Source organism: Eubalaena glacialis, chromosome 15 (assembly GCF_028564815.1).
Source record: "Eubalaena glacialis isolate mEubGla1 chromosome 15, mEubGla1.1.hap2.+ XY, whole genome shotgun sequence".
Lineage (NCBI taxonomy): Eukaryota > Metazoa > Chordata > Mammalia > Artiodactyla > Balaenidae > Eubalaena > Eubalaena glacialis.
The window spans coordinates 75706310-75760834 of NC_083730.1; the positions used below are offsets into that span (position 1 = coordinate 75706310).

Here is a 54525-nt window from a genome sequence, read left to right on the forward strand (position 1 = left end):
GAAGGAATCCGTCCCACCTGGTGTGGCTCTGGCTTCTGGTTTGGTGGCCACCTCTGCCCGGTGTCCGTGGGCCACGGGGACCAGCTCCTGGACAGCCTCGTAGAGTGTCAGCCTCAGATGGCCCCAGAGCTGTCCCTGTGGTGAGGCCGCCTCTGTGCAGCCCCACGGTTGGGAAAGCAATGCCCATGCTTGGGAGCCAGTGGACAGTCCTGCCAGTCGGTCACTCAACAAACGCTGGAGGGGTCCTGGTGCCTGGGGCTCAAGGGTGAGACACGTCTTATGGGCACAAGAAGACTGTGCCCCGGTTACTTACTAATGCCCTTTATTCACATCATCTCACATCACCTCTTACGCAGACCTTCAGGGATGCAGCCTCCCCGGGCTTCACCTCTGCACAGAGGCCACGTTCTCTGAGCTCCTTAGTCACAGACCCCTCTAGGGTCATGAAAACCCACCTTGGCTGATTACGAGGAAGACACACCGGACTGACAATAACTTACACGCTCTCCCTCATCCCTGGATGCGGGACGTAACCTCCTCAAGTGTAACTTCCTCATCTGTAAAATGGGAACAACTCCTCCTGCTTCACAGGGCTGCAGATAGGATTCAACAAGTTAATATACATAAGGAACCCAGCACGGTGCCTGGGACAGAGTAAATAGTTGATAAATGTGAGCTTTAATTATAATTATTATAAAAACACGGCTAAAAGTGATACCGACCAGGGTTCTTGGCCTTCCCCAATCAAGAGAAATTGACTAGAGGCCAGACATGAAATTCAGGCAAGGCTTTATTGGGGCCCCTGCTGCAGCAGGGGGAAGCAAGAACAAACAACAGTTTCCCTGGCTTGCTCGCTAGCTGACGGGTGGGGCAAGCCTGTTCCTTATATGGGGTGAGGGTAGGGTTGTGTCCAGAGGTCTGGCTGGAGAGGTGGCTTAGGTATTTTACCTCCCCCTCAGGTGGTGTTGAGTGCAGGGGGCATGCTCAGTACCCTACTTTTGCTCCCAACATGCTGTTTTTGCTCCTGGCTCTTCAGAAATGGCAGTTGGTTTTCTTTTTTTTTTTTTGTCTTTTTGTATCTTTTGGGTCCAGAATTTGCCCCAACTGCCCATGCACACAGTTATTTTTAGTCGAATACAGTTTCTCTGTATTTTGTAGCTTGAGGCGAGGTGGGTCCAGGTGCAAGCTTTGCAACACTGCAGTAAAGGGTCCCAGGTCCCAGGCGTGTCTCGAAAGCAGAAGGCAAGGAGCTGTGTGGTGTTGGTGGCGGGGCCTGAAAATGGTCTACAGCGGTGCTTCTCAGAGTGTGGTCCCTGGACCAGCAGCAGTAGCATCCCTGGGACCCCGTGAGAAGCGCAGATTCTTGGGCCCCTGCCCCAGAGCTGCTGAAGCAGAGGTGAACAGGAGACTCTTTCCCAAGCCCTCCAGGGGCTCTGATGCTGGCTCACTGCAGAACCCCTGCCCTAGGAGCTGTCTCTGGGAGTGAGCTGATGATGGGTCTGAACTGCAAGGTCCTCGGACAAGCTGGATCACACAGAGAGGATGCTCCGTCTTCCCCGGGCTTCTCACTTAGAAAGGCACCCGTGCTGCCCCACCCCTTCTTCTGTTTGGGAGAAGTGCCCCAAGTCACCCGTCGGGAGGACAGTTGACGGGGACTGTGGGTATCCTTGTTGAACCCGGTGTAAATCTATCCCACAGCTCCCCCATGTGAACCCGCACAACAGCCTGGCTCTGAAAGTAGAAGACTGGGGGCCTCGAGAGACCGAACTGACTTCGCCACCCGATCACCTGCCCAGGAGAAGTGAGGGCGCCTGCGCTCGGCTGGCTTTCGCTGAATTTACAGAATTTAACGTGAGGAGTAAATGCATCATGATAAGATACATGGAACTGATTCCTTGATGCAAGACTTCTTGTAAGAAAGCTATCTGCTGAGCACAGAGGAGGAAAAGGTCATCCTTTCTGAAAACAGACAGAGCCCCCCCAGGGTGGAGGCACATTTGATACCGTCTCTCATCAAAGATGGGGTTCTGTAGGAAGAACTTTCTAGGAACTTTGACCTAGTATCTGGAAACATCAACTTATTGATGGGAAGCATAGAATTACCACAAGGACACTTACAGAGCCTGTTTATTGCATAACTAGCAGGCACTAATTCCAAAACGATTTTACAACGCTTAAAGGGTTGAACAATAATTACAGGAATAGAATGTACAACAAACAGGAAAAATAAGTACAGAATAATGGGTGACATGGATAAAACACATTGGAATAAAAGGCATTTCATTTTTCCTATGCAGCATTTTCTTTTGTAAAATCAAGGTGACCTTCAACCGGGACAAGGAAAGAAGGAAAACTCTCTGCTTGGGGAGCTCAGGGTGGCTGCGGAGGACACTCATGCCGGTCTCACTCTGGTTCTGCAGCTTAAACCGCTGGAGGAATCGGAGGACAGCTCCTGAGTTGTGCGTTTATAGTTCCAATTGATGAGATGTTGTATTTGGTCTTTGGGCCCGATTCATTGTTCTTTGGCAAGTAAGAACTATTTGCATTCTGAGGCAGACGATGACTTCAGTTGAAGGAGCTCAGGGGTGGAGCCGTCTCCCCCCAGCAAGTGGCAAATGCCGGTTTCCTACCTCCGACCTCTCAGCTCCGAGAGGCATTTGAGGGGGCAGGGATTTGAGAATCAAGGGTAAGAGAATGACATTACAGAACTCAGACACTAGTGCAAGGCTGTGGAACCCATGTGCAAAAGACGGTGAACGACCGTTCAGACAAGGTGTGAGTTGTCTGCAGGCCCCGGGGACCTCTAACCCCGGCCTCTCAGGGCCGAGGAAACGGGCAGGGCACTTTGATGAGAAGGACGAGCTGTGGCCCTCCTGTCACTCCACCTGGGAACTTCCTTCCCGGGTTTTGGCACTGTGGGTTAACAGAGCAACCTCCTGCGGTGTTCTCACAACTGGAAATGCTTTGGTGGTCCCCATGTTCCTTGACTTTCTCCAGCGGCACGAAACAGCGTCCTTCACTGCAGGTCCTGAGTGTTGGAGTGAAGACACCACTTCACCCACCGCAGGCGACTCATTATCCAGAAGCCCCTCCTCCCCGGGAAGCCAAGGGCACTGACTCTGGACTGCCGCTGGGTCTTTTCCGAGGAGCCCGTGTAGGCCTGGCAGGAGGGCACGTGTTTGCAAGGAAGAGGAGGGACAGCCCGGTACATGCAGCATGCAGAAAAGGTTCTCAGACACTGCTTGAACTTAAGGTAGAAGACATCCTTCGAGAAGGCGTCCCCTCAGCATCCAATAAGAGCATGGCACTTAGGTTTGTGCAGACAAGTCTTGGCGATGTGGACCCTTTCCCCACACCACTCAGTGCAGCAAACACCGGCGAAAGCACCCACTCACAGTGACTTAGTAAACTAAACACCATTGCGGTGCTCCTCTCCGACAGCATTCGGTCACACTACAAAGGTGTTTGTGAATCAAACAGTTCTGTGAAAATACAGGCTTATTGAGGATATTTTTAGGCAACTTTGATTAGTTTGACTTTTTCACGTGTGTGAATGAGCGCTATGGGACAGAAAAGATGGGTGAAACAAGGACTAACAGCAACTGATCACAGGGCACGGTGGCCACGCTCCAGGTAAGGCTCAGAGGCTAAACCGGGGGAGACCAGGGAAGCCAGGCCCTCACACTACACAGCAGAGCTGTGAGCTGGCAGCCTAGAGGCCGAAGCTCACCCACATGTGTGCCGTGAACACTTTTAGATGAGTCGCGAACATTTACAAATGGGGAGACGGCACAAAAAGTATCTGGTGTCTCCTGACAAATCAAAGCTCCAGCAACCCCAGGCCCACTTTTCCACGCGGCAGCCTGAGTGGAGCCAGGGAGCTGCTGTGCCCACGGATGTGCCACGGGCTCCCCCACTGTCCCCTGCCCTGGGCACCTGGCTCGCTTCACTCACCAATGTCAGTACCCCCTGGCCCCCCTGATCTAGGTCAGGGTCTGAGCCACACCCACACAAAACTGCGGCAAAAAGCAGGAAGGAATATGCTTTGGCTTTTAGAACAACAAAGCTCTTCTTAGTAACTTAAAAGGCTCAGTTGAGATTAACTTAATCTCGGTACGTTCCAGAATTTACACCTGCATGCTTTCGTAGTTTTGGAATAGTGGGTAGTCAGCGAGAGCACTCCAGGGAATTCTTGAAAGGTGATGTCTAAAGAATTTTTTTTTTGATGTGGACCATTTTTTTTCAAGTCTTTACTGAATTTGTTACAATATCACTTCTGTTTTATGTTTTGTTTTTTTTGGCCATGAGGCATGTAGAATCTCAGCTCCCCAACCAGGGATCGAACTGACACCCCCTGCATTGGAAGTCCCTTGAAAGGTGATGTCTAACTGTGAAGTACCAGTGAGATAATGGAAGAGAAGCGAACTCAGGTGATTGTACACATCTTACCTCATGAGAAGTCCTTAAAGGTGGCGAGATATGCGAAGCAGGTCGTGTGGGAAGGCTTTAGGCGGCTAGAGGAGTAAGGGGAGCAGATCATTGCTCTTGTCACCGTTTATGGCAGTGCTATCTGAATGGGGAGGGACGAAATTAGTTACGGCTCGTGGGACTGAGGCTCCTCAGAGTGTGCGTGATAACACGGCCAAGGGACACACTACGGGGACCATGAGTGCTTATCGGATACCATGGAGACTTCAGGATGATAGTAAAATAGAAATAGACAGAGATAGGATTGAAGAATTAGATGAGAGAACATCTAATATGATAGAACAGTTAAAAGAAACTGAACACTTCATTGTTTCCTTCCAAGAGAGATTGTTACACTATTTTTAGAAAGTGGCAAAGTCCTTTCTCTAACATGCCTGCTTGGAGATACCCCAAACTTAGAGATTCTGCAGTAGAGGCTGGAAAATCTGCTTATTGCACAATGCTTGATAGGGAACAGACAATGTTGATTTTTTTTTTTTTTAACCCAACTCTCTCCGGAGAATGTTTCAGTAAAACTCTCACTTATAGTTTTAGCCATAGGCAAGGAGTCTGAAGGGATGGAAAAGTTCTAAAATACTTTAAACAATGAAGATCTGCTTTTGGATATCTATGATCATTAACTCGACGGTCACGGACAGCACAACAGCACGTCAGAAGGTAAACTGGCAAACAGGCACAAATAAGGCAAGTGGGTTAAATTAACAGTTGAAAATTTGTTAGAAAACATGCAAAAATAATACTGAGTTTTCTTTTAAAAAGTTTTAAATTTTCATTAAACGTTTGTTTCTGTAAAAATCGGAAGCGTTCCATGTCTAAATTGGAAACCGGACTTAGAAAAGCCTCGAAAACAGAAGGGCCGGGCCAGCCCTGCCATTCAGTTGTTGTTCTCTTTGGTGGTGATGGTGACCAGCTGTTTGGCGGCCTTGGCGATGTCGTACGCACACTGGATGACCTGCTGCGTGACCAGCTGGATGTCCGTGGGTGGGCCCGGGTTGCCTGGGAGGGTCTTCTTGCACTCCGACTGGAGTCGGTAGGCACTGGATGTCAGTAAGCGGAGGGAAGTCCTCACCATGTCGGACCTGGGTTTCTAAACAGAAAAACACAGGCATTCGCCATGAACTGCAGGGTGGATGTATCCGAGAGCAGGGACAAGCATTCCTTGGAAAACAACTCAAGTTATTCCACAGTGAACAGCAGTTCTGTCCAGCACTTTTTCACTGAGAGTGCTCGGAACATTGCAAGCTTGGCAACCCACAGTGTGGCGGATGCTGAAGGGCTCTGTCTCAAAGGTCAAAGTGCATGCAGTGTATGTAGTAGTATGCATTTAGTAGTGCTATACTGAAGTGGTTTTTGAAAAATATTAATCCACTTGGGTGAAATATTCCAGATAAAATTTCATTCTATTAATGCTTTACCTTTCAGCATTTGGCTTGTACATTCTTGTCTTATTAAACCCAAATCAATACTCATGTAGCACAAAAAATATTTCAAAGCCCTATATGGCTATATGCATATTTAAAACTTTCTGTGCTACAAAAAGGTTAATATAATGTAAAGGTCATAAAGAAATTTCTTACAGTTCATTAAAAGGGATCTGAACCAAGTTAGTAGGGAGTGACTTACTTTGGGGAATAATGCTGCCATTTCTGTAACAGCTACGTGTATCCTCTCTGAGCAGGGAATATAACTGCAAGAATATTGAAGAGGTTATTCAAAGACAGTGAAAATAATTCAGAGACAGAGAATACTCGGCTAAGAATAGGTCCCATTTACATTCCCGTAACAAAGGGATTGAGGCCATGGCCAACCTGCTGTGGATCCCACATCAACAGGAGGTGCTCTGTGATAAAGCAGGGGCCCCATCCTTTCTTGAAAGTTCATTCAGTCAGACAAAAACAGTCTCCAGGTATGAATGTAGGCAACGTCCACTACCAGCCAGGTGGAGCCACAGAACAGTTAGTCTGTAAAGATATCTACACCTCCTCAAGGTGGTCATTCAAATTAAGACTGCCTACATTTTAATTAAATCATTGCATCTCAAGAAACTGGTTTGAATTATACCAAAATGCCTTCCAATTGGGAATTCCCGACTTTTACCTTTATGAGCAGTTAGAACCATACACCATGAAATAACAAAAACACCAATGCATAGGAGTTATTTAACTTGCAAATGTGAAGGGGCAACAACCCATCTGGTGACAAAGGTCCTCAAAAAAAGGCAATGTCCACAGCAACCACTGTATCAGCCATAAATGTTTCTTGAACATTAACTGAGAGCCACACCTAAGAGTTTTATGTTTTGCTGGTTATGGTTTTCATTTTGACCCAGAAATATAATTCACCCTTTCCTCCTGCTACACAGAGGAGACATTTTTCCTAAGGACATCTCTCAAAAACTCACTCATTACGACATATTTTAGGAAGTCCTCAATAAGCCACGAAAGAAAGCACATGCAGATTAATGACAAAGTCCTCCTCCTTCTCTACCAGAGGAGGTCCACGTTCACAACTTGTTATCTTTCCTTGAAAAGGCTTTTGCGCATAATATGTAGTAATCCCTGGACTGTGTAATTGTGTGTAAGAGAGAGAGACAGAAACAGAGACAGGCAGGGAGTGAGGCTGGAGGCTGAGGGGATGGGACCAGGCTGAGGGAAGGTCAGGGGCTGTGGGGAGCTTGCTCAGCCCAGGGGACCAGGACTAAGCCTGACTGTGCCTGCATGGGTTACTGGTCCACTTAGGATGAGCACAAGCAATGGATCATCGAGAGGAGAAAACAAGAGAAAAAGGCATGGGTTTAATTCGTATAATGCAAGGTTATAAATGAAAGTGTCGGGACTTCCCTCGTGGCACAGTGGTTAAGAATCCGTCTGCCAATGCAGGGGACACAGGTTTGAGCCCTGGTCCGGGAAGATCCCACATGCCGTAGACCAACTAAGCCCGTGTGCCACAACTACTGAGCCTGTGCTCTAGAGCCCGTGCGCCACAACTACTGAAGCCCGCGCACTCTAGGGCCTGCGTGCCGCAACTACTGAGCCCATGTGCTACAACTACAGAAGCCCCCGCACCTAGAGCCTGTGCTCTGCAACAGAAGAAGCCACTGCAATGAGAGGCCCGCGCACCTCAACGAAGAGTAGCCCCCGCTCACCGCAACTAGAGAAAGCCCGCGCGCAGCAACGAAGACCCAGTGCAGCCAAAAAAAAGAGAAAGTGTCTCAGATATGCAAGGAACCAGAGATGTTAAGAGAACACTGAACAATTTATAAAATATAAATTCTCTAGACCAATTCTAGTTTAAACCAAAAGAGTGAGTTGATGATTAAAAATCTCTGCATCATTCTCTCATGGTTCTTACAGAAAACAGATCATGACATATATTGAATGGATTTGTATATCTTAAAAAAAAAAAAAAAGAAACTTCCCAAATTGTACCAAGCACCACATATTGTGATCTTTGAAGCCAGAAACAGCTCCAGGGCAGATATTTATATTTTTGACAACCATCAAAGAGAGAAACTTAATGTAAGCATAGTTCTTGGTTGCTGTTTGAAATACGAGCAAGGCACTTCTGAGCCAGGGGAAATGAGAAGTGAAGCATGTTGTTCAATGGTGGGAGAGCCCCAGGGAAGGAGTTCGCCCTGTTATCACGGTGCCTTGATACGTGTGAGGTGTGAAATGTTCTGCTTTATGTAATGTGGTAATGAAGTTGTCTGTTGCCAAGGCTGTGGTGCTGAGCAGAGAACTCCACACCTGTAGCGTGTGAGGCAGGAAGGGCGTGTGATAAAGAGGAAGTCCGGGGGAGGGGGGAGATAAACAGCTATATAATTTTCGTGGAAGGAGGCTGAGAAATTATGCAGGTTCCTCCTTTTCTCTGAGGAGCCTCCAGCAGTCCAGCCATGAAGACTAGCTCTGCTCCTTCAATAAACACTGACCATTCCTCTCCTACTGAGTGGGAAATAATGACACCGGGAGAAGTCTGAGCTGTACAGCAAAACGGAAAAGGGTAGAAAATGGGGAGGTGAGCATGGCAGTGCGAGGGACACGGAGAATGCAAAAGACACTGGTGCATCTTTTCATGGAAGAGAACAGGAAAAAGAAGAAGCAGTGCTGTGTTCCTTGAACAACTTTTGTTCGTGCAAAGGCATGGAGAGAAGTTCTTCACCGAAGCCCTAAACTTTGCTGACCTAATGAAAAAAATGAGATTGTTCTTGGGTTTTGATCAAATTCTGCCGCTTTCATAAACTCAGTGGGATGATGTTAAACGTGTCATGATTGTGTCTGGAGCAGGCCGGCCGCGTGAGACCAGGATACCGCCTGCAACAGCTAACAACTTACCAGAGAACAGAGGGGTGAGTTAGAACGAGAGCCGGGCCCTTCTCTGCAGTAAGAAATAACTCTGCAAGATATGGTTCTGCCCAGAGCGAGCAGACTCTTCATTCAGGAGCACAGAATGATTTGGGTGACAATTAGATAAACTTTTCTAAAAACCACTTGCTTCTTAGACGTGCACATGCATGAGGGAAAAAGGTAAGAAATCAGGTTCATTGCAGGATACCTTCTATGGCAGCAGATTTCTCCCCAGCTAAGGAGACCACAGACAGCAGTGTGGCCGGGAGAATGTGTTGCCAGTTTTGAGGTAGCTTCTTTTACCTCGAGAACTAGGAATGTCACTACCCCAAATACGCTGCAATTCTCTCTCTAGAGGCAGCTATATTCAGAGCACTTCGTAAGAAGATGAAAGATTAAAAATACTACATAAAAAAAAAAGACAAATTTACAAATTTGTTTTTAAGCCTGTTACATAAACCTGAAATTTTCAACAACTTTTGAAGTGAGCGTATTAAAAAAAAAATCCCCGTCTGTAAGGGAGCAGCAGCATCTCTTGCAGAGCACGTGCACACGTCCTGCCAGGCCGGACAGTCAAGCCCCCTTACCTGTCGTGTTTATTTTCTTGGGCTGCTCTTAAGAGCTCCTGTATGTTTTTAGTGATCTGTTCAGTCTTCCGGATGACGTCTTCGGTGCTGGGGAAGACGGGGCTCGGGGCCGCGTGGGGCTCTGCTGCATCTGGGCCTGAGCCATCACTTTGCCACACTGTACTTCTTTGCCTTCCCTTCCTGCTTGACCTGTGAGCATTGAAGAAGTGGTTAAATGTGACAGGTACTGATCAGCTGCCTCTCTGCTTCTAGGAGCCACAGCATGTGCATGTGCCGAAGGCACGAGTGGGCTGCTTTTGTGGTTTCCTTTATCCTGTCTGGCAGGAGACTCAGGGTAAGGCTGGTTCATCAGCAGGCAGCCACAGCTCATAGGGAGGCTGTTTCATTCTACCACGGGGGTGGACGTGATGACCCTCGTAGGAAGGCTAAAGACGGGGAAAGGGAGGGAACAACCGGAACAGGGAGGGTGTGTGGTTATGAAGCCACCCTAATCGAGCCAATTCCTTGGGATGCAAATGCAGGATGTAACCTAACGTTGACTCGAAAATGAAATGGAGAACTGACTTTAAGCGCATTACAGAGACTCAGAGATGAGTCTAACCTGCTGGTAAAAGGAAAAAAGGCCCCTGTGGCAATAATGTGAGATGGGAAGAGGTGTGAACTATGAACTTATGCCTTAATATCTGAGGACCTTATGGGTCTGAAAACAGAGAAGCAGGTGCAGGTGGTGAAGTGTGCCTCCTGACCACGCTGCTCGGTCTCTGGTTGAAGAGCCCAGCCCCAGGGCATTCTTCCTGCACATGTACCCCAAGTCATCCGGGTCCCTGTCATTGGGAGTGTTGTCATAGTCACTTTCAGGTGTGCTGTTCTGCTTCTCCAGCCTGGATGCCTACAAGAGAAAAGGCGACCCCATTAGTTGAGAGCACCAGACACTTCTTGGGTGCCTTCTCAGGAATTGTTACCTGTCAGGCTACGTGGCCTTCATGCCCCAGATCTCATCTGGGACGGGGGCCGATGCTTTATTAAAAATTTAGGAACAGGGAATTCCCTGGTGGTCCAGTGGTTAGGACACGGTGCTTTCACTGTCCGGGGCCCGGGTTTGATCTCTGGTCAGGGAACTATGATCCTGCAAGCTGCGTGGCGCGGCCAGAAAATAAAACAAAAATTTTTTTTTTAATTTAGTAACAGATGAATAGTGGATCCAGAAACGGTTTCTTTCCTTCTCTGCCCCATTTTCTTCTTTGCTTCTTAGCTGCTCCATACACAGATCCCCGGTACAAACTAACAGACATGCAAGGCAACGCTCACGTTTAGCTCTCTGAGGAGTATGGAGTTTAACTATAATATAATGGGGCCCATTTAAGAAGCAAATGGGTCCGCACATATATCCACAGATCGTCAGCACTGGGAGTCGCCTGCAGGTTAGTTAGTCTAATACCAGATGGGAAAAGGAAGGGCCAAAAGAGCTGGGGGTCACCCCCAAGGCCAAAGAGTCAGCAGAAAACCTGGACTAAGAACCTGGGCTTCCTGTCTCCTGCTACCTCCAATACCCCACACCTGGGGCCCTGAGGACCTTCACTGCTCACAACACAGCTCTCCAAGAACTACCCTCAGAGACGGCTTGTGTGAGCCACACAAGGAAACCAGAAACCATTCATTCATTGCCACACGTTGTTTGTGAACCAAAATGGATTAACCCGGTGTGACACTTGGTTTCCAACCCCTTTCATCTGTCTCCCAAAACATCTATCCCTTAAAACATAAAGATATGGTGCAACAAAAATGGGACACAGGAATCCTACAACTGTTTTGAGCAAATGGCAGCACTGCTAAGTACAGGGCCTTCTGGGGTGACAACATTTGAAGGGGACCACATTCCTTTGAAAGGGACTATGTTAGTTCTGGAGTATTTAATACAAAGGATTTCCCCTCAGTATTTATTTTACCCATAGTTCTTGGGAATTTCTTCATTTGAACAGAAATCAGTGGAAGCCGATTTAAAACCTAAATTGATTACCAATTGCAAAAGACAAATATGAGCTATTTCTAGCTCTGTAACTTGAATTTAATCCAAGTTAATCAAAACATGTGCCTAAGGAATTTTATTGTTGCTGCAATAAAATGTGGCTAAAGATATAGAGCCTGTAAATTCAGAGCCCTGTTTAAACATACGGAGACCCTGTAGCTTCACTCAAATGAATGGCTCCCTTAGAGTGAGTCAGTTAAGTAAGTCTCCATAAAGTTTAATTGTTTGCTCCTTACTGATAATGCTGCTTGGCCCTCTGAAGGCCCTATGCGGGCGGGCAGGCAGGCAGCCAGCCAGCCAGCCCTGAGATGGGGAAAGGCTCCTTATTCACACCACGTGCTGCTTACTATCCCCATGACCCCTCTCTGTCCTCTCCCAGGGAGAACACTCTTTCTCTGTCTGCTGAGTCTTTCATGTTTCCCCCAAATGCTCTATTTGGTCCCAGCCACTTAACGTAAGACACTTGCACTGGGCTCCTAAAGTTCAATACGAGTTTGTACTGAAACCACTCAAATACATCTGGCAAATGACTGAAAATGTTGGCCTGCAGCTATAAAGAGTCTGTAAAGCTAAGTTCTGTAAAAACTACTACAACATTTAAGATCCCTTTGTTTATATCTCCTACCAGCAAGCAGTTCTGCTTCACTTGCTGCTTTTGGTTTGGCTTCATGGATCAATCAGTGAGTTACTGGCTACTGGCTATCTACATGGAAGACCAAAGGCAGGCACGGAACAGTGAAACCAGGCTCTTGCAGAGATGATCTCAAAAAACAAAACAAAACAAAAAACAAAAAACAAAACAAAAAAATCTCTTCTTACCTTTCACAGTGAATGTCTAATAAATTTCTTTTCCTTTAGTTTTTATATATACGTACACACACACAGATGAGTGTATGCTTGTGTGTGTACATGCACGTACACAGCATAAAATGGAATATAAAAAACTTGCATTTAAATAATTATCCTGGGACATTTGTCCAGAGCTGCTCCGGTGGAAAAAGCTAGAAAACGGAATTAAACCCAGAAAAATCCCACTTTTTTATAATGGATCTTTTTGCCTTCCTTGATGTAAATTTGATAATTACAAATCAAATGCATTACCTCCACAATGATCAAAAGTACCAAGTTTCATTGAAACATTTTAGAAGAGTAATGACTCATATATCTAATAAAATTACTCAGGAAATGTTTCTCAAATACAGAAAACAACGTACAACAATAACCACCCAGGAAATCCGTTACTTACATTAAATCCTTCATCGTTATCAACAAAAGCATATTTCAGGATTTCAAATTAGTCAGCATTAATTTTATGAAAATTATTGTAAACATGCAGAACTAAGGTCTACTAGTTAAAAGTGCTGCTCTCTCAAAGCTGTTAATAGAAAAGTTACCTTATAGCTGGTGCTGGTTCAGTTTATTTAATAGATTTGTAGTTTTCTCTGCATACAGACATGCCATAAAAACCTAAACTCACGATGAAGCTGTCAGGAGCAATCAGGATCATCAGTTTAAATGACTGGCACAAAACACTGTCTCAGTAAGCAGTCTCTGCAATAATTCTCAAAACTACCAACAAATTTTTAAAAACTTTCACAGCGGACAAAAAGAGGTTTACTTGACTCTTAGCAACAACATTTCAAAGAAGATATTCATTTCTATTTAACTGCCCCTTACTTTAACTGAAATACTGTAATATAAACAGTGCAGTTCAATTTCAGAACTGCTCAGAAGACAGTAGCATATGTCAAGAGGTTTTTTTTAATAGATTACCTCAAAAGTGCAGAAAGGAACCCCCAAAGGGCCTCCACGAGCCATAAGGCACTGGCAGTGGGCAAGACTCTCCATCGTTCCTGCCAACGTGGAGGGAACGGACAAAGGGCAGTGCAAATCCCCCTGGTCTGTAAAGGTGGTCCCTCACCCACACCCACCCTCCCTCCTCTCACTTTAGCCACACTGCCCTTCCAGTAAAAAACAAAAGAGCCAGGACCTGAACACAGGCTTGCAAAGCTTGTGCTCTGTCACGACTTTCCCAGCTTGCTGCCATGTACTCTTCATGCATGAAACTGTTTTTTAAACTGACAGTGCCTTTGGGAGCAGGGAGGTCACCTAAGTCCCCAGGACCCTTTAACTGACTTTCCAAAAGGCTGGGTGTGGACAAGGTGCTTGATAAATACTTGCTGCCTGGCTACTCTAAAAGGAGCTTACCTGTATCAAGTGCTGTTACTGGGAATGTAAATTATACGTCGGCAAGCTGGACTTGACCAAAGAACAAAGTGAACAGCTTCGTACTAACAGGTGCCTACACCTCCAGTGCTGCCATGTGTTGCAATTCGGATGCAGAACGCAGGGACTGCAAAACCTTGGTTTGTCAAGTAAGGTGCTGAGGTAAAATATGTCAAGAGGTAAAAAAAAAATAAAAAATAAAGAGCACGATGTCTTAGTGTTTCCGTTAGTCCAAATACACTAGTTCTCTGAACAAATTTGGACAGATTTGCCCTATTATAATATTTAACCAGCAGCCAGCTAATTTTCTGATTGTTTAAAAAGACAGAATGCTCAGAATCAGTGTTACAGGGTGAACTGCAGACTTTGTTAAATGTCACGTGAGACTGAGCCATGTGGAGTTCGAGGAGACGGAGGCCTCCTCCTGCAGACATGCATGCGTGTGTGAGTGCTGAGAGCTGAGACACCAGGAGGGAAGCGCTGCCTCATGCAGGACAGAGAGCACTTAGCGGAGGGAGGCAGGGCTGGGAGAAGCACAGAGCGCCAGGAGCGCTGCCCCTCCTCCAGAGAGCAGAGCATTCAGAGTGTACTTAACCCTTCGGGTGCTCTCGTCCCTCGACCAGGAAAGTGTGGAGGGGAAGGAAGGCAGAGACGAAGAGGAGGTCACAAGCGCACTCCTCCCAATCTGGAAGGGGAAAAAGAAACACACTCGGGAAAACACAAAACAAACAAAAAACCCCACCACCTACCCTGGCTTCGGCCCAGGTTTCCCAGTAAAAGAATCCTAAAAAGCAACTCACTACACACGTGAGATCAGTGCTGAAACTTCCACGCTAGCCAATGACAGATCCCCAGAGATGTTTAATCCCTTAGTGAAATGCCTCTCGGAAATTACTCGGAATTTATAAGGTTACTTTTCTACGAGGGAAAGACAATACCTAGCATAATTTGTCAAATTTGCCAATGTTTTTTTTTTTTTTTAATAGACAGCCTTAAACAAATACTTGTTTTTTAACCAGGACAGATGATATGAAATGAAAAACTATACAAATGATTTAAAGTTGGTATACGCTATCAATCTGCTCCTTAGTACAGATATAGAACTTTTACAATAATAAGACGTTCTTACATTTTAAATGTTTCTAAAATAAAAAAGTACACTGTGAAAACTAACAAAGTGGCTCTTCCTAAATTTTGTTTTCAGTTATACAAAAATCAGATTCTTAACTTAGTTCAATGGCATTCCCATTACACCAAATGTATCAAATCAATTGCTTTAGAATGTTCAGCCCAAACAACTTAAAAAGTTGAAGTAGTAGACTCCCAATTACAATATAACAACACTGTAATTTTATCACATTAAAGCTTGACAAAATTAAACTAGGGCTTAATTTCCTAGACCATATCCTTTACTTTCTATTTACTCTGAGAATTTTTTTGGAAATTCCTATAAGAGTGGACTGAAGAATAACTCTGACATTCAAAAAGATAAATATTACTCTTTGAGAAAACATCACATAGGTTCAAAATGCCTGCAACATTTTGTCAAAACATAGGTTTTTTAAAACAAATTAATCCCCAAGAAATATAATATTTGAAACCCTCACAACACAATAGTTATTCCACTGTAAAATAGAAGCATTAGTAGCCTGTTACAGAATACGATCTTTGGAATGTAACGCTTGTAAGGTCGATATAGAATTCTTACATCTCATTCTTATGAAGTGAAAAAGCAACACTTTCTCCACGCAGGGAAGAGGATGCAGCTAAGCAGGCACACTGACCACAGGTGCAGGGGCTGCGGAGGCCCAGAGGCTTCCAGACCTGGCCTGCATGCCCAGGCCACAGACGCCACCCGCTCCACTGGGAGGAGCAGAGGGGGCGCCTTGAATTCTCAGGGCTCCTGTGCGTAAGGGGGCACATGCCCGTCTACCTCGAAGAAGACGGTACTTACTTCCGCCGGTAACCTTTATAATTTGCTTTTGTTTTTGGAAATAGGGAAGGAAGCTTGTTACCAAAAAAGTTCCAATAGTGGCTGGCCGGGAAAGATATTATGGATACGGGGGAGAAAAAGGGGAGAGGGGCTGAGCAAGAGCCAGAATCCCCAGGATTGTTGGAAAACTTTCGGCCAGTGGCCCTGAGTGCTTGTGGGAACACCGCAAGCACCTGTCGACATGTTAATACAGCAAACACAAGGACGACTCTTGTAGCCCAATTTGGCAAAGCAGAGACTGGGGATCTGCAGGTTCAGAAGAGGGAAGGCAGGAGTCAGGCTGGACACAGAGTGAAAAGCAGAAGCGCCAGTGGTGTTACTTACGTGCGCAGGGAAAGGCTGGAGTCTCGTCCTGCTCTCTTCGGGGTGGTTCACTTCTCCCATTGGGAGATAGGGTTTCTGACCTGATCCCGTCTCGTACATGGACATGGGCCTACTGCCCCGGGCAGATGGACGTCTCTTTAAGGAAGAGTGGTTGGAAGTGTCTGTGTACTCAGAATCAGTTTGCACCTGATATATATTGGTTGTGGCCTGTTTCCTGAGGTTCGAATTTTCACTCTGGAGTGTTTGAAGCTGAAAGACATGTTTGGCAGTGGGACTGTGTTTTTCTACAGCAAGCAGAAAAAGCAAACACCAAGTAAACGCATACAACTACCAGCTCTAACAATAAGAACAGTAACAGCGCGCTGGGTTGAAAGTCAAAGGCAACTACAAACCAAAACTCTTTCTTCTAGAATGAGTGAAACGCAATCAACTCACTTTGTCACTTAAGCAAATTAAATAGCTAATTTCTGAATGTGAAACCGTTGCAGTTTGGACTTTTTAAAAGCGAATTGTCTAACCACGTAAAAATTGGTCATGGTGGGCCTGGGAAATGTTTGCAGGCAAGCTGCACTCTGGATTATTCTAAGGCTGTTTCAAGCAAGAACTTGAGATCATTAAGACATCACTTAGGTAACTTGCTTTTCAAATGAGCCCTGAGCAATTTGCAAATGCCAAAAATGTCAGCAGACACCATGGAAGCAGCACAAAGATAACTAGAGTTGCTTTGCAAAGCAAGAAAGACAGTGAAATTCAGCTTACGAAAAATCAGATGAGCTACTGCTTCCCAAAAAGCCAACAAGAAAAAATAAGATCAACAAGTTTTTATTACATAATACTCTTTAAAATTCCAAACAATTCAGCACTTTTTTAAAAAGAGAGGGAACCAGATCTTGGTTAAGTTTGCTATATTAACATATCACGAAGAAAACCGGAGACCTATTGAACTATCAACATCTTCATCTGAAAGCTCCACGTAGCGCGCGCTGCCCTCTGGTGATCGGTCATCTTTCAGCCAGGGCCGGAATACCTGGCCTCTCTCTCCTTTGGCTCTGCCGCCCAAAAATGCGACCGTGGTGGTGTCAGCTTTAAACACTCTAATCTGCCTGGCACCACCCCGTTTTAGTTAGAGGCTGTCACTTGGAGACCCTGAACGCTCTTTCCATTCCTTACATGCAGGCTGCTTCATGGTGCTGGATGAATTAGAGTTAAGGGATCAGCAAGGAACCGAGTTACTCTTTAGCGTCTGGCATTTTAAACACAATTAACTGAGTCCAGGCTGCACAATGTCCTTCCCCTCTGGTGCTCCTCCATCTTCCAGGACATTTTATAAGCTGGGTGTGGTGTGAGTTCAGCTGTCTACTCTTTGACACAGATTGTAAAATGTGACCAAATTCCCCACCAGGGCCAAGGCTTAAGTCCACAAGCAACTGTGTCTGCACCAGGAGATCATTACTTTTTCAATAGCAAGCCCATTCAGTGTTAGGAGTTACTTTCAATTTCTATTTTAGAAAGCACCGATCTGTGAAAAATACACCAATAGTGGCTGCTCCTCTTCATTAATTAGCATCTTTTCCAAGCAACTGTTAAATGTGAAAGATCAGACACAAATCATGCTACTTTGTCAACTATATATATTAAAAAACTTTACCTAACTTTGAAATAAAATCAATGCATCTTCGCTAAATAAACAAATCCCACATACTTTATATTAGTAGTGCCAAACTTTTGTGAAAGTCTGATTTACTGTCTTTGCAACAGAAATATTCTCATTCTCAGTTTTCTCAAAGCGTGATCCCTAAGAAAGGGTAGATTGCTTCTACACCAGAAAGGCTTTCAGGGCATAACTTATATCTGCAACTCCCTTTCCAAAGAAAGAACAGCTGCAAAGTGACAAGCAGCTACTGAAAATTCCTACATTCCAGGAAACGGACAGGCATAAAGTGCCTGTCAAAACTACTTATTAGGGAACTCATAATCTACAATGAAATGGTCACGGTCCAACCAGTGAGGAGCATAACTGACACACGGTCCTCAGTGTAGGGCTGGGGGATCTGGTCACATGCTTGTGTGTCTATGTGAAAACCTCTTAGAGTATTTTAGACAAGGTCTTGAAATCTTAAACTTTATCTTCACACTTTCACTCTAAAACATCCAGCCTGGATTTTGCTTGAATGTGCTTTGATGACCACTAGTTCCTGGTCTCAATTTTTTTAAATTTTAGTACTCTGTACTTAGCGAGATGTCCTCAGATAAATCTGGATGGTGCTTATCTTAATAAGAACCAGACTACACTTTTTTTGTCCGGAAGGAGTATAACAGGACATGAAAAGTTACAGATAATAGGTTCAGAAATCAAAAAGCATTTCTAAGAATTGAGGAGATAATCCATGAACAATGGCAAATAATTCCACTCTGCATTTCTTAAAGAAGCTTGAGACATTTGCTTTCAGAGATTCGAGGTTATCTCTGGTGATTTCTACAAATACTAAAAGGAGAATAATAAGAATAAAAATGGTGATGCTTAGCAGACTGATCTGCAGTGGCAAAGTCAGCATGTTTCAGAAAAAGTCACCTCAAAAAAATGCATTAGTTCAATTAATGAGACAAACTGTAATTCATTAAACAAAAGATATTTCAGAAAAGACAGAAAAAGTACAAGCCCTGTATGCTATGGCAAAAGGGCACTTTGTCTGTCTTGTTCATGGCTGCACACCAGCCGGTGATAGGGCCAGGGTGGTACAGAACCAGTGTTTGATTAAAATCTGATTGATCTTCAGGCATTCTTGTCCCCTTCTATTATAGGTATTGAAGCCATCTATCTCAAAACGTCTCCAAAAATTATCTAGAACTAAAAAGAATTCTGGACCAAGCCGCAGGTGAGGGTGCACTGCAGTGTTCTTCCCTGACAAGCAGAGGGGCATGGACCTCTTCTTAGATCTTCAGCCTTCCTTTAGGAAGCACCAGTGAAAAGGGCCCAGCCACAAATGAGGTGCACCATGTCCTCTGTTCTTGATAATGATTCTGAAGCATCACTCTTCAAATGATAGTAGGAAGACACAGATATATACTTTGTTTTGTTTCTGTTTAAGGAAGTGTACAGAATCTCATTTTGTAGAGCACTGAATGATGGGAGCAGTACCCACAAAGTCTTGGGCAGAATTTAGAATCTTTCCACTTCTTTTTCTTAGCATTCTTAAAAAGAGTTATATACATAATCCCCTCTGAAGCATATTCCTTGCTACTATTAGCCATACTTTTTTTAGAGATAGAGATTAATATATATATTTCTAACTCTCTCAAAAGGAGGCAAACAAGGAAATGCCGAGCAAATGGGATTGTTTCTTACCAGCGTACAGTTCTCGCTGGTGCAAACGCAATGTTTTCTTACATTTATTGAGTACCTATTCTGTGGCTCTGAGGACATCATAAATTAGTGGTAATTACTGGTGAAAAAAAAGCGGGGCTGTGGGACTGGGCTGCCAGGGCAGGGGTGGGTAACATCTTAGACTACAGTGACCAGGGACAGTACCCCTTGTGTGGTGTGGGGTTTGGAATGTGGATAAACACATACACCTGTCCTGGGCTTTCGTCTGCCCTGTCTTCATGGCGTGATTATTCTTTAGAACAAGCAATAAATAGGAAGAATCACATCCATGGAGTGGTGTCTAGCTTCCCAGGAGGCACAGGATAGTGCAAGGGTTTCTACAACTGACACAAACACTTAATAGGCTGTAATGTTTTCCTACCTGGGAAACTTACACTGGATTTATTTCTAATCAAAGTTACTTCATTTAAAATATCCAAAATACATACTGCTTCCAAAAAGACAGCTTGGCCCAAAGATTTTTAGATCTGTGTTTCTTCCCTCTGACCACAAGCATCATGCCTGGGATTCTTCCTTATACTATGGGGTTAAAGAGCAACCATCCTGGCATTTATTGACATGTTACCTTTTTCTGCATAATTCTCAGCTCGTCACTCAAGTTGTTATTCACCTTCATTAGCTGTTGTATCTTGGCCTCAGAAGCCACTAGAGCGTTTTTGACCTCCATAAATTCCTGCACAGTGACTGGTCCATCTGATAAATCTGAATCTAGGCTCTAAAAATAAATTGGGGAAAATGTTCACAATCTGAGACGATGATAACATTCAAGACTAACTGCTAAAGAATTTCAAATTCTGACCATGCCAGCTGGATCGCAAAGTTAATCAAACCAAATCAAGGCTTCTAAGCGTAATGCAAAAATAAAACATAAAGGTAGGGCTACTAAAGTATTTGAAAAATTTTAAAGTCAGTATTTTCTAATAGATCAGACAGTGGGGCTACAAATCTATTCTGACAATGACTATGCACATCTGTCTTGTCTGCCTTTCTCTTGCTCATTCATTTTTCTTTTTTTATTCATTATTTCATTAATTCACTCATTCCAACTTTTCTGATGCTTTTTTACTAAGCATCAGGCAGTGTTCTAGGGGCTTGGGGTACATAAGAAAAGAAAATAGACAAAGATTCCTGCTTCCATGGTGTTTACATCCCAACAGAGTGAGAGAGGGAAAAAATAAAAATAAATAACTATATAGTACGGTGAAAGGTGATAAGTGCTATGGAAAATAAATAGAATGGATCAGAGTGAGGGCCTGGGGAGCTGAAGTTGGGGTGAAGGTGGGTGCATTTTAACCTGACAGGTGGGTAGGTGGGACATGAGCAACAGCCTGCAGGAGGGGAGGTCATTAGTCAGATGGCTGTCTGGAGGAAGGGTGTTTACAGCCAGCGGCAGGGCTCAGCTGGAGGGAATGGGTGTGCAAGGCGGAGAGGAGGGGGAGGCCGGCCAGTCTAGGGACCCCGTCGTGTAGGGTCCTGTCATGACCCGGCTTTCACTCGAGTGAACCCAGCGCTTCTGTGGAGACCGGGCAGAGATGTTTCAGATGCAACAGGTGACTCCTGCCATCCCCTCCACGTTCCCTGCATCTGCCAGTGGCACCACTGATTCTCACAGCTGTGTAAGCTGGAAAACTCTGGACACAACTCCAGTAAGTCTACCTTCCCACTTCAAACATCCAACTTATTGCCAAGCCCTGCCTTTTTTATCTTTCTCCTGTTCATCCATTCTCAAATGTTTGCTGGGCTCCTCTGTGGGCCAGGTCTGGGAGACTCAGCAGTGGGTGGACCAGCCAGGCCCCTGCTGCCCTGTCCTCGGGCTCACACTTTGCTACAGTAACTGTTCTTCCATCCAGACCCTCCCAGCCGAGGCCCTGAGGTGAACCTGTGTCACCTCTTGTTTGGACCTCGTCAGCACCTCCTACTTGGGGTCCCTTCCTCCACTCCCTGGTCCACCGGAACAGTCCTCCCAAAACAGAGGACCCAACATGGCTGACATCGCTCTCCTGCCCTGCCTAAAAGCTGCCTGGGCTCTGCACTGTTGGCCAAGGTCCAGGCTCTTTGGTCTGGCGTCACGCTCCTGCATATGGTGTGACCCCTGCCCTCTGCTGCAGCTCTCACTCCCACTCCTTTCAGGCTGACTCTACACGTGACCAGATTTCCCCCCCGACGCCGCTGTCTCACTTCTTCTCTGTCTAGCCCACCCTCCCCAGCCTCTCCACACGCCCACATCCCAGGCATTCTTCAAGACACACGTTAAAGCCTCCCCTGATACTCCTCCTCAGTGACAAGTTGTGTCTCCGTTGACCACCCCACCCCCCGCTTGTGTCTGTGTTTATGACCCTTGTACTGCAGTCCTCTCTCCACCTGGGCAGTGACGGCCTCGTAGAGGAAAGGGACTAGGCCTCACTCAGGAGACTATTATCCAGGGAAGTCTGGATAACTATCCAACAAAAGTAAACATTTGTTGAAAGAATAAAACCCACCAGTCCTTCCTCACAGGTTTTATAAAGTCAAAACTGCAGAAGGGCTGTGAGTCAACAACTGACTCAGGGACCACAGACCCCCTATTTTAAAACTATTTACCTCATTGACCTTTGCTTGGCCCAAGCTAGTAGAAAACCCGACTCTACTTCCAGAGCACTTTTCACAAGCCTAGCCCTCAAGTGATTTACAAAGCAGGCAAATTTTCAGGGGGAAAGATCTGAAAAGAAAACACAGTCTCCTTCTGTGTGCGGTGTGCCACCTCACCTTCTGCCTATGCGCCTGGCTCGCAGTGGCCTCCAGATCCGTGTCCTCATCTGACGCCACACTGTCATAGTCCGGCTGGTCATTGTCCTGACTCTCACCACTGTGCTGCTTATTGATTGTTTTCAGTATGAGCTCCACATTGTCTATCAACAGAAGCAAAAAACTTTACTTCAGGCTTGCAAAAAACTTTTTTTCCTAAAAAACTAGCCATTTAAAAGACTGGAAGAAAACGACAGAAATAGCAAGGTTATATTCACACCAAAAAGGGATAACAGAGCAAGTTATCAACTGGACAGAGAGTCTACTAAAAACTGCAGAGACAGATATAAGCATCCCTCTGAGCGACCTGCCAAATGTGGGCAAATTAATTAGACGGTTTAGGAAAAAGCTGCTCAGATAAGGGGACAGGTTCCCAAATTTGTAATCATTCAAGGAAACAGGGTGTAGCTCGAAATCATGAAAATAAAGCTGTAACTAATGTAAGATTAACTGCAATTCAGTTATAATTGTACCTTGTTTACAAGGTAATGTCAAGTCAAAACAGAAAGGAAATTGTTAAAGTGGAGCCTAGAAACTAGGTGATCAAAGAGTAGGCACATCGGCCTTTCGTTAGCTGAATGCCAGTGAGAGAGAGAGAAAGAGGAGAATGACCCATTGGACACACACGTGCACACCAGGAAGGTATGGTCTATAGGGAAGCAGGGATGACTCCATTGGCTCCAACACATTTTGAATGAAAGATTTCACAAATTATCCAAGTCTCTCCACTTTCTTTCAGGCAACTCAAGCAAACCTCTAATTTCCAATATTGTTTCTGGATATTTTGATGGATAATATCTTGGTGATAAATTATGTTTACTTAAAAGGAATTTAATTTTTAAAATTAATATTTAAAATATACATGCCGGGGCTTCCCTGGTGGCACAGTGGTTAAGAAACCGCCTGCCAATGCAGGGGACACGGGTTTGAGCCCTGGTCCGGGAAGATCCCCCAAGCCTCGGAGCAACTAAGCCCGTGCACCACGACTACTGAGCCTGTGCTCTAGATCCCGTGAGCCACAACTACTGAAGCCCACGTGCCACAACTACTGAGCCCGCGCGCCTAGAGCCTGTGCTCCACAACAAGAGAAGCCACCGCAATGAGAAGCCGCGCACCACAACGAAGAGCGGCCCCCGCTCGCTGCAACCAGAGAAAGAATGTGCGCAGCAACGAAGACCCAGCACAGCCAAAAATAAATAAATAAAGTAAATAAATTAAAAAATATATATATATATACATGCCATCAGATTACAGAAGTGATAAAGATTCAATATAGAAAAATTGAAACTAATGATAGAGTAATCATTCATAGCTATTGATACATGTTGTTCTATTTCCTTCCAGTCTTTTTCCTAAGCATATACACATACATACAGTCAATTTCATTATTTGTAGCAGTTACAGTCTATAAAGTTGCTGTGAAGACAAATTAGCAAATAATAAACCATTGTTCTGACTGGAAACACAGGGTTAGGTTCCTGCAAACCTCTGATCACATTTTTGTCAACTGATAAATATATAACCTCGTTTTACATGCGATTCTGTTTAAAGACATCTTTAATATATGTTGTTGATCCATTAACATTGAACTCATGGCCAACAGCACTATAACTCACGCCTGAACGAAGCTAGTCTAACACATGTATTTTCTCCACAAGGCACAACACGACCTTCTTGAGTTTAGGAATCCTACACAGCTCTTCAGCACTCTACTTGGGGACCACTTCAAATAGTGAAATCACCAACAAAAAGCATAAAAATGTGAAAACTGTGGCACTAAATAAATCTCAAAAAGGACACCTGTTTCGAGTATAAGAGTTGAAATAAGGCAGAGCATGGCCTTGTTCAATCTCAGCTGGGAACGTGCATTTTGGGTGACTCAAATTTTTCAGCATGTTGCATACATCCACAAATTACCATCAATGTGCTGTCAGTATGATTTTGAGGTAACAAATTTTAATGAATAGGTGAATTGGCAAATATGAGATCCGTGAGTAATGGGGATTAGTGGTATGTTTATATTTACATGTGATATATTCACTTGTACATATGTATATATATAAATGTTTTCCTTACAAAATTTGGATTACACTAAAGCTTTAAAAAAAATTAATTTATTACTTTATGTCATTACATAGTCTCTGAAAAAAAGTGTGCACTATTCAAATATGTAACTAATAATTGCTCTATTATTGCTTGTTTCTAATGTTTCCAGTGCTATATATAACATACATGTAACATCTCTATTTCCTCTCAATTAACACCTAGAAATGGAACCACCAAATCAAAGAATTTGTACATTTTGAGACTTTAAAGGACCCTTATCACTGCACCTTCACCAAAATTTAATAAAGTTTCTTAGAACTTGTTTATGTCTGGTTGAATAAGTAAAATCAAGAAGAACAAATCGCTGTCAGTTAACGATTACTATCTCTGGGGAAGGCGATGCTGACTGAAAACTGGATCTTTATGGTATGTATTTTTCCTGTTTACATGTTTTTCAATTTAAAAATGTATTATTTCTACAATTAGAAAAAAACAACAAAAATACAGCATCAGGGCTGGGGAGGAAGTATGTTCCCAAGCATGGAGACAGGACCCTGAGCTACTGAACAAGACTCAAAGGGCACCTCGGAAATAGGTGCTTGGTGCTCTCTTCACAATTTTAAACCACAATAATTCTTGCTGTAGACATCTAAAGTTTATAGCGACAAATTCTAATTATGGAGAACTCGGTCTTGTAGGTAAACCACAGCAGGTGAGCTGGAATTTCAATCAAGAGGGTTTAGTTTCTCATGTCCTTTAACAAGATCTAAGTCAGACTTTTGAGTTAATTTCAGAATGCAATTTTTTAGGGAAGACAGGTGACCCAAGAGATAAAAAATCATATATAAGATAAATTTGAATCACAGTTAATAACGTTGAAATATTTATAATTCACCAGGACTCAAAGAGAGAAACTTGTCGTCACAACATAGTACCAATAAAACTTACAGGGCTTTAACTAAGCTGTGGTGTCAATGATTGCTTTAATTATTTTTATAACTTTAACACTTGTGTGAAGTTTTAAGGCCAAAGAAGCAAACATTTAGAGGTCTGAAACAGTTACCTTTTGAACTAGAGAGAGGACTGCCTTGCTGTCTCCTCTTGGCGTCACTGAGAATGTCGATAACCAGAGTGGCAAACTCATGGGCGTTAAACCGAGCTAGTTTCTGCCTGCCCTGAGGGTGAGAAAATAATGGGAAATATTCCCAGATGTAAAAATACACACATATTCACATAAAACTAGTCAGACTACTGTTAGACTTCGGCAAAGACCTTCCAGCATGCTCAAAGTATCATCAATCACAGCCATAACTGAATCAAATTTAACATTTTCCTTGTGAACAGTTTAAAACCATTTACATAATAGAACAATATAAAATTTAAGTTCTCACAATGCATATCTATTTTTGTGAACCGAAACAAAATGGTTCTCTTAATGCTTTCTTTCTAATATCAATTCAGTTTTGAAGTAGGCCTACTAATCAAAAATTAATTTGAAGGGACAAATTTTAAAATTTCAACATAAAGTTATAGTCTAGATGCTGGGACTCTATCATTATATATAACCAATAATCAATAAAAATGAAAAGAGCTTCATAATTTACTCAGCTTCACTGCTCTTGATGGATGGTTAGGCTTTTTTCAGTGCTCTATTATTACATACAGTGCTTCGATGAAAATGTGCGTAAAGCTTTGTATTTTTATTTTATTAGAACATATTCCCAAATGAGGAATTCCTGTGTGGAAGGATGCAGTTAATTTTGAGGCCTCTGAAAGCGGTTAACAGATTGCTTTTCTGAGGTCTGCAGCAATTTAAACTCTTATCTGTAGCATGAGAAAGCCCATCTTGCCACATCCTTACCAGTCTGGAGTATCCTTTATTATGTATTGATACTTTATTAATTTGATTGATAAAACTTTCATTAATGCCTTCAGGTTGCTTTCTTTGATTACTAATGAGATTAAACATTTCTTCACATTTGAAAGCCATTTATTCTTTCTTTCTTTTTTTTTTTTGCCCTTGCACTTGTGGGATCTTAGTTCCCCAACCAGGGATTGAACCCGTGCCATCAGCAGTGAAAGTGCGGAGTCCTAACCACTGGACCGCGAGGGAATTCCAGCCATTTGTATTTCTTTTGTGAATTGTTTTATATTCTTTCCCAGTCATCTATTAACTTCTATTGCTTTTCTTATCAACTTGTGAGGGTGTGTGTGTGTAAAGGATATTAACATTTTAATCAATCAAAAAATCTTACATACCTGTCCTGGGAAAATAAAATACCATGATATCAGCCATTCCCCAAATATTCACTACTAGTGAGTTTTTGGACTCGGCCACTTGCCTGGTTCCGTGTCGATGAGTACTCGGGATTGACCGGAAGGAAGGGGACGACAGTTGTCTCGGTCACCAGGGTGCTGTGATTTTGCGTGGCAAGCCAGACTAGCCAGAGGAAAGAGCCAGAGATAGAATCTCATCACCACGGGCGCCACTGCTCCTCTAAGAGCCGCGGCTCTCGCGTTACTAGGTAGACTAGGGGCAGCACACTCTGAAGCCAGCATACACAAGAGTCAATGTTGACACACGTGTTATCAGGACAGTAGAAATTGGGCAAGTAAAAACACTGAGGCTAGCAGCTTGTTGCTGCCTACTGATAACAGAAGCTTAGCAGATAAAGCCACATGTTAAGTCACCTGCATCAGTCTCTCGCCTGTCAACTTCATCGTACACATCCATGGCAAGTTCTTCAAACAAATGATTACTTAGCTGAAAGTAAAAAAATATCAGGAACACAAGGGACAAGGATTAACACTAGCAGAATGAGTGGGGAGTGCGACTTATTCACCCTTCTACCTCCAACGTCTTATCCAAAGCCAGTGCTTACTTAGTAAATGCCCATCATTATTAAACAGACAGTAACATTTCCAAAATAGTACAGATCCTCTAGAAACACCTGCCACCCACAGCAGCCTCCCTCCTGATATGCAGATAGGGCTGTGCCATAAGGGAAGCAAGAGGCATCTAAAGTGCGCATCTCAAAGGCAGGGTCCAGTTCTCCGCTCTTCGTGTGACATCACCTTTTTAAAGTCTCTTCTGCTCTTTTGAGAATGTTTGCCAGTACCCGCTCTGCCCCCAGTATCGGGGATCTGAAACCCTTGGTAGGATAAAGAAGCCAAAACACACCATTTCGAGAGGATAAAACGTGCCACTGAAGGAAAATACCACCCAGACCTCGGTTAAGTCTCTCTGCTGTCTTCCTCAGTAGGGGTCCCCCAAACCCCCAAAAAACTGCCTGAGCGTCCCCTACCAAGGACAGCCCGTCTAATCAGTACACTGTGCAGTGTCCCAACAAAACAGTCCCCACAGACTGGGGTGCCCTCCTGGCAGCAACCGGCTCTTCCTCAACCCAGAGGAGGCTAAGCCCCTAGCAGGCTGGCTCCAGCTCTTTCTGCACTTTTTGCCTCATGAAACCCTGCCGCTCGGTGGCTGTTACTTCTGAGTTGACTGCTTCCCCACTCTGTGAGGGAAGATGCTGACTTTGTTCCATTCTCTCCTGTTCCCTACATCCCCACACAGTACCTGGCACCAAGATGGGACCCAGTAAATATCCATTCACACACTGACCAGAAAGTACTTCATGCAGAATTCAAAGCTGGCTGCACACACCTCATTCAACTCGTTAAAATGGGTACAATACATTGTTAGGTGACAAAAGCAGGATATAAAATTCTATAATTATGTTTCAGTTAAAAAAAAAAAGGTAGGCATCTGAAACAAGAATTAGAAAAAATATACCAAAATATGGAGCGTGAATCCATTAAGAATATAATAAACGAGGATGATTCCCCTTCTCTATTTTCCAAATTTTATCTGGTGTGGTTACATTACATTTATATTTAAAAATAAACTCTGAGAGCCTTTTGCTGGATAAGGTGATGAAGGACTGGGAAACTGAACTTGTACCATAAACACCCAATCTGTTTCCTCTAAGGGGCTACAAGCTAATGTCATTATTACTAACAATAACTACAGCAGCAACACTGTTGCGGGCTTACATCCCAGGCGCCTTGCTAATACCATCATCATTGTAAATACAACACCTCTCTGAAGACAGGAACTACTATTATACCACTTTACAGAGAAGGATACCAAGGCACAGAAGTTAGCTTACCTAAAGTCACAAAGCCAAGAAGTGATGGACCTGGGATGCAAGTTTCTCTTAAAATGTTAATATTTACTAATTCAAGGAATACATCAGTGGTCTTATATTTCTCCCAGCTTTTCACTAGGGAGGGGGGAAGGAAAGAGGAAGGGAGGGAGGGAGAGAGGGAGATATTGTAGGATAAACACTGAATTGGCACTGATAGGAGGCGGAGACCACAGGGTGGGGGCAGCTCACACTCACTGGGCAGCTCTGACTTGCTGCCTCTGCTGGATCACAATCTCCCTTTCTAGGAGAGGACACCGAGGTACAGAGAGGTGAAGGAGCTCGTCAGAGCCGAGATCCACACCTGACCAGTCTGACCCAGAGCCCAAGTTCTTGAGAGCTATACTCAACTTTGTCCCAGATGTTTATCTAGTGCCTGCCACACGCTAGAGATATTACAGATATAACCCCAGCTTTCAGCCTAGCAAATGTAGAATAGGATAGTCAAGGGGAGCTTGGATTTTATCCATGTTTGAATTATTTACAATAAAAATTGGCTTACATACTGTTAAGTAATTAAAAGGAAATCACAGAATATTCAATGCTGACTCCAAAGCTTATCATCCTAATCATTTTACTATATGACCTCCTTAATTTAAGAAAGGCAATAAAAACACATACACACAAAACTGCAGATAGAGAACACAGAGACACCAAATTGCATAAAATACATTTATTTCATATTACAGTTAAATGCTAGTAATGAGAAATTCATTTTATGTAATATTTAGTACTTAATATTATATGAAATTCTAGTAAAGAGTCTTCTATGAAAAGGGGAATGAAGAGTAAGACATAAATTAGGGGAGTTGCAAGTTCAGAGTTAGGCTTTGGGAAAACTCCTACCTACACTGTGAAGGGGGTCAGATTTCAGCTACTCCAATGATGAAAGGGAGGGTAGCTGGGAAAGCACAGCAGGCAAAAGAGGATTCCTGACAGAGGACTTGAAGGTGGCCTCTGACGGTGCTAACCCTTAAAGAAATATTTAAACGCACGCACCTACCCACACCTACACCCACACCCACACTCACACAGTGGGAACCAGGTGGGAAGCAGGGCAAGAACTGAAGGGTGAGAGTGGGATGACGCCCATAAAGGCTACGAAAAGAAGTTAAGAATCTTGGTTCTGATCTTGAGAGCAATGAGAACAGCTGAGGCGGGTAATCTGGTGGTTAGAATGGCTGGGGAAGCACCGGGCAAGGCTTCATTTGTGGGGACTAAACAGAGAGAAATTGTTCCCAGAGGAGTAGATTTCTCGGGGTCCTGACTAAGGCTGAAATGGCCAGGCTGAAGAGAAACACAGAGACTAAAGTGAGCTTGTGACCTGCAGAACTGGGCAAACTCTGAGCACATAGCTGAGGCAGAACCAGCAGTTAAAAGCCTACATTTACAAAACTCTGATGAATGGCGTGGGACACGCACGACAGTTAGCGGTGGCTGGATCCCAAATAGCAGCGAGTCAATCTGCAGTACTCACCATTCCAGCTTCAGCTCTTATCATTCTCCAGCATCCTATGAGGCTACAGGAAGTAATCCCAAGAAGGGTGTCCCACTTATTCACGTACATTGAGAGAAACTAGGGAACTCTTACGGGGAGAAACAACTTCCTAATGTCAAAGGCACAGTCTTCGCTTTTAAAATGACAGAGAAAAATGCCATTATTTGAAGCCAAGCCAGTAAATTGGATATACTAAACTTACTAGTACTTTCATTCTTCCTTGCTACATACTCGATGGTCTGCTTCTGATTTAACATCTGAGAGCACGAAACAAAGTCATTTGATGTACTAGGTAAAGGGCTAAGAACAGGTATTAGCAGGACACATGGTTTTCCATACTGGAGTTCACTAGGAAAGAGAGATACTCACAGACTGAAGTTTCTTCTTAGCAGCTTTTGCCAATTCAGACAAATCCAGGCTGCTAAGAAAGTGTACAAAACTAATAAGCAAATAAATAAAACCATTTTCATGAGTTCTGTAGAAGATTAAGATAGCCAAGGGATTAAGATATTAATTACAGTTCATGGACAAGGTCAGAGGCCAAAATTCTACAGCCCAACCGTCAGTGAGGAAACTGAACAGAACTTAGTGAAAGCATCTCCTAGAAATACCATAATCATGCAAAGTGGTAAACAGAAAAATAATCACCTACTAACCAAAAGGCAAAATTATTGCCAGGTTAGTCCCCAGGCCCTTTATGTGAGAAGTCATAATTTTTAAAGTATTAAAAAAAGCATGCAGAGGAAAATACAAAAAGGGCAGAATGTTAAAAAACAGAATGGCAAGATTACATATGGAATAGCAATTAACCATTTCATAAACTCTTGACAGTATTTATGCAAAGTTTATTGGCTAAATAAGGGTTTAAAGTTCATTTCTGCAGCCATGAACTCATCTGACCTTATAGACCAGGGGCAACAGATTATAACCCACTTTTTGTTTGGCCTATGAGCTAAGCATAGTTTTTACATTTTTAAGTGGTTGGAAAAAAAACCCCAACAAATGATACTTCATAATATGTGAAAATTATATGAAATTCAAATTTTAGTATCCAGAAATAAAATTTTATTGGAACAGACATGGCCTTCATTTACATAGTGTCCATGGATGCTTTCATTTACAACTGGCAGAGTTGAGTAGTTGTGGCAAAGGCTGTATGGCCCAAATAGCCTAAAATATTTACTATCTAGCCCTTAACAACAACAAAATTTGCTGATCCCTGTCATAGACAAAGGCTACACTCTCTTATAACACAGAAATATTCTGTGATATATCCAGAGACACAATATACTGTCACAACTAGCTAAAACTGTGACAGTATCTCTAACTCCAATTTTATTAGCAAATTTCTTACTTGTGCTTTTTCAAACTTAAGTTTTATATGGTGGTTTACTTACAGCCATCTTATTTCCAAATTGCATAGCCATAAAAGAGAAAAATGTATGGGCTTTGTTAAACACAAAATATAATACACTTAAACACTATACAACCAAGGAAATACTAGTGACAGATAATATTGATTGTTATTTCAATGGCCTTACCTGTCTGCCATTTGAGGTATTATAAAGTGCTGTCCATTTTTGTGATCTGAAACAGAAACCAAGTCAAAGTTTTGTTCATATAAATATTGATAAGATCTGTAAAGGAATACCATCATTATTTTCTCAATTTATGTTTTGCAATTAGTATCTTCCCATAATTACGAATTATGTGGGAGAAACAGAAGTTGCCAGATTGACTACAACTTCCCAAAATCTGGCCAGTAGCAAGGATCATTTCCTCATTTTCTTCTGGTACAAAGGGCCCAACGTCATTAAGCAGAAAGCCTATGCTCACCCTAATCCTTACGCTGTTTGTCCCCAGTATAACCAATGATCTTCAGCCATGGAAAGGACATTTAGGGAGCTGAAGTAGCTTGGAGCAGGCTTCCATCTGTTCTCCCATGTGGGATGGTGGGGCTTCCTTGAGCTTCAGTGGCTTACTTTCAAATTAATCAATTAGCATAAAACAGTCAGGGCTGGCCCAGGTGGTCTGGGCAGGTCCAGCCACGGGCTCTGTCTCCTACAATGCTGACTGAGTCCTAATCAAGTTTGTGGAGGACACTGATCATGTGCCAGTGAGTAAAGCCACCATGAGCATTGACATACAGGTTTTTGTATAAACGTAAGTCTTTACTTCTCTTGCGTAAATACCTAGGACTTCTGGGTTATAGGTAAATGCATGTTTAATTTGGTAAGAAACTGCTAGACTTTTTTCCAGGGTAGCTCTATCATTTTGTTTTCTAACTGCAACGTATGAGAGTTACCATTGTTCCACACCTTCCCCAGCACTTGTGTTGGTTTTTTGTGTTTTGTTTTATTTCAGTCACTCTAATAGGTACTTAGTGGTATCTCACTGGGTTTTTTTTTTTTTTTTTTTAATTTTATTTATTTATTTTTGGCTGCATTGGGTCTTTGTTGCTGCACGTGGGCTTTCACTAGTTGTGGCGATCAGGGGCTACTCTTCGTTGCGGTGCGTCGGCTTCTCATCGTGGTGGCTTCTCTTTGTTGCAGAGCGCGGACCCTAGGCACACAGGCTTCAGTAGTTGTGGCACGTGGGCTCGGTAGTTGTGGCTCATGGGCTCTAGAGCGCAGGCTCAGTAGTTGTGGAGCACGGGCTTAGGTGCTCCGTGCCATGTGGGATCTTCCCAGACCAGGGCTCGAACCCGTGTCCCCTGCATTGGCAGGCGGATTCTTAACCACTGCACCACCAGGGAAGTCCCTCTCACTGGGTTTTAATTTGTATTTCCCTAATGGCTAAAGAACTTCTCTCTTCATGTATCTGCCATTTGTATATTATATTTGCCCAGATTTTATTGGGTTGTTTCTTTTCTTACTGTAAAGTTTTAAGTATTTAAGTATAAATATTCTGGATCCAAGTCCTTTGTTGGATATGTGATTTCCAAATATTTTCTCCCAGTCTGTGGCTTGTCTTTTCATTTTCTTAACTATAGTTTTTGCAGAGCAAAAGCTTAAAATTTTGACAAAGGCCAGCTTATCAATATTTTCTTCTACGGATTGTGCTTTTGGTGTTACATTTAAGTACTTTATAGAATCCAAGATCACTAAGATTTTCTCCTATATTTTCTTCTAGAAGTTTTAAGTTTTACATTTAGATCTACGATCCATTTTCAGTTAGTTTTTTAAAAAATATTTTATTTATTTATTTATTTATTTATTTATTTATTGGCTGCATCGAGTCTTAGTTGCGGCACGCAGGATCTTTGTTAAGGCATGCGGGATCTTTTGTTGCAGCACGCGGGCTTCTCTCTAGTTGTGGCGTGCGGGTTTTCTCTTCTCTAGTTGTGGCGCACAGGCTCCAGGGCACGTGGGCTCTGTAGTTGTGGCGTGCGGGTTCCAGAGCGTGTGGGCTCTGTAGCTTGCGGCACGCGAGCTCTCTAGTTGAGGCGTGCGAGCTCAGTAGTTGTGGCGTGCGGGCTTAGCTGTCCCTGGCATGTAGGAACCTAGTTCCCTGACCAGGGATCGAACCCACGTCCCCTGCATTGGAAGGCGGATTCTTTACCACTGGACCATCAGGGAAGTCCCCTCAGTTAGTTTTAGTTTTTGTTTTGTTTTTTTTTTAAATTTATTTATTTATTTATGGCTGTGTCGGGTCTTCGTTTCTGTGCCAGGGCTTTCTCTAGTTGTGGCAAGCGGGGGCCACTCTTCATCGCGGTGCGCGGGCCTCTCACCATCGCGGCCTCTCTTGTTGCGAAGCACAAGCTCCAGATGCGCAGGCTCAGTAATCGTGGCTCACGGGCCCAGTTGCTGCGCGGCATGTGGGATCCTCCCAGACCAGGGCTCGAACCCGTGTCCCCTGCATTGGCAGGCAGACTCTCAACCACTGCACCAACAGGGAAGCCCTCAGTTAGTTTTTATACAAGGTGTGAGGTTTAGGTTGAAGTTCATTTTTCTGCACGTGGATATCCAGTTGTTCCAACACCATATATTGTACTGTCCTTCCTCCACTGAATTGCCTTTGCAACTTTTGTCAAAAGTCAATTGAATGTATTTGTGTGGGTCTATTTCTGGATTCTCTATACAGTTTCATTGATCTGTATGTCCACCTCTTCACCATAACCACTGTCTTGAGTACGGCAGAGCTTTACAGCAAGTCTTAAAATTGGGTGGTGTGATTCCTCCCATGTTACTACTGTTCTTTTGCAAAACTGTCTTGGCTATTCTAGTTCCTTTGTTTTTCCATGTAAAATTTAGAACCAGGATGTCCATGTCAATAAGCAAATCCTTTAATTGCATTAAATTTACAAATTAATTTGTGGAGAATTGACATGTTAACTATATTGAGTATTTCAATCCATAAACATAGTAGAAACCCTTTTTCAGGCTTTCCTTGATTTCCTTCATCACCATTTTGTAATTTTTAGCATATAGAGTCCACATATATTTTGTTAGATTTATACCTAAGTATTCACTTTGGAGCTATTATAAATGTTATTATTTTTCTAGTTTCAGGTTCTAATTGTCCACTGTTAGTCTACAGAAATATGATTGATTTTTGGTTGTTCATCTTGCATTCTGCAACCTTGCTAAACTCATTCATTAGTTCTAGAAACTTTATTATAGATTCCTTGGGATTTTCTATATGGAAATCATTTCATTATGAATACAGGCAGTTGTATTTCTTCCTTTTTAATCAGTGTGCCTTTTGTTTGTTTTTCTTGCCTTATGGCACTGGTTAGGATTTCCAGTGCAATGTTGAATGGAAGTGGTGACAGTGGACATCCTAGCCTTGTTTCTGATTTTCAGGCAAAAGCATTCAATCTCTCATCATTAAGGATGATGTTAGCTGTGGCTTTTCAATAGATACTCTTTATCAGATTAAGGAAGTCCCTTCTATTCCTAGTTTGCTAAGGTTTTTCTTTTTTCTTTAATCATGAAGGGATGCTGAATTTTATTAAATGCTTTTTCTGCATCAACAGGTAAGATTATAGTTTTCTTTTTTTAGTCTGTTAATGTGATGAATCACATTAACTGATTTTCAAATATTTTCAAATATCAGTCATATATCTGGAAACCCCCCTTGGTATGTTACGTTCTCCTTTTTACATATTGTTGGATTCAATCTGCTTATACTTTGTTGAGAATTTTGGTGTCCCTGTTAGTGAGGGCTATTTTTTTGTGCCATCTTTGCTGGGTTTGGTATCGGGGTAATGCTGGCCTCATAAAATGACTTGAGAAGCACTTCCGCCGCCTTTTTTTTTTTTTTAAACCTCTTTATTGGAGTATAATTGCTTTACAATGGTGTGTTAGTTTCTGCTTTATAACAAAGTGAATCAGTTATACATATACATATATCCCCATATCTCCCTCTTGCGTCTCCCTCCCACCCTCCCTATCTCACCCCGCTAGGTGGTCACAAAGCACCAAGCTGATCTCCCTGTGCTATGTGGCTGCTTCCCAGTAGCTATCTATTTTACATTTGGTAGTGTATATATGTCCATGCCTCTCTCTCACTTCGTCCCAGCTTACCCTTCCCCCTCCCCATGTCCTCAAGTTCCCCATACCTTTCTATTTTCTAAAAAATATCACATAAAATGGATGTTATTTCTTTTTTGAATGTTTGGTAGGATAGTCTCATTTTATGTGTAAAACTTGAAATGTGAATTCCAAACGCTTAAAAATATCTGTTAAGAATTATAACTGCAAAGCTAGCAAGCCACGTGAGTCATAAGCCACACTGATTGTATTGCTGTATGGCAATACCACTTCAGTTGGTTCACAGTATTTACCAGTGCCATCATCTGGGCTAGGGTTTTCTTTAATGGAATGTTTTTAAGTACAAATTCAAGTTCTTTAAAATGTAGGATTATATATTTACATTATCTCTTTCTTCTTGGATAGGTGTTGGTAGTTTGTGGCTTTCAAAGAATTGGTTCATTTTATCTAAGTTGTCCAATTTATATGTACATACAATATTTTGCATTACCCTTTAATGTCTGTGGGGTTTTTAGTGATATCTTCCTATGTGTATTCTTTCCTTTTTTCTCTGTCAGTATGTCTAGACATTTACCAATTTCATTAATCTCTACAAAGAATCAGCTTTTGGTTTCACTGATTTCTCTCTACTGTTTTCCTTTCTCAATTTCATTGATTTCTACTCTTTATTATTTCTTAACTTCTGCTTGCTTTGGGTTTATTTTGCTCATCTTTTTCTAGTTTCTTGAGGGTTGGGAAGCTTAGATTAGGATTTGAGACCTTTCTTCTTTTCTAACATAATAATTTAATGCTATAAAATTTCCTGTAAGCCTTGCTTTAGCTGCGTCCCACACATTTTGATTTGCTGTATTTTCATTTTTGTTCATCTGAAAATATTTTCTAATTTCCCTTAAGACTTCTTCTTAGACCCATGGATTATTTAGAAGTATGCTGTTTAATTTCCAAGCATTTGGGTATTTTCCAGTTATATTTTGATCATTTATTTCTAGCTTAATTCCATTATGGTCAGAGAATATACTCTGTAGGATTTTAATTCTTTTGGATTTGCTAAGGTTTGTTTTATGACCCAGAATATGGTCTATCTTGGAATGTCTGACTGTGTACTTGAAAGGAACATATGTTCTAATGTTGTTAGGAAGAGGATGCTATAAATGTCAACCAGATGCAGTTGGTTGATGGTTTCAGTTCAATATCCTTGCTGATTTTCTACCTCTAGTTCTATCTATTAACTAAATGAAGACTGTTGAGTCTCCAACAATAATTGTGGATTTGACCTTTTCTCCTTTCAGTTCTATCAAAGTTTGCTTCCTATATTTTGCAGCTCTATTGCTGGGTGTGTACCCATTTAGAATTGTTATGTTTTTTTAGTGAGTTGACCCTTTTATCATGTTGTGTCCCTCTCTATCCCTGCTAATTTTCTTTGCTCTGAAGTCTACTTTGTTTGATATTAATATAGCCACTCTAGCTTTCTTTTACTTAGTGTTGGTATGGTATATCTTTTTACCTCTTTTTGCTTTTTAACTTACCTATACCATTATATTTAAAGTTGGTTTCTTGGACACAGCATACAGTTAGGGCTTGTTTTGTTTTTTTTTAAATCCATTCTGACAATCTCTGCTTTTAATTGGTGTGTTTAGATCATTAACATTTAATGTAATTATTGTTACATTTGGATTTAAGTCTATGATTTATTATTTAGTTTCTATTTGGACCTCAGTTTTTTGTTCCTCTCTCTCCCCTTCCCTCTCTTTTTTTGAATATTTTGAATCAAAACATCTTTTGATTTTTGGGTAACTTTTAACATTCCATTTTAATTTATCTCTAGAGTTTCTGACCATATATCACTGTATAGTCTTTTTTCAGTGCTAGGGATTAAAATATACATAACTTTTTATAATCTACTTAGAAATAGTATTTTACCATTTTAAGAAGAATGCAAATATTTACCTCCATATTTCTTTTACCCTCTCCCTTTGTTATAATTGTCAAATGCATTACACTGACATATGCTGAAAACCGCACCATACAATACTATAACTTTTGCTTTAAACTGTCATACATATTTTAGAAAACTTAAGAAGAAAACACAGCCTATTGTACTTATCCAGATACTTATCATTTCTGTTGTTCTTCTTTCATTTCTGAAGTTCCAAGATTCCCTCTGGTATCAATTCCCTTCCACCCAAAGAACCTTCTTTAGTATTTCTGTTAGAGCAACTAATTCTCTTATTTTCTTTCATCTTAAAATGACTTTATTTTTTTGGGACTTTCCTGGTGGCACAGTGGTTAAGAATCCGCCTGCCAATGCAGGGGACACAGGTTCGAGCTCTGGTCTGGGAAGATTCCACATGCCGTGGAACAACTAAGCCCGTGTGCCACAACTACTGAGCCTATGCTCTAGAGCCCACAAGCCACAACTACTGAGCCCACGTGCCACAACTACTGAAGCCCGTGCACCCAGAGCCCGTGCTCCGCAACAAGAGGAGCCACTGCAACGAGAAGTCCGCACACCACAACAAAGAGTAGCCCCCGCTCGCCGCAACTACAGAAAAGCCCACGTGCAGCAACAAAGACCCAATGCAGCCAAAAATAAAAAATATAAATAAAATAAATTTATAAAATAGAAGTCTTTATTTTTCCTTCATTCTTGAAGGTTATTTTCACTGGAAATGGAGTTCTAGGTTGACAGTTCTTTTCTTTCAGCACTTAAAAAACATTGTTCTACTGGGGCTTCCCTGGTGGTCCAGTGCTTAAGACTCCCGCTTCCACTGCATGGGGTGCAGGTTTGATCCCTGGTCGGGAAAGTTCCGTATGCCCCGTGGTGTGGCCAAAAAAAAAATTGTTCTACTTCCTTTTCATCTCCATGGTTTCTGATGAGAAATCCACAATCATACAAATAATTGTTCCTTTGTATGGTATGTCATTTTTTTCCTCGGCTGCTTTCAAGACATTTTCTTTCTTCGGTTTTTAGCAGTTTGATTTTGATGTGCCTGAGTGATGATTTCTTTTGAGTTTATCCTGTTTGGAGTTCTCTGAGACTCTTGAATTTGTAAGCTTACGTCTTTTGCCAAATTTAGAGTTTTTAGCCAATATTTCTTCAAGTATTTTTTTCTGCGTCACATTCTTTATGATCTCTTTCTGGGAGTGTGATGATACAAATGTTTTGATTTTGTCCCATAGGTCCCTAAGGCTCTGCTCAGTTTCTTTTCCTCCCACTCTTTTTTCTCTCTGTTGCTCAAACTGGATTATTTCTAGTGATCTATTTTCAATGCACTCTTTTCTTTGCCATCTCCATCTGCTATTAAACCCAACCAGTGAGTTTTAAAATTTTAGTTATTGGATTTTTTAATTCTAACATTTCTGTTCTGTTTTTTTCTATATCTTCTATTTCTCTGCAGAGACTTTCTATATTAGATTTGTTTCAAGAATGTTCACACTTACTTCTCAGAGCATGATGTTACTATCTGTTTTAAAATCTTTATCTGATAATTCCAACATCTGAGTCATCTAGGGTTGGCATCTGTTAACTACCTTTTCCCATGCAAGTCTTTGGGATTTTCCTGGTTCTTCATATGTGGAGTAATTATGGGTGGTATCCCTGACATTTTGCATATTACGTTGTGGAGACTCTAAATCTTCCTTAAACTCTACGGAGAATGTTAATATTTTGTTCTAGCAGGCACCTGACCAGGTGAGGTTCTGTCTCTGGGGCCAAGTGGTGAGAAAATAAAGAGAAAAACAAAAGCAATCAGGATTCCCTTCAGGCCCTTGGTCAGAGATTTAGGCACCTGTGCTGTCACTGCTGTTGCCACTACTGAAGCCATAGGATTGCCTAGGGACTAGGGTGGGGAAAAAAGGAAGAGAAAAAATACCCAGGGGAATTCCCCTATTCTCTGTCCTGTAGGAATCCCATTTCCTGCTCCTCAGACCACACAGAGAAGGCTTCTTTGCACCTGCCATGCAGTTCCAGGTTTTAGGCTGTCCTGGATGCCATATCAGAAGCAAAATAAAGGGGACACTCACCACCAGCTTGATGGTACTCTGAGTTCCCTAATCCACCTGCTACAGTCCTCAGATAGCTACTCCATGCATTTGGTCCAGAGTTTATAATTGTGTTCAGCAGGAGAGACGGGGTGGGGGTGTGCTTATTCCATCTCACTGCGAACTGGAACCACACCAAGGGCTCTTAACTCTGTTGTACAACCAGGGTGGAGAACCACTGTATACATGTATGTGGATATTCTATATCAAGGGTTGGCAAACTTTTTCTGCAAAGGGCCAGACTGTAAATATTTTGGGCTTTGTGGCCGTATGGTCTCTGTTGCAACTACTCAACGTACTCAACTCTGCTGCTGTAGTGTGAAAGCAGCTGTAGATAATATGTAAATGAATGGGCATGGCTATCTTGCAATAGAACTTTATTTAAAAAAAAACAGGCGATAGGCTTATCTGGCCCATGGACCATGGTTTGCTGACCCCAGTTCTATCTCATGAGCAAAGCTGGTTAATGGTAAAGTTCACTTTTTTACTTTTTCCCATTCCTTAGATAGCAGAATTCTGCAAATAACTACAAAAGTTAATCCTTTGCTCTTCCATTCCTACTCCCATTAATCACAAGAACCGTGGTGCACGTTCAGTTTGGGTTCAATTATGCTCTTTGATTCCTGAAACAGTCACTAATGTAGAGCTAAAATTTTAAAAACTAAAATTCAAGATTTGACCGATGTTACATATTGCACATATAACAAAAAATGCTGTAGCTATCACTGCAAATAGAAATCCTTATTTGCAATTTTCTCAAGGCTACGTTAAAGCAGAGCTCATAAATAATAGTGTCCCAATTTGTTTTTCCAGAGACTGACTGGCTGGAGGTGTGGAGAGGCTGCTGTCCTTTCAACTCACCTGGTTTCCTGCCACACAGATAGAAGGCTAGTCTGTCAGTCAGCTCATACTGTATTTCTACGAGGCGTTCTGCCAGCTCATGGTGCCCTCCTTGCCTACCAAGAGAAAACAAAGTACCATTTATATTGCTCGCTGGCCACTGGAGCTAGAATAGAAAAGTACAGAGACGTCCCCTGAGATACCTGAGTGATTTATCAAACGTGACTTTTTAGAATAATCAACCTTTTTGTGTGAGGTAAACTGTCAAGGTCTACTTCGATTCCCACCTTTATAAAAACTGTTTTCACAATCTCAACTATCGCCTTTCCTTTATTAATTTATAAGACAGAGTACTTAATAAGGAATTCAAGGACTTATGAGAGGGACAAAGAATAACTTCATCTAATGAGATAGAAAATAAAATTAATAAATGGTCAAGGGTAGAGGTTCTCAAAAATTAACTAGCATGCTTAAAAAAATATACAGATGTCCAGGACCCACCCTTGGAAATTCTGAATCTCAATAAAAACGGGAGCAGTGTGGACATTAATATTTTGAAAAAGGTCCTTCCCCTAGATGCTTCTCATGCAGCCAGCCTGACTTCTGGATTAGAGTTCATAACTACTTCAAGGTCTTTGATTCAGGGAGAGACAGACCAACCTAATGCATAGCTCACACCTCCTTGTCTTTAATTTCCACCACAGAAAATATTAATTTTGCCTTTGAAACAAATATTTAAGCTGCCTGAAATCCTTTTAGTAACAAGGCATATAAATAAATCATTACCCTGAGAGACTATTATGTGCAGGGTACAAGAGGAAATTCCAAGGTAAGTGATAAGTATCATTTATTGAGGGCTCTGTTCCCCTTAAAAGATGAAGTCTAGTTTCTGCCAGTTTCTCTTCCCACATACAAGGCACTACAAAAATATTCTCCAACCTACCCACACATCTTTGATTTCTGTGATGCACATCTTTTTTTCTTATTTTTTAACATCTGTGAAATCAGGAAGTATCCTACAGTTGATAGTACATCATCATTTAATTGGTTGAGTCTTTTCCTTTTTAATGGTATATGAAATAATGATGACCCATATAAACAGTGGAGTGTTAGACCTGATGAAATACTGTATTCCTCAGTACCTTAGCTCTTATTCCCAGACACACTCTGCTCTATCCAATTAGGTCTCCTGCTGTGCCGAACATGCCCCGTCCATCCCTCCCTCCTGAACTTGACCCACGCCCTTCTTCTCACCTGGAACACCTTAGCTCCTCTTCACACGCCCAAATCCAATCCACTCTTCAAAGACCAACTAAAGACATTTCTTAATGATTTGGGCCACAGTGAGGAAATCCTATATATGTATCCATTTTGGTAATGAGTTCTACATTATTGTGCCTCATTTAACTCTTACCTGCATTTAGGAACCCTCTCCTCCCTGAGAGAGTAAATTCTAGGAGGGCAGAGTTCTGTCATTTCACTTGCCATTTTCAAGTTGTCATTTGTCATTTTATCCTCCGCAGAGTATAATTCTTTGCAGTTAATAAAGTTAATTTGGAAAAAGAAGGAAAGATGATCCATCTTCTATCATTTAAATGATATTCAAGACTAATCTATGGATGTATTTATTTATTTTCCAGCACTTCACAGCCAAAATTTTGAAACAAAGAAAAAGTTAAAGAATTTTATAGCAAGCACCCAGATGTCCACTACCTAAATCCTGCAATTAACATTTTACTATACTTGTTTAACCACATATCTATCCATATAGATTTGTTTCTAAGTTCAAGCAATGACTAAAACTATTAAAAAACTGAGGAGTGGGTTCTGCAATTCTTCATACTTGATTTGTACTCCAACTATGGCTCAAATACCACTGCGTTTAAAGGATAAAAAGAAATGAAAGACTGGAAGCTAAGCACAATGGTTAATGGTTCTACCCTCCCTGACTTTAGCTGGCTCTAAGATCATATGCGTTTGAAACACCTTCATCTGCAAAATAATAGCATGCAAACCTCTGAAGGGGTTAAATGTTAATCATACACAATTTAGCCACTTAACAATGAATCATACACAACAGAAATAATCCCAAACAGAGAGAGGTGACAAGAATCTAGTCTCTTACCTTGCATAATCAACAGGAGTTTTCCCACTCGCATCTTGTGTGCCTGGGTCTGCTCCATATACTGCCAATAATTCCGCCTGTAAAATCTGCCCTGCTTTGGAGGCAACATGGAGTGGGGTGTTTCCTTTCTCCTAAGAATCATTAATAAAAAGTATACAAAAAGAAGCAAATTAAATAAACTAAAGGCTACATGAATGCAACCCATTTAGTTTCAATTTAATATCTGAATCAATTCATGCTTTCTTACAGGGTGAAAAAAGTTGGCTTGTGCTCCTAAAGATAATAGCCTCAAACAGGTTTCAAGATTCCCTGTTCTCACGCTTGAATGGAGTTGCTGAAAAATACACACACAAGAAAGAATATTTGTTAAAAATGTAAAGAATGATGTAGCAGAGCAGCTGGCAGACTATTTTAATACACATTATAGTAGTACTACATCATCTTTATTTAGCTCAGTAAGGTGGATGAAGCAGTCTCTCCCTTGCTGGTCACAACCATCCCTGGGCTCTAAGGCAGGGTCAGGCCCATTTTCCTGACAGGAAACTAGGGCTGGGAAGGCTGACCTGCCCAAATGCATCATCTAAGTGGCACAACCAGACCTTGAGTGAGAGGGAGTGTGAAGAGGTGGTTGAGCACGGCTCTGAAGTCTGAATTTCAAACCATACACCCCTCAAGCTGTGTGACCTTGAGGAAGTTCTTTAAGCAATCTGAACCTCAGTTTCCTTATCTCTAAAATGGTGATAATAATGCCACCTATTCACAGGGTTACTATAAGGACTCAATGATATAACAAAGCATGGAGCCTGGTACACAGGAAATGCTCAAAGAATATAGCTGCTATTATTATTGTTGATGTTGTTATTTGTTGTTATTATTGAACCTAGGGCTTTAGAGCTTCATATCCTATACCGTGTAAATCACAGGATTCTGCCTTATATCACACCCTCTCCACAACAGTATTCTTGGCCTTGTATACAATGATTTAATGAAGTCTTTCAGGGTGGGAAATAGGCCTGTGCTATACCAAATTCTGTACCACTACAGAAATGCCCTTATACATTCAGAAGATGAGCTGCCTTCCTTCAAGTCTAACCTAGAATTGTCCAAAATGCAATAACTCTTATCATAGCAATGGAGAAATCTACACTGACATCTGTATCCAAATCTTATTTTTTAATTAATTTTATTTTTAAAAATTGTGGTAAAAAACACATACCAAGTCTTATTAATAAATGGAAGTAACAATCATATACATTTCCATGTAAAGTTTAAAATTCTGAATTATGAGTGCCTATGATCTGTGTGAGCATTTGCCAAAAGCAGTGCTTTGAAAAGAAGGATATGTATTTTCATGGCATCTCTCAAAAACATGTAAAGGCCCACATGAAGAAAACCATCTACTCATTTTGCAAGTTTAATAAACCATCCCGTGTACTACAGCTTTGAGTCACACCCTGCTTCCTGAAGATCCCACTCAGCAGGCAACCTAGAAGCCTGCAGAAGCCCCACAAACCTTCTAGTCCCTCCTAGAAACAAACTCTGAGATGGCTCCTATTTCAAAGCTAAGCAAACAAAAACTTACAGAAATACAATTTTAGAACCATATCTGAAAAACGCAAATAGTTTTCTGGATACTTATTTGTTCCTCTGCTCCTTATACCTCCACTAACATGAATGGTTGCCATTTGAAGTAAGATGAAAGAAGAAACCAACTGCAAAAAAAGCTGTTACTAATTATTTAGTGTACAGAAAGGAGTTTTTGTTTTTCTTTTCTTCTAAGTTTTTTTCAAATGAGACGATATGCTGCTTCATCCAGCAATTTTAGGGATTTTAAAAGGTGTGACCCACCTTACTAAGATCTTTGGCAGTCACACTATCGTCATCCCGGCAGGGCAAGCGGTGGACAAATGCTAACATCTGATACTTTGCTCTGATGAATTCTGCTTTATTAGGACTGGTTCGAAAACAAAAAAGAAAACAGTTCACTTGCAGTTCAGATACGACATTCCCCATTCTTCAGACTGTAAAAAGAAGAGGAAGTGACCCACATCCCCCACTCAAGAATAGAATGAACAATATTGAAGTAAGTTTCAGCAGTGTGTTGTCAGGCCTGAAGTCTGAAAACATACATTAGTCATTATAATGGCCAGGACTGCAGAATACCTGCTTTTTATAGCATCTTTCTGCTCTGTGTAATTTTCTTAATTGACCTAGCAACCTTGCGAGGAAGCAGCTCTTCATCCCATCTTATAAGTGAGGCATCAGGCAGACTGGAGGCCAGAACCGAGATTTCTGGTCTGACTGCCTACTGTTTGAGTGCCAAAGCTCAAATCTGATTACATCAAAAGCCACCAAGCCTTAGTCTTAAACCGGAGAAACCACTGAATTGTGCTGGGTAACCATGCAAAAGAGCTGGTCCCATGCCTGGCTTTGTTCTGCATTCCTAATAGCAAAGAGGTCAATGCAAAACTGGGTGACCCCCTCCCGTGCTGCCCCTGTAGGGGCTGGTCAAAAACAGCTGCACTCCTTTCAGCGGGCCCCAGGGGTTACGAAGAAATAAGAGTATTTATAAACATTTCACTCACTGTACTTTATCCTGTGGATTAGCTTTGCGTCTTCCACTGATAAGAGAGGCAGGGTCCAGCAAAGAATGCTCCCATATAGAATTAGCACCATTATTATACAAGGTTTCAACCATCTAAAACCAAGCAGTATAAAATCATATTTAAATTTCTTTCTGCAAACATCCAGTGGGAACCAGTGACTGAACTGGGAAAACAAAGCCCTATTACAAACACTAGCATGACTGGGAAATCACACACGTCATTATCTTCTGTTTTAGAATGAGAAAGATGAACCTGTACACAGGATTCAGGTTTGACCAGCAGGATAGCTAAGTACTTAAATGGGTTTGATTACATTTTCTTATAGATGATGAAAAAAGAGTACTTGGACACTTTAGGACAGTATTTCCCAAGCCTGAGCATCCAAATACTATTTTCAAGATTCTTAATATTTTTCTTTAAATCCACTTACTTTCTAAAACTTTCACTAGCAATTATAATTTGATGTGCTAGTTACAGTTTTAGGCAACCATTTAAATAAATATTTGAGTATTACCTACATCTACCTTGAGTACCACTGGTGATTCACGTGCCATACTCTGGGAATTGTTTTAGGGTCAAATCTGGCATTTTAAACTACTCATCTCTGAACTTTATTCAGATCCTATAATATAATGAGTACTCTGCATTATCTGACAGCAGTAAACATCCATTTTCACATTAAGAATGAGCTGTTAGAAACTTCTCAGCAAAAGTTATTAATAAACCATGTCTCCCAATTTCATTTCAAAGCATGACTCCTGACATGGCCCCATCTGTTTTTTACGTTAGTGAAGATATTGTCACATCAGAGATCCACACTCACTTGTTCTGATCCTTTGGTACACATAGGCAAGTTTTAAGGACATGTTGTGCAGCTGGCACAGATTTAGTAAAATATGTACTCAAAACAAATGAAGGCGAAACACATGTGTAAGTCTGAGTTCCAACAGAACTCGAAGAATGTGTACCCCAAAATAGAAGTACCGGTGACACGACAATGGACCCCCAAATAAAACAAAGGGCCCCCTGAACACTTAGCAGGGTGTTAGGCATTCAATCAAAACAGAACTTAATTGTCTCTAACAGGTTGCAAGAACTTTAAGAGAACTTAAATCAGATGTTTCAGAAATTTCTGAGGAATCCCAGTCCATGCTTCTATCAAAGTGGACAACTTAATGAAAAGTTTCTAAGGCAGTCACTTTCAGAAACATTCATCACGGTATGTGGAAAAGACAGACGGTTTAAAAACAATTTCTGGTGACATTCTAGAAAGTCAGCAGTGAAATATTAGCAAGAAATTCTAATGACTGTCTACCTATAGTTCAGATTTTGGGACAAGATTTACATTAGGAGGGAAAAAAATCTTAAATGATGAATTCAATAATTATATATAGCATCAATAAGCATGGCACCTCTGCTCAATTATGAGTCAAACATTTTTGTAAGATTTAAGAAGTATAATTTTAGTGCTAAAACAGTGAGCCCTAAAAACTTAAATTACAAACCATGAGCAGAATTCTTATTCTTTACCTGAAGCAATGTTGGAGGCCATGGTGTGTGTTTAAGATGCCTTACTTGAGAGATATGGCGCCCTAGACTCCGATGGACACTGCAGCACTCGTCACATATAAAAGTTCCCCTATTTACTGATGCCCAGGAAGGATCTGGAAAGAAGAATGAAATCAGTGGCAAGGATACCAGGTGGTTGCTATTCCGCCAGATGGCAAAAGATGACTGAGGTTTGGTTTTTCAGAAAAACAAGACATTTCTGTTGTTTTAGTATGCTAGTCAACATATCAAGCTGGCGAGTTTGTCTGATGCCCTAATGAGATCTACCATCTCAGATGTGTGCTCCTTCAATCAACGTAAGAGAAGCAAATTGAGAGGATTCACCTGAATCATTTCGAATCCAACTCCACAAGTAGCAAGATAACATAACTGTGTCAATGAACAATCCACACAGCATTATGTGAAGTGAATGGTGAAAAGACAGCCACCCTACAACTGCTACACATCTACATGCCACTGTGCTTAGCAGAAAGCTGCAAGTGACACAACTATACAACTGCTCAGCTGCTATGGTTCTGAACACAGACTGGGAAACCTGACCTCCTGCACTAGGAAATGTGCTACCATATCCATTAGGTATTTTAAATAAACTGTTGAGTCCGATCTCGCCACTGATCTGAAAGGACAGAGCTGTAAAAACAGCGGCTTCACAGAAGCAAAGATGTAAAATACAAGTGAGTAATATTTTTGGTGTGTGCACAATACTTTTTTTCCTGTGAAATCCCCAAGAGCTTCATTAGACATCCTTTGAAACAAGGAATAATTCACACTTGGTAAGCAGTAAGAATAACTCACACTGTGAAAGTAAACTGAATATTTAGAAACTCAAAATAAAGACAGACCTTCTACATTTCATCAGACTCATGATGGGGTGACAATAGGTGCCGCTCAAGCTGCCTGGCTTAAGGGGTATATTTAAAAATTCTTCAATGTCCACAAAAATCTCTAAAATGCATGTACACCATCTTTACCATTTCTAACAGTTTATTCAAACCCCTTCCAACCATATAATGAAAAGTTATGGGATTTCAATCAAAGACAAACTGGGAGTCAAAGAGTGTAGTGGTTAAGAGGGTTGGCTCTGGAGACAAGCAGTCCAGGGTTTGAACCCCAACTCTGCCACTTCTTGCACAATGATCTCAGGCAAGTTATTTCTCTGAGGGTCCTCATCATGGATCAAATGGGAAGAACAACACATCTCAGGGTGGTGAGGATATAAAGAGTAAGTGAAGTTCCTTGCATATAGTAATATTTCCAAGTTATTTTGTTAAGTACCATTCAAATATTTTCGAGTCCACTGAAATTCATGGCCACTAGAGAAAGTTTTTGATTCCTAATACATGAAACACTGAATGTTTCACATGAACACTGTCTTACTACAGTGAAAAATCTCAGTGGAGTTTTCAGGTAGTTGAACTCAGAGTAGGATATGAACTAGATTCACTTAAAAAAAAAAAGGTAAACTATTTATTGAATACTAAGATTTGATCATAGTTAGTCAAATGTTTGCCATGAAATAAAACAGAAACAAAATTATTCAATGAAGTACAACTATGTCAGTACTACTGAGCCATTCTAAAAAACAAAGATTGGAAACACCAAGATGAAGGATCCCTGCAAAGATACATAACAACTTTGCTTTTTGCAGTATGGTACTACGACTAATGACACACATACAAAAAGACTATTCGTTTTGAAGATTACCTTTGCTTTTCACGTATCATTCAGAGGATTCACAATCTTCTTGGAGGAAATTAAACAGGAACAAGACAACAAGGAGTTAACACACACTAAGCAAGGCTCTATATTAATCACCTTAACATCATGAATCAGAATCCCATGGAGAGAACATCAGAATGTTAACAACACAGTAAAATCCAACTCGAGTTTGTACGACTGAGGGTGGGTGAACCCCTTCCAGTTTATCTGAACGTTTTATTCCAGGGCTTCTTAACCTGGGTTCTAGGAACACAACCAATGGGCTTCAGAAATGTCTATCATCCCTCTGAGAAATCTTAACATAAATTCTGTGTGAAAGAGTTAAGCACGTGTGCATTTTCTGGGAAAAAGGCCTGAGCATTCATCAGAATCTCAAAAGGGTCACTTCCCTGGTGGCGCAGTGGTTAAGAATCCACCTGCCAATGCAGGGGACACAGGTTCGATCTCTGGTCTGGGAAGATCCCACATGCCACGGAGCAACTAAGCCTGTGCACCACAACTACTGAGCCCACGTGCCGCAACTACTGAAGCCCGCGCCCCTAGGGCCCGTGCTCCGCACAAGAGAAGCCACCGCAACGAGAAGCCACCGCAATGAGAAGCCCGAGCACCGCAATGAAGAGTAGCCCCCGCTCACTGCAACTAGAGAAAGCCTGCGCACAGCAACGAAGACCCAACACAGCCAAAAATAAATAAATAAATTAAAAAAAAAAAAAAAAAAAAAAAAAGAATCTCAAAGGGATCCCCAACCCTAAAGGTAACTCTTTTACTAGGGCTTTGCAGAAAAGGCAGCACAAATTCCCAGCTGCTCAAGTTCAGAACATTGCAAGGTAGCCTAATTATATTCAAAACAGGAAGGAAGTGACTCAAGTCTCTGTAGATTAGGCATATGAGACAACAACTAAAAAGATACAATGGAAGAGAAAATGTTCTGAAATGCACAAAACGCCGGAGAAGTGCAAGACAGTATTTATTATTTAGTTGAGTATTTAGTGTGGCAATGGAGATGCAGTTTTCCTTTGCCCCATACCATCCACTGAGAAGCAAAGAAAATGCATTTCAACAGGAAGTTTGAATCTAAATTCATGTGAATCAAACATCACAGAAAGTTCAACTGAAAACAGGCAAGAAAATAAGGAAGTGGAACAAATAACATTTTTAGAGAATACAATGGAGTTCGTATAACACACTAACTTGGTTTCTGAAACACTTCTTTTTAAACTCCTCCACCCGTCTCCCTATCTTCAAAGGAAACTGGTAACCCCACTTACAGTATACAGGCCGTGAAATAACCACATAAGGTTTGAGTTATCATAATACTATTTAAAATCAGTCTCCACTTCCATAGGACAAGATGAAGTTCGGAACAGTTGCAAAAACACTGGTGCTCCTTTCGTTAAGATCGTTTATTGGACGCTATTGTGCCAAAGAAGCCATCTTACCTTTTGAATTACTTCAAATTCAAAGCAGATAAATCCAAACACTGAAAACAGCATAGAGACCTGTCAACCCAGTTCCAACCGCTAAGATGGATCTGAACTCTAAATCTGAAAACTATGCAGGGGAGGAATGGTTTTGGCTTTTCAATGCTCCCATATGCCTATACTGCCTGAATGCACAAATGGGTATACTTGCCCGTGATTTGGTGTGTGTTTGCTTTGTAAGCTGTGATTAATGTATGATTTAGAAATTCAACTATAGCTTTAAGGGACTGTAAAGGTTCTGTACACAGTACAAAAAAGAAAAAAAGGAAAAAAACCGCCTTAAATGAGATGATCCTCATTGAGTCTCCCTACCTCTGAGCACTGTACTCCCAATTATCCTCATCGGAAAAATGAGGAAATCAAGATTCAGCCAAATGAAGTCACTAGCCCAAGGTCACCCAGAGGCAAAATCTAGTTTGAACTCAGCTCGTTCAGATCTCAGAACTTGAAACCAGCATTGCCTCCTAAGTGCTGGGATCATTTGCAAGACCCCGACATCCTGGAGATTCTCCGCGGTGGAGTGGGAGTAGGGATGTCAGGAGCGGGGAACTCATCCATGGGGGTCCTCTGGCGAGTCTCAGTGGAGGGAAGCGGCGAGTGTCGCCCACTCCGGGCAGGGCCCCAGGGCCCCCTCCTGGGGCGGGAGTCTGGGTAGCTGTGGGGAGGGGGCTGACACCTGCAGCCTCTGGGGGCCGCAGCCGGGAGGACGCTCGCATTTCACTTCTGTAACTGGCCTTCCTGTGGATTGCCCAAGCCCCTTCCTGTTGGGAAAGCGGCCCCGACCCCGCCGTTTCCCCGCCCGGCCTGGGACAGAGGGGACGAGAGGGAAGGAAGGGACGGGAGGGCGGCGACCCCCTGCCCGCTCCGGCTCTGACAGGCCCGGGACGGTCCCGCCCCAAGGCCGCCGAGGTTCCTCCTCGTCCCGACCCCAGGCATAGGGTGCAGAGCTCGACAGCCGGGACCCGCCCGGCCCGAGGGGGCGGCCCCGGGACAGGGGTCCCGGCCAGGAGAGCTGAAGGGAGCGGGCCCGGCTGGTGCGACTCACCCGGCCCGCTGCAGTCAGCGCACACCTCGCTGCTCCGGAGCCGCTTCGACATGGCTCCCGCCTCCCACCTGCCGGGAACCTGGTGGCCCGGGCCAGCGAAGGCGGCGGCGGCGGCGCTTCCGCTCTAACGGGTCCCTACGGTGGTGCTGGCTGCGGCGCCTCTCCCCTCAGCGCCTCACAGCCGCGGCGCAGCACGCACGCGCGGGGAGGTGCCCTTCGGCGACGGGCAGGTCATGTGACCGGAAAGGGCACGCTGCCTTGTCGCCATCTTGAGTGAGGGCAGGTGTCTTGTGTCCTACTTCCAAATTTCCTTGATCTGGTGTCTCCCTCTCTGGAAGAGACCTTCCTGAGGCAATCAATAGTCAAGTCATTTAGCATAACTTTGGCCAAGTTCACTTATTTACGCATTCCTTTATTCAGCAAATATTTATTCAGCATCTACTATGTTCCACACACTGCTCCAGGCACTGGAGAAGGAGCAGTGAGCCAAGAAGACGAAATTTCCTGTCTTTATGGAGCTAACATTCAACTGCACTAGATCTACAATAAGTAAAATAGGAATATGTTAGATGTGTCCTTATGCTGCAGTTTTAATCTCATCTGCAAAATGGAGATAATGTGTATCTACCCGTAGCCCATGATTTGCTTTTGTATAGCCTGTTACTTAAAAATGATTTTTACATTTTTAAAGGGTTGTAAAGAAGAAAAAGGAGAGGAGGGATAGGATGAAGAATATTCAACAAAACATATATGACGTGCAAAGCTAAATATTTACTGTCTGGCTAAGGACAAATGGGATAATTTACAGAAGAGTGTGGTGTGCCTGCCCCATAGTAAGCCCTCAATAATAGTAGCTCCTATTATTATTGGAATTTTTTTTTTTTTTTTTTGGCTGACTTGGGTCTTTGTTGCTGCGCACGGGCTTTGTCCAGTTGCGGTGAGCGGGGGCTACTCTTCGTTGCGGTGCGCGGGCTTCTCATTGCGGTGGCTTCTCTTATTGTGTAGCATGGGCTCTAGGCATGCGGGCTTCAGTAGTTGTGGCTTGCAGACTCAGTAGTTGTGGCTAGCGGGCTCCAGAGCGCAGGCTCAGCAGTGTTGGCGCATGGGCTTAGTTGCTCCGCGGCATGTGGGATCTTCCCAGACCAGGGCTCAAACCCGTGTCCCCTGCATTGGCAGGCGGATGCTTAACCACTGCGCCACCAGGGAAGCCCTAGAATTTGATATTACTATTATTTTCTAATCACAACTATTTTTTTTTTTTGTCTTGAGGATAAGAATAGATAATCTAACTCACAGGATGGTGTGAGATAAACACAATGATATGAGTTTAAGCAGTGTGAAGAAGAGCAGAGATGTGACCCTAATGCTAATGAATATTGTATGTATTATATGTAAACACAACGATGATCTCCCTTCAGCAAATATTCCATGCCTATTGTGGGCCAGGTACTGTTTTAACTTTAGGTACTCTGGTGAGCAGTCATCGTGGAGTTTTCCGACTAATGAATTAAGAGAAATGTTCAATAAACATAGGATGATGAAGAGAAAGAAAATTAAATTGCACAAGGCTTCTGAAAGGATAGAAGTCCTGGAAGAGGTCTCAGAAGCACTGGTCTTTGGTTCATCTCTCCATTTTTATAAATGTGTGGTATGGGCATAACCACATAATTCCCACACATTCCACAGTTAGAGCCTCTGGGTTCCATCCTGATGCTCCTGCATCCTGTTTTGGTTTGCAGACTAACAAATCTTCTGGACTCAACACATGTGGAGAATGGATTAGGCCAGGATTCTTGAACAGCTGTTGTTGCAGGCATCTGAAAAGCTGGATGTGCATGAGCAGGGAAGGCAGAGGGTATGCTTTCAGGATGCATTAAATAACTTTGCCCAGTTATGTGGTCTAGTTGTAGACAGCTGTGCAGAAAGCTCAGGCTGGTGAGTAGCTGTAAGTTGACTTGGTTCTTCATTGAATCAAGGAGTTATAGTGTCTTAGGTTGAAACCCAAAGAATGAACTTAATAGTGGCTGACTGTGGTCAAGTCTAAGTATTTCTATTAGTCCTTTTGGCCATAACCCCAAATTCAAATGGTTAGCTTCAAAAATAGATGACATTCATATGTGGAATAAACCACCACCTTAGGTAACTTTGAATCATAACCCAGTTTGGAGTTCAGGTAGAACAGTGCTTCTCAGTGAGGGGTGGGGGGTGGATTTTCGTCCTCCAGGGGACATTTGGCAATGTCTGGAGACATTTTGGGGGTAGTGTTACTGGCATCCAGTGGATAGAATGGCCAGGGATGCTGCTCAACATCCTACAAGGCACAGGACAAGTCCCACATAAAGAATTATGTGGTTCACATCTTCCTTTCCAATTTGGGTTCCTTTTATTTCTTTTTCTTCTCTGATTGCTGTGGCTAGGACTTCCAAAACTATGTTGAATAAAAGTGGTGAGAGTGGGCATCCTTGTCTTGTTCCTGATTTCAGAGGAAATGCTTTCAGCTTTTCACCATTAAGTATGATGTTAGCTGTGGGTTTGTCATATATGGCCTTTATTATGTTGAGGTATGTTCCCTTTATGTAGTATTCAACAATGGAATACTACTCAGCCATTAAAAAAAAAGAATGAAATTTTGCCATTTGCAGCAACATGGATGGACTTGGAGGTCATTATGCTAAGTGAAATAAGTCAGACAGAGAAAGATAAATACTGTATGATATCACTTATACGTGGAATCTAAAAAATACAACAAAGTTGTAAATATAACAAAAAAGAAGCAGATTCACAGATATAGAGAGCAAACTACTGGTTACCACTGGGGAGAGGGGGAGAGGGGTAATATAAGGGTAGGGGAGGAGGCACAAACTATTGGGTGTTAGACTCAAGGATGTATTGTACAACACTGGGAATATAGCCAGTATTCAGTAAAAAATGTAAATGGAAAGCAACTTTTAAAAAAAAATTTTATTTATTTGTTTTTGGCTGTGTTGGGTCTTCGCTGCTGCACGCAGGCTTTGTCTAGTTGCGGCGAGTGGGGGCTACTCTTCGTTGCAGTGCATGGGCTTCTCATTGCGGAGCACGGGCTCTAGGCGTGCGGGCTTCAGTAGTTGTGGCACACGGGCTCAGTAGTTGTGGCTCGCGGGCTCTAGAGCGCAGGCTCAGTAGTTGCAGCACACGGGCTTAGTTGCTCCGCGGCATGTGGGAGCTTCCCAGACCAGGGATCGAACCCATGTGCCCTGCATTGGCAGGCGGATTCTTAACGACTGCGCCACCAGAGAAGCCCTGGAAAGCAACTTTTTAAAATTGTATAAAAAATAAAAATAAATAAAAGTAAAAAATAAATTAATTAAATTAAAAAGAATCAGAGCTACCAGAATAGCAAAAAAAAAAAAAATTTTGTGGTTCAAAATGTGCTGAAGTTGAGAAATACTGAGATAGAACCATCCTCTTATTGTGCAACTATTTAATGCCACTTCTCCAGAGTTTATAATTCCCCCTTGAAAATTGTTTGGTGTTGCCCACTTCCAAAATGGCTCCTGACCAATCGTGGAAGCATCTGCCCAGGTCCAAAAAGGCTAGGGAGTCAGTAACTAGAATGGTTTGGTCCAGGCGCCTGTTGTCACCCCGTGACCACAGAGCCAGTGGAAGAGGCCCAGTTGTGGACCGAACCATATGAGAAAGCTGGAGCAGGGGGAAAGGGGG

The 54525-nt window shown here is 42.3% G+C and overlaps 1 protein-coding gene across 7 annotated transcripts; it reads right to left on the reverse strand.

Annotated features, from left to right (window-relative positions):
- Positions 1–2068: 2068 nt before the first annotated feature.
- On the reverse strand, positions 2069–51004 carry GIT2 (GIT ArfGAP 2). 7 transcript variants are annotated; one of them, XM_061168851.1, is made up of 20 exons: positions 50827–51004; positions 46543–46676; positions 44992–45104; positions 44255–44360; positions 42654–42740; positions 42407–42537; positions 40303–40397; positions 31447–31492; positions 30275–30323; positions 26894–26966; positions 26545–26642; positions 25266–25377; positions 22118–22260; positions 19938–20087; positions 15988–16236; positions 14266–14355; positions 10225–10307; positions 9419–9607; positions 6112–6175; positions 2070–5575 (listed from the first exon to the last, which is right to left on the reverse strand). In XM_061168851.1, the coding sequence occupies exons 1-20, from the start codon at positions 50876–50878 to the stop codon at positions 5363–5365; spliced, it is 2277 nt and encodes a 758-aa protein (XP_061024834.1). In that variant the 5' UTR covers positions 50879–51004; the 3' UTR covers positions 2070–5362. The 7 variants fall into 7 exon arrangements, with proteins under 7 accessions (XP_061024837.1, XP_061024834.1, XP_061024835.1 ...); XM_061168852.1 differs by having other exon boundaries at positions 19983–20087; positions 30275–30326; XM_061168850.1 differs by having other exon boundaries at positions 30275–30326.
- Positions 51005–54525: the final 3521 nt, after the last annotated feature.

Excerpts from the sequence above, each read along its gene's own strand:
- GIT2 (XM_061168850.1), bottom strand. The coding sequence starts at position 50,878 with ATGTCGAAGCGGCTCCGGAGCAGCGAGGTGTGCGCTGACTGCAGCGGG. Across the intron at positions 31,493-40,302 it reads TCTGTGTGGCAGGAAACCAG|ATCACAAAAATGGACAGCAC; the intron begins GTGAGTTGAAAG and ends TTTCTGTTTCAG. Across the intron at positions 20,088-22,117 it reads GCCAGGCGCATAGGCAGAAG|AGCCTAGATTCAGATTTATC; the intron begins GTGAGGTGGCAC and ends ATTTATTTTTAG.